Here is a 53607-nt window from a genome sequence, read left to right as displayed (position 1 = left end):
TTACTTATTGAGAAACAAGTCAGATTACCTTCTAGTTTGTGTTTTATGCCATGCAACTATGCGTGAAGAACTCACACTACAAAATTTAATTCAGAATTTCTTTTGAAGTAGCAGTTACCCTCTTGTTTTTAAGCAACAAAGGAACTGATCTGGCTACAGTTAGATTGTGTGCTGTGTTAAGGCCAGTGATAAACTTGTAAGTGAGCCTTAAGTCTGCCCTTTAATCACTGAATCTTGTCTCAGGTTAGACAACTTGTTTGTTTCTTTTTTAGTGTAAACATGTATTAGATGACAATGGCTAGGACTAAGTGCAGTATTCTGTAGGACAAAAATACAACCCCAAAGCACATGTATGTATATTCTCTCTTGCTCTTGCAAAAAGGCAAGATCTTGTTCTTGTCAGTGAATTAGACTTTTGTTGAGATGATGAAGTTCCAGAAGAACAGAAGTATTGTTCTTGAAGAGAAATATGGTAAAGAACTGAATAAGTGATCTGTCAGGGAGCCTGCTTCTTCCTTCCTCAGGAAACAGTTTGGAGATAACCCTCTTAACTAAGACACTGTTCTATTTTACCTAGGTAGGGCCAAAGCATCGCAGATTCAAGTCTCATTCTAAAGCAGGTCATAGAATCATTAAGACTGGTTCAGAAGAGTACTTTTCTGTATCTCTATCAGTCCTATACTCAATACTGGCAAAATGGGACATGATATTTCTTTGGAACTGGAGAAAAATGAGTAAATCTGAAGTTAAGAAAAAATCTAACAAGCTTAATTGTAAGAAGTCAGTACCACAGGCTAGTGAATCTCCAAATGGAACATTAATATTAGTCCTGTTGTACTTTACAGTATTGTGGTTGTCTGTCTTAAACTACTGCCTTTCGTGGCAAATGTATTACTGCTGTTTGATGAGGTGGTGGTGGTTGTTGTTTGTAAAGCTGGCCCAAATTCTGAGATTGGCTATCCCAAGAAAAATACAACTGTGGTCCAAATCAAAAAAGATACATAGGTGCCTGAAGAAAAAATTAATTGTAAGTGCCACTGATTAAGCAATAATGTACAGAATATCTTAAAAGATAAATTCCACTGACTGTGCATAATAGTGCTTTTTATATTGATAGAGTACTTCTGCTAATTTGATAACTAAAGCCCCAGTTCAACATAAACTTGCATGAGAGGTTTTCAGGAGACTCTGGACACAAATCTTCCAGTAATGCGATTTCTGCAGCTCTTCCTCAGTTGGACAGCTGTTTTCCTTGCACATCTTATAATCCTATGGAATTGCTGCCTTCTGTTGAACATTACATATTATGGTGCTCTTCTTTAGTGAGTGAATTCTCCAGCCAGGTCACTTTCAGAGAATTTGCTTCTCAAACTAGTAGGAGTTTTCCACACTTGAGCCTCTTCTCTTAGGTTAGTTCTGTTTTCCAAGAGATCACACTTAGAAACATAGGGTTTCTCCATACAGTCCTTCTGATGGTAGTGAGGGAGAATCTAAGATGTCAGTGTTCCATGCAAGTTCTTCATACAGTGTTTCTTTTACAGGGATGTGAAAATCTGAAGTCCTTCATTTTCTCCCTTTTTATTTTCTCTCTCATAGTGTTGTTTCTATTTTAAAGATTTTTTTTTTTTTTTTAAAGCATTTAAAAATTCATCCTCTAGAACAGAAGCTCAGAACACCCTGAATCCATCAGTGGTGTACTTAGTCAATTACAGATATCCTGTAAAATAAATAGGAATGGCCAGCCTGCTTCTGGCTCTTGCAGGATATGCCAGTCTGCTGCTGTCTTTGTCAGCGTTGTTGCTTTTTATTTTCTCTTGTTGTCCTTTTAGTTTAATACTAGTTATGCCAATGCAAACACTTCCTTAAAGCTAGCTTTCTTAATGTCACCAGAACACATAATAAAACACCAATTATTACTCTGTGAGAGGTAACTGGAATCTAGCATGCTGATAGTTCATAGTGAAGCATGTTCCTTACCTTATTTTGCAGAAATGTGAGGTGTATTTGTAAATTGAGCTTCAAGCAATTCCCTATGAAGTGTAAGAGGATTGAAACTGCTGTTAGATGCATATCCTACAATCTTTTGAAAGTTGTTCAGCAGTCTGAAGTAATAGGTTGCATACAGTGACTGGTTTCTGAAGACTTTCCCGTGTCACATCCATAGTGAGGTGTTTTACCGAATAGAAGAGTGAAATAAATGAGTAAGAAATGTGAAAGTAAGGAGGTGACTTTGGTGTTTTTGGTGTTGCAGTAGTTTGGGGTGGGAGCGATGGCCCATTCTGTTTTGTAACTGCTAATTGAGCCTAGTTGTGCCTGTTAGAGTATCTGATCTCACCGCAAAATGTTCTCCTGTTCTTTATTTTTCTGTAGTTGATTTTAGTCCTCTTGGCAAGAGGCTACTTAAATCCAGAACTGATTGCTCCGTATAGCAATTGTAACTCAATGGTATTTTAAAATTTCTCTGGTCTGCAGTATGTCTGAAATCAATTAGGTTTCTTTTTAGGGGGAAACCGCATACAACTACTGTTATGGTACATTCTGTTGGGGATTATAGAAGAAAGCTTTCCTAGATTTCACAGCTCATTTTACATGCTAAACCCTTCTGAAAGACAAGGACTGTCAGATATGTACAGCTATGCTAACCAACGCTACAAGCAAAAGACTATAAAAAGTAGTTCTGAGTAATATCTAATCTTTAACTGTCTTTTTTGCTCTGTACATACTGCTTCAGCTTTGCCACTTTGGACCTTGATCAAATGCAGAAGTTAGAAATCTTTTAGTCATGTTTCTGACCGAGTTCTAATTACTCCCACTGAAGACTAGGAATGGTCTCTTAAGAGAGAAAGCTGAAATAAAACACAGGCAACACAGTTAAAGTCAGCTATTACAGCCTTATTGTGTACATTACTCTGAATAATAAATACTGTACTGTGTTAAACTTACAAATAAAGGCTTTGGGATTTTTGACAAATTTGGTAGTTGTTTTAAATTACGGATAGAGTCATGCATTTCAGATGTTGGGCTGGAAACCAGTGGTGCAGAAACTACTCAAAAAGACAAACTTCCATTCTTTGTATGCAGTGTTTTGAGCTTTTTTTGTTTAACTCTTTGAACTGCAGTAATTCCTGGAGTCATCTTCATTAAAATGGGTTTTGAAAACCCGTATTGCAGCTCTAGTTCAAGCTTTTTTTACATGTTTTGGCTTGATCAGATAGTCCTAGAGATCAAATATAGTAATAAGCTACAAAGAAAGCCTGTGTACCAGTAATAAGTGAGTACTGTAACACAGTAAGAAAAGAACTGAAGTTTTCAGTCGTTGAGAACAGTGCATTGTTCAAAATACTTCCGCAAGCCACGGACTTAAAAACAAGTCCTTGCTTCAGTTCAGTCACTGGTTCTAGTGAACCAGTAAAGTCTAGTTAGATTCTTTTACAGAATGCTTCATATTAGAAAACTACTGAATTTTAAAATAGTATTTGCTGGCTTCTGGTGCCTTATTGTTACCAGTCTAAATAATGTAAGTTAAGTGCTTATTTTAATATTCTTTTCTATCTCCCAGTTCTCTGGTAATGTTTCTGGCCTTTCTCAATACAGGTTTGCTGTACTCCTGTTAAAACCTTTATCCTCGAGGCAAAGGCCACCTCTTTGTTATTGCTGTTTTAGTTATTGTATTTGTATTGCCAAACATCTTCTATGCTATGTAAACTCACTGTAACTTCTAAGAGTGTAGCTCGCCCCCTCACTTAATTTTATGAAGGGCTTTCCTCCCTGTTCCTTGCTTTTGGTAAGATCCTTCCCTCTAGGCTGTGTGTACAATTAATGAATATACAGATGTTATGGTATAGCAGAGAGCTTGGCTACGTAGCTGTTATTACGCCAAAGCAGGAAACAGAAACGATAGGTACACTCACCCGTATCCTGGGCTTGCGTGGAAAACTCTGGTGGAGTGAATCTCCAGAAGAGATCCTTCCCCACTGGTAGCCAACTCTTAAAAGGGTCTAGGAGAGGTGCAGCCAGGCTCCACCCCTTCCAGCAGCACAGGTAAATTGCCTTCACCTGTGCTCCTGTGGCTCATTGCTCACCTCAGGTGATCAATCAGAGGTTCAGGCCATGATTCAGCAGTTCCCATACAGCTGTCCCCTCCAACTTTTTCCATCTTATTTCTCAACTTCTCAGAATCAATTACCAGTTTACTGCCTTTGTTGATGTTGTGTGTAAAGCAGCTGGTCAATGCTTTTTAATGCTTTTTCGTTCCATTCTTCAGCCAGAGATCAGCTATTTGATTCACTGTTTGATCGTGTTAACTTCAGTGTCCTTTAGATACATATTTTCCTACTAAAGAACACCATGAAATGAGGCTAAAATTACTCTGCAAAAACCTATAATGCTTTTCTAATTCCTTCTTCTCAGCTGTTTGTTATGCTCATGTGTGTCCTATTACAAATTACAGAGGGTTTATGCCAAATTTGGAAGAATTTGCAACAGAGGGAGTATCCCTGCAAGGCTCCAAAAAAATACAGTTGTTCATAGCGTGGTTTTCACATCTTTGTAGTCTGCATTCCCTAGAAAAATTAAAGGGATGTAACAGATTCCCATGTAATAAACTCAAGTCAATTAATAGCAGCTTAAATAACTTGATTCAAGTGTGAAATAAAAAGCCACCTTAATTTCATCCAGGATTATGAAGTAATGTAACCATCTGTCCATGACCTACGTATTTATTTGGAATTGTTTCTCAGCACTAATAATGTCACAAATACATAGCATTGCAATGAAAACAATAGTAGTAGTGCAAAATTCCAAGGATTCAAAGACACATCACAGCAGACTGCTAAGCAGAAACTTCATTTAAAATGTTAGTATGTCAATATTTCAGGTGTAAAGCTAGTTATAAGGAATTGCATAAGCAACATGAAGATAGTACTTTGAGTTTGCATATGTTCCTGTTCTGCATTTGTTTCTAAGCATGTCTAATACAGTACAATACCATGATATACAATTCTACATTTTAAAGATGTGAAATAATATTACCCACTCTCAAACTCATTTTTAGGAAGAATAGTTGTACGTATTTTGTTTTCAGTGCTGACTTCACAGCATGTTTCTTTACTTTGAGAAAACCCATTCAAAACTTCTTCTAATACCGTAAATTTGACAGGCTACGTTCAAAATATGAAACATTTTTAAAAGTACAATTAAAATCAGGACATTCGTTTAATAAAAAGCCATGGAGATTAAAAACCAGAAGGCTGTAGATTTTCAGCAGCATGTAATTTATCATAGCCCTATTTTTAATTGAGTGACAGTGGTTTATAAAACTGAGGCTTGGCCTTCCCAGCACAGCAGTAAGATAAATCTCGCTGTTAAGAATTGAATTATTTGTTCAAAGACAGTAACTTCCTTAGGATATTAATAATACTGAAGTTTAGCTACTCATTTTTAATAAGAAGTTCTTAGAACAAAATGAAAAGACATCTCACAAAAGCAACTGGACTAATAAAATCTAAAGCTTCTAAATTGAGGTATATTTATATAATTCAGCCTGTAAATCTGTACTTCAAGGAGAAGTACAAAGTGCAATCAAAGTAAACTTACATTACTACCATGCTTTGCTTTACTGTAGCTCAATACCACATGAGTGCCTCCAAGCCAGTAAGAGCAGATGCAATAATTTTATTGTTAATTCCTTCCTATTAAGGAGGAGGAAAAAAAAAAAAAAAAGACTTGGAAGCACTACAGCTTGATGTTGAGGCCTTTCAGTGTGTTTCAAAACATCCTAAGTGGTTTACTTCCATATCTGTGATTATGAAAACTATTGTACCTACTGTTGAAAATTATTAAAACAAACTTGAGATTATATTTTCTATTCTGTTGTTCCACTCCATCTTTAATATTAGAAAAGAAAAAAAAATTCTTTGAATTAGTCATTTTCTTAAATTAGCATTACTATGCTCTTCTGAGGTTGGCAAGTGCTAAAAAGAGAAAATTTTTGTGCAGATAAAAACACCTTGGTTTTGTTTTTTAAACAAAACTTGGAAGAAATATTCTTCCTAGGAATTACTGTATGGCAGTAACTTTTAATTCTGAATTTAAGCAGTGCTTTCATAAATGACTTTTATGAATGAGTTTGGACTCCTTATCACCTGTGCAGTGTGTGTGTCTTACTCCCACTGAAATAACACTGATTAGGAGTCAAAATAGACAGGATTTTTATTATGTTTTGAATTTTACGGCCTAACATCGTTCATTTTAAAGGTATTCTTTGCCATAAAGACTGTTATAAGTATTGTTATATTGATTGAAGTTTTGCTCACAGGAACTTCTGAACTTTCAGCACTGGTTGAGAATCAAGTACAATTGGGATGCAGTCACATTCAGCAGCTGCAGCTTGTAAAGAATATTTGGGCTCAATACTGCATTTGTTCCCTTCAGCAAGCATGTTCATTTGCTGGGTTTACATCGCCCTAAAGGACCATAGTAGGAGAAAATGGAAAGTAGTTGCTGGAGTTCAAAAAAAACAAAACAAAACAAAAACAACAACACTGCTCATGGGAAAAGAAAGGAATATAAGGTTATGTCCAAGGGCAAAAAAAAATCTACAAAAATCAGTTTTGACTAATACACCAGTAAGCCTGGTGCTAATGAACCTTCAGCTTTGTCCGTACATAAAGTACTTCGGAATTTTGTGTTTCTGGAGAATAACTATTAATTTGTACAATAAATAATTATGGAAATGTACAGGGTGAGGAATAATTATGTGCAGCATTGATAAATTGAAAGGAAACACCATATCGGCTTAAATAAATATTCATAACATCAGAGATTAGCATTATGTCTTTAATAATGGCTTGTTCTGCTAAATCTTTACTTACATAATTGCACAGTTCCCTTTCTTTGGATTACTTCTTCAGGCCACAGACAATTCCCATTCTTCATCTGATTAAAAGTTGTCGCTCCAGACCATGAAGGACTCAGCTGCATCTTGATCCTTGCTGCTGTGAAGGCATTTCAGACTGCCAGGCATACAGCTTCATCTGAATCCTTGCCACTGTCTTCGCTAGGCAAACAGCCACCTGCACTTGGGGACCTACAGCTTAAGTCCTCCACACCAGACTCTTGGTCACTGTTAGCTGAGAGGTCAGGATCAGAGCTTTTCAGGTTGTCCTGTGTCAAAATCAAGGCTGAATCTTCTTCATCCCCTTGTGAAGGGCTCCGGGATGGGAATGATTTCAGATCATTGCTGTACTCTTGGGGAGTGTTAGCTAAGCTGTTGTTGGAAGCAGAAAGCACTAACTCCTTGCTTCGGTCTTGCTGCTTACTCTTGACTTTATTACCACTTAATTGCAGTTTTTGAAGATTTGCCAATCTCTGAAATAAAGGAGAGAGTATATATTACATGCACACATTTAGGACTCAGTTTTCCTTTTAAGTGTCTTTACCTTTTGAAAAACAAAGAAAAAGAAACTTAAGAGCCCAACCCAAGTGGCACCCTATAAACCTATTTGTGAAGTATGCGGAACTGAGTTACTAAATGATACAAAATTTGCTTCAGGAATAGTATTTGTGCACCAACACATGATCCTTTTATTCCTTAAAGAAAGAAGTCCACCTTTGTGTCTTATGGATGCCAAAAGCAAAGCATTCCTAGCAATTTATGTGAGGATGTGGACAGTGGATGGACATCCTCATGGCAGAAATGGACAAGGCATGTAGGAGACTTTTCCACATGTGGAATTGGGTTTTGTTTGCCATTAGGTCTGAATGTCCCAGATTTTAATAAGTGCTTATTACCTCTCCCAAGACTGCCAGTTCTTCTTCCAGCTGTTGAGTCTCCTCCTTCACTGCCATCAGATAATCAATGACTGACTGTCGAGGATGCAGCCCCTTTTCAAAGCGGTTGTACATACCACTCCAGAATCTGAAATTGATGGGGTGATCAGTAATTTTGTGAGATGGCTTCAGAAGACTTAAATACATACTTTTTTTTTCCTTTTTTCCCAGCTGTCATTGGAGTGTGTACACATTGCATACATTCATTAAATATTTATTTGGTAAGGTTTACGGTTCATTTACATTAGGTCTATGCTGAAGATGCAAATCAGTGGACAGAGCTTGAACCACTTCTTATACGAAACAGAGAGAAAGCTGAATGACTTAGGTCATAGTGAGCTTTGGGTGGCTCACTGATTCAGGCTTTCAGCAATTCATCTCATTGTGGATAAGCAATGGCACAGCCTATCAGAGGAACAAGTATCCGCCAAGAGTAACGCAAACTTTTGCTACAATACTTTCTTCTATTTACATTGTGTGCACTTCGGAGCATTGAGCTCTTTTTCATCCCTGGGAGAAAAGAACTCAAACTCAAGTCTGTAGCTTGCTATAGTGCTCTTCTGTTTTCCTCAAAGCACGTGGCCAGAACCTGACTTTGGAAATGTAAGTAGTTCACCAGACAGGTTAAGTAACTGAGAGAGCTGCCCTTGGATGCAGCAGTCAAGAAGCTATTGAGTACATTATTTAAGTCAGATTCTCTCCTAAGTTTATCATCTGATAGCTCATGTTTGGAAATCCTCACGCAACCAAGTAATTCAATTAAAATCAACTGGATTACTCATCCAGTGGAGTATCAGTATTTTATAAATCTCACTTTACCAAAGAATAAGATTAATAGCTATTTTTAAACTGTTTTAAAATGGCTATGACCTGGGAGAGCAGACATGAAAAAATACAGTTCCTGTCACCCAGGGTATTTATTTTAGCAAATGATTTTACTTTTTATTAGAAAACAAGCTAATTGGTTTTGCTTAAGTCACATTTTTGTGTATTTCTAATCAAGTTCTCCTTGTGTTAAGATTAATTGAACTATTAATTACTTGAGTCAGGATGCCAATACCAGCATTGCAAAAATTAACAGGCATTGTTAAATTTTGAAAAAATCTTAGTAGTACACACAACAGGTTTTACTTGATATTTAAGTATAATGTCAACATGGAGAAAGTCTGCCTTTTGTTTTTGTCCGAATGCTTGGTTTGGCAATTAAACTGTATCAAATTATGATTGCAAAAATGACTGCAAATGGAAGAAGTTTAAATAAATTCAAATTTAGAAAACATTGATGACAACAGAACTGAAATAGCTGCTTCTTAGTGGAAGATGTGAGTAACCTCAAAATTAGGACACACAACTATCAATATAGCTCTAATCTTAAGCTTCTTTTCAGACTAATACTCTGCTGCGGAATGCTGCAGAGGTGTTGGCTGACTATGAGCATGCAAAAAACAGACACACTGCATCTGAATCTGAATTCAGTCTCCATACATTTTCGAATAGAATCATAAATACAAAGGCATTACGTTCTGTACTAACACATCTGTGAGGGTGTGCTCCCCCCCTCCCTAGCATCCTCCTTTGGCTTGGTTGTTATGCACAAGCCTAGCTTAGGACTGATAACACTGTCCCACTAAATGCTACGACTATGAGCCAATCATCTTACCCCATAAATAGCGAGCAGCCTGAGAGCCCCTTGAGCTCTAATTCTCATAACCAGACTTCATGTGATCTCCCCAGTTCCTTCTAACCACTGAGATGGTTTAGTGACTGTAGTCACAGGGTGTGATATGTGGAGTTATTATTGGAGATAACTTATTGGGATATTCCTCTCTTAAAATTAAAAAAGAAAAGTGCTAAAGAAACCTCCCGTGTGGTATGCAGCAAATATGCAAGGAGTCTGTTCATTGACAATTCTAAAAGGCAAGAAATGTTACCTACTTGTATAAGAAGTTGCAGGGAGCCATCTGTGGGTGCAGGGTCCCCCAGGTTTGGCTGTGGTCTGGTCTGTACAAAGGATTCAGGTAATCTGCACGATTTTTCCACAAGTGAGCCCACAGTGAATATGTTCGTTCTTGGATTCTGAAAAAATATAGTCAAGTATATAAACATGTTTAGCATGCTTCAGGTATTGATAAAGCTCTGTTAAGGCATTCCAGTGCTCTGTTTGTAGTCAGCTTTATACTTCCTTAGCAGAATTAGATGTAAGTTATAAGTACAGGGAGGCCTTGGTGAAACTGGGAGGGAGTCATTTGTAACTCGTGCTGGTCATACACACTCGGTAAGCCTGATATCTGTATGAATGCTAACTGGCTGCAGAGGCTGAGTAGTCATTTGTTTTCTCTACCCTGAGTTAAATTCAGTCATGTTAGGGCTTGTAATCATGTCACTGGCACTGACAGTTACTACACAAAATAATCTTTACAAAAATAATCTTCAGAAAATGATGCTTTACAAGGGAGTATCATGATTCTGTCAGGCAAAGAGACTTTCTGCTTCTTTTTAAGGTTCAATGCTTTTTATGTGGATCACAAAGGCTGGGTTATGGACACAACTTATGCCATATGATGGTGGAGTTGAGTATTGGCCAGGAAGCATGTAGTTCTCATATACATGTTAGGAAACAGAGGAACAGCGACTCTTAAACTGAGAACTTAACAAGGGTTAGAATCATCTTCAGATTTCTTCAAAGCTGCATAGGCAATTACCTTGTATTTTGTTAATGCAGTGGCTAAAGACCTAATGCTCTCTCATCAGTTCTCTCACTAATCCCTGTTATGCACACTATGGATTATAGTCACAGCAGAGTCCCACTGCAGAGGATCAACTCTTTTGGTATTAATCTGTGTCACTAGAAGTTGGCAACCAAGAATAATACACTGCACCTTGAACTGTATGAAACCTTGCACAGCTTCAATGCAGTAATACCCATAGACCTCGACAGAAATAAAGGACTAAAGAAAAGGCCTTCTTACTTCAGCTCTCGTCTCTCCTTCTGGCTGTTACACAGGAAATTACCAAACTGGCAGGAATAGATGTGGTGTTGTATGTGGATCAGGAATCTCTCATTGAACTCAAAGGCACAAGGAAACTGTTCCATTAGCTGCCAGACACACTCAATGAACTGGTCAATAACAGGGGATATCTCCTTTGGATCTCCATCTAAATTGCCATACCTAAACCAAGACAAAAAACGTTCAATTATAACCCGAAATCTTCTGGGAAAACTGAATTAATGCTAGTGAAAACAAAACTCTCATTTTCAGCATACATGTATATCATAGCTATTAATTTCTGAAATCTCAAACACAAGTATATTTTTACTTACAAAAATGATGCAAGACTCATGAAGTAGAAGGAAAGCAGAACTTATCAAATAGGAACAAAAGAGCTTACAGGTATCTTGTTGCCTCACAGCCAGTTACAGCTGGCTGCCACATAGCTATGCTTCAACCTTATTACTAGACAGTTGTGCCACAGTAACAGACGTCATCCTAAGAATAACTGCAACAACTTCAGCGAGCTATCCTGGACAGCCTCTGAATGGTAGACCACTGCCAGACCCAGAAAACAGAGCTGGAGATGAAATGCATAACTTTGGCAGGAAATAGTTTAAGGCTGCCCTCTCTTAGTGACATTTTTAGAAAGTGGGAAATTATTTACGTGCTACTGTGTCTACCAAGAGAATGGGAAACTTTCTATCTGTAAAACTGTTGGAACAACTTGCTGCAGGGGACCTTGAAGAACGGAAGCCTGAAATATAAAACACAGAAGTAGAACAGTACTTCATAAGTCCTTCTAATAGGAAGGAGTATTTTTAATTATTCTGTTTGTCTAGTACATGTATAGTGTGTGTCTGTGTGTGTATACAAAAACATGACACATATATGCCAATGCAGTGAAAATCCATCAACATCTAAAATTGAAATTTCTACTTCTCCTGCTGGAATTTCACAGGTGTTGTAGCACTGCACAGATTTCCTGAAAATTTGTTTTAACTACAAGATAAATTTATACTCACAGCAATCAGTATCATGTTCCAGATGCCCAAGATAACTTGTCAGATAAATGAAATGAAAAAGTCATATATTTGGACATTTCTGAGCAAATTTTCTCATCAGAGAAAAAAGCATAATAGGAAAAGTATATCTTAGTTGTAGGCATGTCTATGAGTTATCTATTAATACTATCCTAGAAGATGGATGCTTTCCTGAAATGGGAAGTCTTGGCATTGCTGAAACATCTGCTGGGTTCCAAAGGAATTTTACAAGCCACATACTTTTCTCTCGCATGCATCTCTCATTGCACACAGCAACTGCAAGGCCAGCACTCAGTATTCCCAACAGCAATCTTTGAGTGCATATATAAGAAATATATGAAGAAAATATTTCACTTCAATTTTTCCAGGTAGCTAAATTATATAGTGGGAGAAAATGTGATACGCTCAGGGCGTTTTGTTGATATGCTTTGAATGACAACAAGTAATGGAATGGCAGTGGAAAATGACAACATAATACATATATACAGAGAGAAAAACCTTTGCATGGCCTTACCTGTGATTAAATTTGTGACCAAAGGAAACCCAGTCTTTTTCAATTAAAACCTAAAATGAGAATATTGCCTTCAATGTAGTGGAGCAGAGCTGACACATGTTGAAGCAGGCAGAAGAATGGTATAAACAAGTAGTATTAGAATCCCAGGTAATTTTCAGAATAAGCAGAAAAGTGACGAGCCAGATATGATGTAAGCAAGCAGTATTGGAATCAAGTGATTTTTACAGTAAGCAGAAAAATAACAAGCAATGTGCACCACTGGCAGCTCAAGAGAAAGTAGCATTCTTGACCGATGCAGGTAGGATGCTAGTATTTCAGCACAACTTAAATTAGTTTAATTCATCATTTTCTAAAAATAGAACCTACCAATGTTTCAAACCTCTTTTTAATAAGTGCCCATTACCTTAACAACTAGTGCTGGTTTGCTTTGAAAAAGGAACGGATTTTTCAACAAGCTCATTCATTGCAATCTAGTGTCCAGGGAGCACACAATTTTGACGCTCACAATTTCATGATGCCTGAAAATAAATACAAACTCTTGCTTGCACAAAAAAAATAATAATAAAAAAAAAAATCCTTAGAGCTTCAAGAAAGTTTTTTGGTCAAGGTTAGGGAAAAAAAAATAAATAGATGTGTACCTAGCTGAAAAGGCATACTAAAGGAAATTCATTTTCCATTAGAAACAAAGCCATTCATCTTAACGTTCTCTAAAATGATACCATAAAATTTTCATTTACTCTCTGAAAAAGAACCTGCTTACCATGAATCCCTTCATAGTTCTGTAATGTGGATCCAAGAAAAGGCTTGCTACAGAGCAAACCTGGGCTGTTCTATCCCAGCCATCAGAGCAGTGAACAAGCACACTTACACCTTCCTCAGCCACAGCCTGAGAACACAGAAAAAGTTGGAGATTTCACAGACAGAGGAGAAGCAATGGTAAGAGAGGAAAAGTAAGACAGCACAGTAGGGAGGGCATTCATTTAGGAACTGGGAAAACTCATTCCATTTTTTATTCTGCCACAGACTTTCTGAAGTTTTTCTCATTTGCAAGGTCTTTATATTATCCTATCCTATGCAGCGTGGTGGCTGCAGCATCACTTGTTGATGTACCAGTACAGGAGGAAATGGGATCCATATCAACAGTGATTATACTAAAGGAGCAGTGAATCTCATCCCATGTGTCAAGCAGTCTTTCTAATTGCCAAGTTGTTGTCTATTCTGGCTATGGGTTACTTTCAGTACTTATAGTGAAGTTGTTTTACCTGCATGGAATGACTAAATATGCCTTTGGGCTATATAAAAGAAGAGGAAGAAATAACCCTTTGACCGTACCCAGGATGGAGAAGATCTGGATCGCAGTACCAGCTCACAGTTCTGTGAATGCAAATGAGATCTAAATATTGGATCTGGGAACTTCGAGGAGAAGATTATAAAAATCTCATTTATAACATGTGATAGGAACTTTTCCCTGTATTTCAGATGAGAATAGGCACATTTTCAAAAATATACCAGCACAGTCATCTGGATGATGGCTTCACCAGTTCTCAGTGCAGAAGGCCAGCTGTGTACATGAATAATCTGACCACACAGATCACAGGACGATTAAAATACATTAGTTGCTCAGAGTGGACAGTTACTTAAAGCTAATTCAGCTACTGCTAATGCTTTCACTCACAGCAGCTGCAGAACAGCCATATTTCCATGTGATACCTAATTTCTCTTCTTGATGAATATGTCAATAATGGCAATGTCAGCCTCTGATGCCAGGATGTTACCATGGATATTATCACACCATACTGCATTAAATACATGCTTGTCATGGTTTGGGGCAAAGCCTGTGGCAGTGGTGAACATTCACATCTAATAAACAAGATTGTAACAATCACTTTAAAGTAAAACTCTGGAGAGAGAAAACTATTTTATACATAATCCAGGAGAAACACATAAAGAAAGGATTATACTAAATTCTCCAGAGTCTCGTGCTGCATTATTTTTGGAAGTTGAGAGTTATTTTAAATTCTAAGGAGTTTGGTATTTGTCATTTTTAAGGAGAACTATACTTAGAAAGCAGAGAAATAAAATAGTTTAGGAAAGACACTGCTTAGGAAAACAAACGTTTAGATTAAATGTGGGCTTAAAAGGGAACAAAGAGTAATAATAAATTATCTATGTTTATCTAAAGAGACAAGTATGTTCTACTAAAATAGAACCCATGTGGGCAGAAGACCAAAAACTGAGAACAGGGAACTGTGCAAATAAGAATAAGTCAAAATGCATGCCCAAGGAAGCTTAAGAGTAGCAACCATATGGAGAAAGAATGCATTTTTTCATACATTAATGCTGAGTCACTGGCATACATTAATGCTGAGGAATAAGTTGGCAAAAGCTAATTAAATGACTTGATGTCTGTAAGCTAGTAGCGCTGGGAGAAAAAACGTGTGTTTATCCTGCAGCTGGTGTTCAGGTAAAAAATTACAACTGCTGAACAGGAAGAAGCAAGGCAAGAGAAATGAGCAGATGCTGAGGTGAGAGATCCATTAAGTTTGTCCGTATATTCCTAAATGGAAGGTCTTGTAAATAAAATGGCCTGCACTAAAAAGAACTGTTCAGTTCTTATGTATGTTCTTAAAAAATAAGAACAGAACCAGTAAAAGATGCTGCTCAAGGATGGAAATAATAAAATCAAAATTACTTTCAGTAGATGACAAATATCTGTATTACTTGAGGATTAGAAGAAATAATTTCTTACTAAAGCACTTTTTCTCTGAAGCAGTTATCAAGCATTTAAGAGTAGAAGTCACTAGAGAGTTTGTCTGTTGTAATTGACAGGTACTGGGTTAGGAAGTGAATTTAGATGTTAATGTTAGGATAATGTTAATATTCCTTTAAGACAAATTTAATGTGAAGAAGTAGTCATAGAGAAGAAACCTTCAACAAGGAAGCAGTGGAGAAGGCAAGAGGAATAGTGAAAGTAACTGTGATTTTAGCAGTGGTTGTCACTGTGTCTGGAAGAGACCTCTGGAAATCATCTAGACCAGCCCCCTGCTAAACCAAGTTCCCTACAGTAGGTTGAACAAGAAAATTTCCAGGTGGGTTTTGAGCATCTCTATAGAAGGAGATTCCACAACTTCTCTGGGAACTTCTTCCAGGTCTCTGTCACTCATGAAGTAAAGATTTTTTTTCATATTCAGATGGAACTCCCTGTGCTCCATTTTATGCCATTGCCCCTTGTCCTGTTGCCTGGCTCCATTCACTTGATGCCCATCCATTAGATATTTATAAGCGTTGATAAGATCTCCATTTAATCTCCTCTTCTCCAAGAGGAAAAGTCCCAGGTCTCTCAGCCTTTCCTCGCAAAGGAGATGCCCCAGTCCCATGTTCATCTCTGTGGTCTTCCGCTACACTCTCCAGTAGTTCCCTGTCTGTCTTGAATAAGGACATTATGGCAATAACAAGATACAGGATAGTAGAAGCTGCAGTAGATTTGAGATCTTCAGTGCAAAGTAACACAAACTTGTTTTTACCCCATTATCAAAGTGTCTGTGTAACAGCACCTAAAGATTGTTTCTCCTTATATGTGAAGCATCACAGGAAGTATTAGTTTCAGGTACAACTTCACTGAAGACAACAGAAGTTACCCACAGACAAAGAATTTGGTCCTCACTTTCTACATCTGGTCAGCCCAAGTTCTGTTTTCGTGTTCACACTTTACCTTTGCAATAAAGATGCCAGCATCCATAATGGCTTTGATATGCTTCAGCCAGCCAGAATTTTCAAGGCCCCACAGGAAGTCACTCATTGAAGGCGATTTCATTTCACAAACTGTAAAATAAGCTTCATCTTAAAAGCACAGTCAACATAGTCCCTTATGCTTTCAAAATTTACTATTAAAGTAGAAGTAAAGTATTTACTATTATTACTATACAGCTACGAAGTCTGGTTTAGAGGCTCGTGGTAGCAATGTTAAAGGGAGGACGGTTGGACAAGATGATCTTGCAGGTCGTTTCCAACCTTGTGATTCTATGATTCCATTACTTTCTCATACGTTTGAGAAAGAGGGCTGTCTACAATTTCCCACGTACATACACTTACATTTGCATATTTTTTAATATTACAGAGTTTGCTACTTATTTCTTATTTCACAAGAAATAAAAAAGGCCACCCAAATCTACGATAGATATTTGATTCCAGCAACAAACACCCAGCAATACTTGGTGTGATCTGTTCTCGGGAACGAGATATTAAATTAACCACACGAATATATTACACATTTATTTTGTACATCCATGTACAGTTATACTGTCACAAAGTAAAAGACATTAACTGATGAAACCTTTAAGGAATACAGTGAAACGATGCCTTTTTTAAACTGAGTCGATGTATTACCTGTGAATTAATAGTGTCTGACTAGATCTCCAAACATCTTTTAAAACGCTCAGTTAACTTCCATCTGTAGCAAAAATTCCATTTCTTTCAATGTGACCAAAATTTCATTTTATAGGACAAGTTCAGAGTTTATATCACATCTGAGTGTATCCAACTGTACTCACTCCTTTTAATTCAGACACAAAATAGCCTAATGTGTCCATGTGAAATCTTGCAATCCTTGTACATAGGGTCTCTTCCAGATGGTGATTTTAAAAGTCATTTTTGAAAGGTATTTATAAAAATGCATACATAGCAACACTGAGAGCAAACAGCTTTTCTCATGATTAATGCTTCTGTGCAGATGGAAGCATGACCTATTAGTAGCTCAATTTTGACTGAAGCTGCTGTCTCTGTTTACAAAAGTCCAAGGTAAAGCTAAATAGTGCTTTGCTCATTCCCACTGCCAAATTGGAATCAATATTTACCTACCACTTCACTGAGCAAAGTTCAGACTGTCCTAAACTAAAGGCACACACCATATATTTCACATGATTTTGGCGACTGATCTGGACCTTAATACTGAGTCCAGATATGAATTCCTAAGGGAAAAAATGGAATTTTCATCCCAATAGGGAAAAAAAGAATGATACCGGCATGAAAAAACAAAAAAAAAAGAAGAAAAAAAAAAAAGAAGACTTGGAACCCTTTTTCAATCAGAACAACCAAACAAACCCACTTGATAGCAGAACCTGGGAGAAATAAGACCTCTTGCACCCATGCCATGGGAAAGAGCATTGGCTGGGCATAAGAAAATCAAGACCCTGTGGATAGAGATCATCACAAATACCAGTCAACAGTCAGCACTTCAGTCTTTCCAGTGAGAAGTTCTTGTACCGTATTTCCTTCTAATACTAAGAATTATGCCCTGGAAGTTGTGCACAGGATCAAAACTAATGCAGGTGCCATCATGTACACCTCTATTTAAAGAATAAAATATTATATTATACAAAGCAGTATGAGGCAGAAGAGACAACAGTAAAACAATTGCTTTCTGGAGGGAAATTTCAGCAGCTTGAAAAAGATTTTTCTTCCATATTAAAGCGAAATCCTAACTTTTTTGTATATTCTAAAAAAAAAGAGTCATTATCCAACCAATTTAATATTACATTTAATAATTTATATTTTAATTCACTAAAAATTTTTGCTAAGATTAACATGTAGGAACAAAGTTATGTTAAAGTTAATAGAAATAAGTTTGTTAGAATTAAATTTAAAATCACAAATGAAAAAAAAAGAGAAAAACTGTCTGATGTCTTACATGAGAGAAGCCCTACTTAGGCACTGAACTGCTGAATCATAAGATTCAGCAAAAGCCTGAAGTCTTGCAGTATTCACTTCTTTAATTTCTGATCTTATAGTCGGATCTCTTAATATGAGACTTCAGCACAACAAATACAAATCCAATAGAAAACAAAACAAAACAAAGATGCTTGCAGCAGATGCTAGGAAGTTCTGCCCCAAGCAACACTGTTTCATTTCATTTATTGGGAATTATGTTGTTACCTCTAAGTGTGGGCCAGGAACCCAGCTCATGAACTTCTGGTCTAAAATAATACACAGCTCTATCACGTGCAGCCAGGCCAGTTGTTTACTGCTTCAACCTTGCTGGTCTCAAGCTGAGCAAACAAAGGGATGGGTTTGTTCAGCCGACCTCTGTTCTAGCCAAACAAGGCTTTGCAGTTTGCTAAAAACCTTCTATTTTCCATTCTGAGACCTTACACTTCATGTAACTAAGCAAGAATACATCATGATGTATTAAACATATCTTAACCTAAAATCTTCTGTAGCTCTGGGTACACTCACATCTGTAATCCACAGAGCAATGTTCCAAAAACCTTCCTCCTTCATCTGAACAGCATAGTTACTGAACAGGGACCACAGAAGTCCACTCAGACTGACTTAGAAACATTTGTGATCAAAGAGGACAGGACAAAGTAAATTCCTGTGCCTGCCTTCTTTGTTATTCCCATGCGAGGGTAGAACTTGGCAGAGACAGTATATCTGTCAAAAAGCAGTAATCACATCAGCACTTCTCTGGGGAGTGGGGAATTCCTCTTGGGATGGCCATCTCTACAGGAAATGAGGAGCAACAAGAGACTGTTCACATGCATCATCCTTTGCTTCTGGCTTTCAAAAATTGCTCTTATGTGGAAACACAACACATCTCTCCCTACGGCCTTCTTAGATTTAGAATTCATTGCACATGGATGATGGGATACAGTAATAAAGAATAAAGGGGTAGCAATAATAACAATAAAGGGGTATAGGTAGAGCACTGAGCCAAGGATAGCTAGATCATGCTGGCTGAGGAGCTGAACATTCAGAAACCTTCTGTTGATGATATACATGAAGTAAACACTGACACTACGTGGGCTGGAGTGATCATTATTTGCCTGTTAAAAAAAAATCAACAAATTAACTGTGGGTCAAGGATGGCTTGTTTATCCTTATCCTTTTCCAAAAAGTCCTCTTAGCAGCAATGTAATTCAAATAATAAATGGCAATACAGATGTGCTGCTTCATTCACTAGTTATTTATAAAGACATGTTATTAATTTCCGTGGGATTATGAAGGTGCAGAACGGTTATACATATTGACTATTTCATAAATAGCCCTAATATGACATGCTCTATACAGAAAATGAATAAATCTCTGTTAAAATTTAAAGTAAAAAGACCAAAGGAAAAAAAAAAAAAATCAACTCATTATGCTTTGAGGTTGTTTTTTTTAAGTCTTTGTTAAAGACTTTTAAAAAGTCTTTTATGTTTTCCACCACCGTCGTAGCCAGATATAAGCAATTTTTTCATTGTACCATCAAACTGTAAACTACAAAGGAAGAAGAAGTAGCAGTAAGGTATTAAAGTCAAATTACACTTGTCATTAATGTAAGTTTTATCTAGATTCTGCTCATGAAACAAGGAGTTCTTGCAATTAGGAAAATTCTCCTAAATGCAATGATACCAGACGTCCATGAGCTAGCAGATAAAGTTTTCTTTTATTATTGATTTCAGAGAAGTTCTAGTTTGTGTCTAATCTTTTCTTGGGATTCAATAAAGAACAGTTATACCTTCAAGCATTTTCTGCAGGCTGTTTCTCATGACATGGATGTTCTCAATGCCTATGAATTGAAACTTGATGTTGGAGTAGTTGTCTTCATTTTCATATCCCTTCCCTGCTGCTCGGTTTGCCATTGCATTGAGCTGAAAAAAATTAGAGAAACTGGATGAAAACAAGTATAGAAAATATTCTTTTTAAAAGAAAGCTCATGGCCTACTGCAATAAATCAGTTATTTAAGTCAGGTGTTAATAGGAAGCATTTATCACAGTGTCAACACAACTACTCTGGCACTGGGAATCTATTTACAGTATATTGCAGTACGCTGGGTCACTAAGACTGATCTCTATTTCAAACACATTGAGTGCTAACTCAAACACAAGAAGAAAAAACAAAAAACCCACAGCTTACAAAAGGCTCTTCTGCAAGAGTGTAGAGTTTTTAATTTGTTTTTAAAAGGCTATTTTGATTTGAGGTCAGCATTAAGTTTACTAGCAGAATATATCCAGAAGGTGGCAGTGTCTAATCTGTCATGCTACAGTTCCATGGCATACACTGTGGTGTTTCCCAGAACAGACCAGATCACCCAAAAGTTGATCCAGGTTCCTTTTCTGAAGCCTAGATTAATTTAGAAAGACAAGTTTAATTTAGAAAGACAAGTTTTCCCAAGATTACAGTGTCTTGCCTCCAGGTGAGAACACCACAAAAGACAAAATCACCACAAATATCTTCATCTGCAATGCAGCACTATCAAATATTTTGCTTATGCTTCAGAAAAACAAACAAAACAAACAAACAAAAAAAATTGAAATGGAAGCTGGATTTTTAATAAATGATGTAGAGCCTCTGAACTTCACAATAAATGTCAAGGTACCAGGAGTAACGAAATTGTCAGCTTTACAAGGCCATCAAGTCTCTAAGCACGAGTAAAAAATTCTGTTCAAAAAAATATCTAATTTAAAATTTAGTGAACATTGCAAATCCATACTGAAAGGCACCAACAAAGCTTTTGGAGACACATGGGAGGTATCACTTAGATTAAAAAAAAAAAAAAAAAAAAAGACTGGCCAATGTTTACAAAAAATCAAAAGGAAAGGTCTTGTGTATTGTCTACAGGTAAGTGAATAGGCAGATGACTCCTTTTCCAGTCTGTTTCCTAATATAGAGGGATGTAAAAAGTGAAATCGGGTTTACTCTCATTTCTTTCATCTTAGCATTTTCTAAGACATCCATTTCCTTGAATAGAACAGTAGAACTTAGCAATAGGAATAGTTACCTTTGTGGAGGAACAGTAGGAACTGAAACACAGAATGAACATAAACATAACACAGAAGAAACTATAAAAATAGAAAACTAGTAAAAAAAAAAAAAAAAGACAGCATTTTCCATTTACTTAACTCTTGTGTAAAATTTCTTTTAGCTTGTAGCTGCCAATAAAGGAAAAATAGAAGGAAAAAAATAACCATAAAATTCTAGTCCACCTGCTGCTTGTTTGCTGATCTTTTTGACTGTCAACTAACAATTTAAAAAACCAAACACAAATAAATATTGCTTGTGAACAGCCATTTAAGGAGAGAATCCTCAGTGTGACTTGCTAGAAAGATTACAATTATCTGTTGACTCCCAGTCTTTCTGTTTTGAAGCAGTCACCAGTGCTCTAATATCAGCAGCATGAAATCTCTCTCCTGACAAAAGCATATAGCTTCAGAAGGAAAGATCTGTAAGCATGAATAAGACACCGTGAAATCCAGAAGCTCTAGCTGAAACATGCCTAGTGCTTAACTGACCTAATCCTTAGCAGTGCACATGCTATAAACTGTCTCTCCTCCAGCAGAGCAATTGTATCACACAAATCATTCATTAGAAGAAATCTGAAATAGACATTTTAAAAGTAAATAAATATAAGGTCAAATTTGCAAGGCTTTCAGGTACTCATTTTAAATATTGTCAGTTGCCAAACTTTGCAGCTGCCACAATATTTACTAACAATTTTTCCCCATCACCTATCCAAATTCCATCTGTTGCTTCTAAAGCAGTTGTCATTCTCTAAGTTGTGCCTGTCCCTGCTTAATTTGTGTGAATATGAAAATATAACCTCTAAGGGGAACAGAATTCACTTGTCAGATTTCTTGGCCTCTTCTTTAGCGTGGAGGGTAATAAAATTCTAAGAAGATTAATAGAACTAATTTGTTTCACTTGTAAGTTTAAAATTAACTTCTGTAAACACACAGAAGAAGAAAATGAAGATGGTATCCAAAGTAAAATCTATGTGCTAGTCATCCTGGCCTAGTTAAATGAATATCATTAATAGCCAAGTCACAAAGTATTTCTTAATAAATCCCATCAGTGAGTGACCTACTTGATGAGAGAGGAGTACCAAAGCTGGAGAATTAGAGAATGTCTTGGGTTGGAAGGGACCTCAAGGATCATCAGGCTCCAACCCCCCTGCCACAGGCAGGGCCACCAATCTCTCCATTTAATACTAGACCAGGCTGCTCAGGGCCCCATCCTACCTGGCCTTGAACACCTCCAGGGATAGGGCATCCACCACCTCTCCAGGCAGCCTGTTCCAGCACCGTAGCACTCTCTGTGTAAAAAACTTCCCCACAATATCCAACCTAAATCTCCCCTCCCTCAACTTAAAACCATTTCCCCTTGTCCTGCCATTATCTAACCTTGTAAAAAGTTGACTCTCCTTCTGTTTGTAGGCTCCCTCCTTTAGGTACTGGAAGGCTGCAATGAGGTCACCCCACAGCCTTCTCTTCTCCAGGCTGAACAAGCCTAGCTCCCTCAGCCTGTCTTCTCAGGGGAGTGCACCAGCCCTTTGATAATCTTTGTGGCCTTCCTCTGAACTCTTTCCAACAGCTCCCTGGTCTTTCTTGTATTGGGGGTCCCAGACCTGGACGTGATATTCCAGATGGGGCCTCACGAGGGCAGAGAAGAGAGGGACAATCACCTCCCTGTCCCTGCTGGCCACCCCTCTTCTGATGGAGCCCAGGATACCACTTGCTTCCCAAGTTGCAAGAGCACGCTCCTGGCTCATGTTAAGTTTTTCATCCACGAGGACCCCCAGGTCCTTCTCTGCAGGGCTATTCTCAGGATTTCTCCTGCCAGTCTGTATGTATGCCTGGGATTTCGCACTGGAATCAATATTATGTTGTTCTACGTGCAATAATGGTTACAACTGTTCAGCATGCATTATTTAGGTATCCAGGTCTGCATTTCCTACCCAAACCTGTTCTGAACACAGTGGTACTAATCCTTCTCTAGTGCTCACAACAACTGCAATTTCTGCAGAACTACCAGTAAGAAGGTATCGCTCTGATCTTCCCAATTAAAAAAAAAAAAAAAAAAAAAGTAGTATCTGCAGGTCAAACTGTCTTCCAAATTACAAAGTGAAATGAGATACCCCTGACTTTATTTCCTTCCCCCATCTATAGCTCATCTCGTATCTACTAGGGATTAGTTAGAGACGTCCTCCTTCACATGCTTTGTTAGGTTCAGCAGGGAAGAGTGTGTACTCCTGCTCCCACCTCCAGCCACCGAATCTTTCCTGGTCCTCATCACCCTGAGCTGTTTGCCAAAGTTGTGTACAAGTTGTATTACCTTCCAAACTCTTCTTGATCATTATTGTGTTTCCATGTTTCTGCACAGCATAATTCCTCTAAAGTTTTAGTCTTAGCCAAATATTTTAGTCAATTACAGACTGAGATAACTCAATAACATATTTCAGATTATCTTCCTAAAATACAAAACTGTTATTACAAACACAATATTCTAACTGGAATTATATTTCACTAGCCTCATTATTAACACTGTTAACTCTTGTGTGTGTGAAAATAGCCTTTTATCAAATAATCTAACAGTTATTGCTCCAAGTTATTATTTCTTTTTCTGTATCTTAACATTTTGATAAGAACTAAAAAAAGAGAAAGACACAGCATAAACAATAGAACTCTTGAGAGAAAAACAGAAGCAAGATTTCTAGTTAAAACATGCCTGATAAATCCTGATTTAACATGTGGAGTTACACAGGTGCAACTGTGCCAGACGTTTGTGCTAGGAATCTTCTCAAGCACATCCAGCTCAAATTCAGTCTTGCTATAGGCAAGAAAGGTAATACACTTACTTTAGGCCGAGTGTCAACAACGTATATAAAATCACTTCCTGGGTTTGCTTTTCTGATGGCCTGAAGCATCTGTTCATCTTCAAGGCATCTTGCACTAAAGCCAGATAAAGGCTGGCTGCTCCTACATATCGAGGCCTGCAGAAAAACAAACAAGAAGTCAGTAAACTTATTAAGCAGAAATCAATTAGCAACCCAAAACATTTACTGAAGAAGCTCATTAGATGTTTACCATAGAATTATAGTTATGTGGGAATGGTAAAAAGAATTACATTCTTTTTAGAAAGTCAAGAAAATATTAAGGCAATAAAGCCCCACTGCCTAGGTCTTGAATAAAAGTTTTAGAGCTATTTCAAATATATTATTTCCCTCATGTGGATTATCTCCTAAAGACAATCTGTAGAGAATAATGAGTATAGCAGTGCAATCACAAGAACACTGACATAACAACTTAAGAAATGGATCCTTCTGCACTGTCACTCACACTTCAGTTATGATACTAATTACATCCAGCTTACAACAATACACTCTCTACTGAGCACTTTGAGATACAAGTCCAGGAAACAAAAATGTGTACATACTGTGCAGCCAGATCACTGATGTACTGTATTTTTAGCACTGCCTCTGGAAAAAGATTTCACTGCACAGGAAGTGAGTCAGGCAGCCTGAGTGTTGGAGCAAATTTATTAATCAGTGCTATTGAAAAAGTCAAGAGAGATTCTCCCCAGACACATCAGAATCAGGCTTCCAGATGAAACCTGGAAAGAAGGAACTGAACGTGGAGCAAGGAGATCATATTTCCCAGTTTCTGCTAGCCTGTGAGCAGCCGGAGCCATATGGGCACAGGGCTGATGTAGGCACTTTCTATGCACTGAACATGAGTACGAAGAGAATCTGCATGCTGAAGGTCATAACCCTTGCAGGCTGCCCAACAGATTATTTATTACCGTGAGAAGGAACATGCTCACTTTCAGCCTAGCTTTTAACTATCAGTACTTAGTAAATGGGATCTTTAATATATGAAACTGTGGGAGCTTGCTTAGATGTCAGTAATAGATTCTGCCATCAAATTATTAGTTATCTACTGCTGATCAATGCATATCCCAGTGATTTAATACATGCTAACACCTTCTTTGAATGATGAAATTTGTACATAAGGCTATTCACAACCTCTCATTTTAATTGAAAGAAGACATTTCTCTCTCAGTCATGAGGTATCATACTTGAGGTAGATACACACCTTAAGATTAAGACTAAAATTAGAGTTGCAGACTAAGGTTAAGGTTCAGGAAACTTGGGGCTAGAGCTCATTACATTACAGCACTGCCTGTGCTCAACAAACTAAGATATGTGCTGGCACCAGAAGGAGAGAATAGCTTGTCTGTCAGGTTAAACTCACATATAGCCCAAGCTCATGAAACAGCTGCACTGCCAATAGTGCAGAACCACGAAGATAAATTGGCCTAATGATCCATTAGATATCTCAGAAATCATTACAAATGATCTCCATGAAGAACTTAACCCAAGCCAATTGTTTATGAAGAGCACATACATCTAGAAAAATTTCTTAGGGTGTATTTAAGAGTACGGCAAAAGATCAGGTTGCTTTCAACTGCCCTGGCTAAAAAGATACTTTCAGACTTTGATCTCAGCATAACCACAAAGATCCTGTGAGACACAGAGTGGTGTCACAACATCATTTGAATCTGTGAATAACCAAAATGTTATGTGACCTTTCCAGATATGCAAGATGGAATGAGCGGCACCCATCCCGCTTCCCAACCTGCTGTTACTGGAGTTATTCAATGTCTACCATCACAAAACTTACCCTACTCTTGCCCATTCTTCTATTACCTGGAAACTTATGCCAACATCCAAACTCACATGGAGGTACTCCAACATTCCTTACCTTTTAAGATCAAGGAACGAATACAATATTTCAGACCCCAGTGGCCTGAATATGAATCCTAACCTTAACCTGAACTCAGCCACAAATGGAATAATCATCTAGGCTGAAACTGTAGAACTTACCCAAGCTGGACCACTATACGCCAGAACTTAGTTGATCCCTTAGACTTCTTTCACTAATATCTGGAAACGTCCAAGTTTTGAATGCTGTGTATCTGTATTTGGACTTAGGTGATTATGCAAAGTGATTAATTTTGAAAATTTTGTTCTTAATTAAATATAAAAGGCAATGTACTATTTATGTGTAGACTGTATTAATTATTTAAATCTTCATATCCTCCTATTTTGTAATCAAATTCTTAGATCTTTGCTGAAGAAGAACTCTGCTGAAATAGTCAGCAGGAGTCAAAAATACGTTTCATCCTACCCTTCTGAAGCTTAAACTTAGGACAGGCATCACCATAAAGAAAAGACTACCCAAACCACCTTCTAAATTTTTTTTTTTAAAGCAAACGCTGACTTCTCACAGAAGCTTATTAGAAAAATTACAAAAGCCAGGTTAAACTTTGCACATTGGAAACTACAAACTCACACTTACATTATTATCCTTGCAGAAGTAGGAAAGAGCTGGAAAACGCCTTCGGCTCCGAAATTTAGAGCTCCCCACTATGATGTGTGCAGTTGCAGACTTTGGTACATACACTTCTGTAGGATAGGAGTCACAGACCTGTGAAAGTAAACTCCAGTTACTTAGTCTACTAAATACAACTAATGTTAGCCAGCTCTACTCTACTGAAAAAAAAAAAAATAGAGAGGAATTTTAATCTCAGAGAATATTTCATTGCACAACAACTGTACATATCACCTGCTGTATAGGAACTGTTGATCACAGCCTGTACCTCTGATTGACCACCTGAGCAAGCAATAAGTCAGCCACAGGAGCATAGGTGAAGGCAATTCACTTGTGCTACCAGAAGGGGTGGAGCCTGGTTCCACCTCTCCTAGATCCCATTTAAGTGCTGACTGCACTTAATGACTTCCAGTGAGGAAGGATCTCCTTCTGGAGTTTACTGTAAGCCTATGATACTGGTAAGCATTTCCATTTATTTTGATTATTTTTCTATCACAATATTCTTACTAAGCCTAACCTCTGTATGCCTGCATTTCTCAAAACGGTCTTTTAAAGTTGGAAAGTGTTGATTATACTTTGCAAACAGCAAAATTGAAGCAGAAAGGTTGAAGGGCTGTATTTCCAGGTACTAATTCATGTCTTACTGAGAATATACATTCAGATCAGAAAGAATCTTTAGTATATACAGCATGGTTGTATTTACAACTGCTGCTTTCTCCAGAGCAGAACTTGGATATGAGAAAGGAAAGGGGTGAAGTTCTCAAATATGAGAGAGGACTACAGAGCCAAAATTTCCACAGTTAATATAGAGTATGAAACATTTAAAAAAAAAAAAAAAAAAAAAAAAAAAAAAAAAAAAAAGCTTTTGAGAAAATGAATCCATTTCTATGAAATGACAATATTTAAAAGGCAAGCAGTCCAGCCAATTCCTCCCTTCTGACAGGAACCCAATGATCAGATTAAAAAAACAAACAAACAAAAAAAAACTTGCAGGAACTGGCAGGAGATGCAAAAGGAGAGGCTTATGTTTAAAGATGCTGCTGCGGTGAATTGGTTTCTATTTGTGATGTCACTTCTCCTACGCTTTATCATGGGAGAGGTTAAATATTTTTTTTCTGCTTATATTAAAAAAAAAAAAAAAAAAAAAAAAAAAAGGAAATCCTGACCGTGCACTCAACCTTCTTGAGAGCTTCACAGGCCTTGCTTAATATAAAGACACTAAAAGCAATAGAGTAAATTGAGTGTATGGGCCAACTTCTTTCAAAACATATTTTGGTTATTATTTCTCACAATTAACATTCTGTGAACTTCAATTGTACAGTACTGAACTAGGCAGGACAGACTGAACTGGGAAGAGATAAAGCCTGTCAGTTGACTATGGAAAACACTTAACAGTTAAACATAGAGGCTTCAAAGGATTGTGAGGGTAGCCACTGACAAAAAATCATGGTTAAATTCACTATTTCAAGGTGCTGGGTTTTTTTTTTTTTTTGTTAATGTCTGTGCAGTAATCTTACTTAACTCTACGTATAAGAAAAAAGCTCACTTAGACACTTAGGTATGAAATGCTAACAATATTACTAATAGCCAAATACTAACATTTAAAACTTACTGTGGACAAGTTACACATACATTAAATGAAGATGCATCCTTTTTCCTGCTATTTGTATGCATTTTAATGTGGAAAATGGGGAAGAGCTGTACCATACTACACATGTGTACAGCACTGAGTACACAAGAGTTTTGCATCTGAGCACTAAGAAACTCACAGCCAGACTGCTGATCCACTCTAAGGGTCCCATGACATTAAAAAAAATAACTCACTCCATAGTCTCTGTTTACATCACTAATCTGCCAGTAGCTGTTTGGAATGCCCATCCGGTTATATTCTTCATTGAGGTCCACAAGCTTCCAGCCTTTCTCTCGTTCTTCTTTATCTAATTTTGGATTGAATGAGAAGCAATACAACTCTTCATATTTCACTGAAACAAACAAAAAAACAAACAGCAAAACAATAAGGTATCTCAGATTTCTGATCAAGAAGACACATCCAAAAACAAAATCTGACACTGCCCCTAATGTGGTTTCCCTTAAAACTAACACGAATTGCTTCTTGAAATCTCACATCCTATCTTGAAGCTATTGTCAAACATACTTTGAAAGTACTGTGCTTTTTTTTGTTATTGTTTGAATAAATATATGTGCTGTATTAATATTCAAAGTAGTCTGTTTTACTGGACATCTTATCTACCTATGCACCACGATCTTCCAAAACTAACAAGCTCAAAAGTCTTTGTGCTGAAATAGAAGTTTCCAACAGGTTCAATGAAATTTTAATTCTATGGACTGTAAAACTCTGTTCTTCCTTTATTAGCAAAGGCATTTGAGATACAGCTGTTGTAATAAGCATAAAAATAGCATGTGTTAAATCAATCATTTCATCACGACCATAAAACCACTTCAGTAGCTATGCCACCTGTCACCTTCAGTCCAGAACTATATGGTAAAATTTGCTAGTACTGAAGTTCTTAACTTTTCATTTTCAGGATACCTGTATTTATACTAATGAGTGATTTAATTATGGTGGCAAATGGCAGCCAGACACCATTGCCACTAAATGCCACCTGTCAGCAAAGGTCTTACTGCTGCTGAAGACACTGTGACAAGGGTATGTTTTACTCTGATGCTTTAAGCTTCCTCAAAACTAGGATAATTTACCTGGTTGTTTCTGAGTTTCTCTGATTATTTAATCCTGCATAGCATAACAAGTCACATCAGCTGCAGTTGCATATTACTACTACTACTCTAATTATAGATGTCACTGTATAAGTTCAGTTGCAATGCTGGCTGACTGCTATTCTTCCCACTCTGCACAGTAGATAAAACTAGTGTTCTCCCAGCAAGATAAAAAATTAAAGCCAGTTGCCAGTTATTTCAGTTTCATACAGACTGTGGCAAATATTTCTTTAGCTATCACTTAAAACAGGTAAGGCTGTTGGTTCCTAGAAGAGCAACTATGTCACAGAGGATCAAATATTGGATTTCACTGAAAAGAGGAAAGGTTTCAAAGGGACCCTGATCAAATTTAAGAAATTCAAACAGAGCACATTCTAAATCTAGATAACAGTAGGCTAAAATACAGGCAGTCCAGTGGACTAGATCAAGTACTTGCTGCAATACATTTCATTGATTTTTAACAAGTTTATGCACAGCACAGAAGGGAGAATTCAGATCTTGATGTGGCCACTAAAGATATCATAAAACTTCACAGAAGGAATATGAAATTTCACTAAATTTAGAGACTTGTTAGTATTTTCCTAAATTCACGCTTACACAAGGCAGCAGTTACTAATAAAATAGCATTATGATATATTTTACAGTCAGTGATCCCCTAGAGTATCACTTTAAATGAAAGTTTGTGTCAAACATTACGGAATAAACCATTTATTAGAGCATGCATTCTCCACTGCTCCAGAGTGCTCTGTGCTCAGAAACCTCTCCTTCATCATAATGCATCTGTAATGAAATCTTCTCTCTTAAACCGAAAAGAAGAAAGATGCACAGCTACACTTCACCCATTACAATATCCTTCAAGAGGAGGATTCACTTTCGTGTCATGTTTCTTTCCCATACCTGGCCGTGCCAGACGTATTAGAGAGATGTAGACATCATGGCAGTCTCGCTCCTGAGGGATGACCAGCTGGATAACCTGGAAGTTCTTGCAGCGGATCAGCAATGGGCAACCTGTGGCAGTTGTGGCCTGCTTCTCAATAGAGGAAATTTGGCTGTGAAGAACCTGGAAGGAAATTGAAAACGGTTATGTTAAGTGATTCAAGTCTGCAGGGAGAAAAACAGTTGCTTGTAAAGATCTGCCAGGACACAGGAGATTGCACTGCTGTTTCAGAAAATCCTCACACACGTCTTCTTGCAGTTTTGTTCCTATCTCCAGCATCAGGCTCCAGAAATACCAGATACATGACCTACAGACAATGAAGCACCTCTGGAATGTTTCAGCTGCTCAGACATTAGCCTAGTCATGCTGTCCAAAGCCTTCCGTTTGATTTTTTTTTTTTTTTTTTTTTTAATGTATGCTAACAGTCATCAGAAAAAAGAGCTCTTTTGTCTATCTGTACAGTGAAAAGATGAACCAGCATCAGTTATAAAAAAAATAACTAAAGTCTCTTGGCTAAAGTGTTGGTCCAGGCTAACTGACAGAATGGAATCACAAGGAGAGAGACAAGCTGACTAAGCCCAAGCAGTAATTCACTCTCTAAACAGCTGAACTTGACAGCAGTAGTTCCTTGAAGAATCACAGCCAGTATTCATACAGTAAATACCTTTGCGGTACCAGTACCCTGTGTTACAATATCTGGAACCCACAGAAATTTTTTTAAAAAATCATCAAGCTGCAAATGTTTTTATTAAGCATTTCAGATACTATCCAGTAATAGAAGCATCTGTATAAACTCATCTACAGCATTTAATCTACTTGGCAAGTAATTTTCAAGTCACCATCAGTAAATTGCCAAGCACTTACAGCTAACCAAAAAAGTAAAAATCATACCCAGGTTTCTTTACGAGTTTCAGAACCATTTTCCACAAATATGACGTGAGTAGCTGTTAAGTACAGGGTTCCCACTGCAGCTTTTCTTGAAGATAAGCGATCAAGTAATCGCACATTTTCTACCTAAATAAAGAGAAGACAGATGAAAGAAAAAAAAAAAGGCTATGGCATAGCATACTGCCTTGACATTATCAACAATCATATTTTGTCCATTACAAACACTGTGTTGTCATGCTAAGATAGATGTTTACCAGCTAAACAGCACACAAATATATACAAGAGTGATCTACTTTCATAAGCAATAGAACTTAGGATTCATGGGACAGTTCAGGTTGGAACTCAGGAAGTCCTGAGTCCAATTTCCTGGTCCAAGCATGTTTGGTGCTGAGGTTAGATCAGGTTGCCTAGGACTTTGCCCAGTTGGGTCTTGAAAATCTTCACAGATGTAGTCTGCCCAACCCATCTGGGTGATCTGCTTCGTTGCCAAACTGTTCTTACAGTGAAATTAACAGAAAAGCATGCCACAAGAATCCACTCAGTGAAGGCCACTAAGATGACCAGGGGTCTGGAGCACTTCTCTAATGAGAAAAGGTTGAAGGAACTGGGATTGTCTGGCTTAGAGAAGAGAAGGCTCTGGGGAGACTTCCAATATTTGAAAGGAGCATATGAACAGGAGGAGGAATGGCTGTTTACAAGGGTGGATAATGATAAGACAAGGGGGAATGGTTTTAAACTGAGACAGGGGAAGTTTAGGTCGGATATTAGGAAGAAGTTCTCGCAGAGGGTGGTGATGCACTGGAACAGGCTGCACAAGGAGGTTGTGGATGCCCCATCCCTGGAAGAACTCAAGGCCAGGCTGGATGTGGCTCTGGGCAGCCTGGCCTGGTGGTTGGTGACTCTACATATAGCAAGGGGGTTGAAACTAGATCATCATTATTGTCCTTTACAACCCAGGCCATTCTATGACGAATCCTTTAGTGCTATGTGTAGTAGTTATATTTTTTAGCTCTGGGGTCGTGCCTACAACACTTTTCTAAGGAAATTATTTTTACATCTTGTTCAGATATATAACCTCCTCTTGAGCCAATCTTTCTTGATCCTTCCCACTAATATCAGCTGGAGGGTGGCAGACACAAGGGCATAGATGCACATCCTGGATTTTAGACTGTACTATACATATGCCACACAGAAGATGACAGAATAAACTGAAATTCTAGGAAAGTGACACAAGGGAAGTAAATTGAAACTGAGAGTCATAGGTAGTTTCTTGTTTTTGTTGCTATAGAAGCGATCTAGCTAACTCCCCCTCCCAGAAATTCCAGTGAATGCTCAAATCGTTGCTGGTTTATAAGAGAATACAGAATGGTCAAAAATAAATCAGACACTGAGTATCTCAAAATTAACAGTCAAGCTTGAACCAAATAATGTTGGAAGGCTGCCTCACTACTGAAAAAAATAAAAATAAACATACTATCTCACACTTAATATGAGAAAGCATAGCTAAAACCATCTGAATCAGAAATGGTGTGTGTGTGAGAGCATGAAAAGATGCTTTTCCCATAAGATATTCCCAGGGCCATATGAAATGACTATCAGAAAAGTATTTATGTATGAGAAAATTTGATTACATTAAGTGATTTAACTCCAAATCTAACTTAACATTCATTTTTCTCCCTCTTGTGGTACCTCTGTATCCAAACAGATGTTAGTAAAAGAGTTCAAAGAACTTCCCACTTGGTAAACCTTACCACAGCACTGTAATAGCATGGTAGGACCTGGCATCCACTCAAGCCTTTCCGTAATTATCAGTGACACAAAGAAAGCTAAAGAAAAAAAAAAAAAAAGAAAGAAAAAAAAAAGAAAAAGAATGGGGAAAAGTAAGAGGTGGAAGTGGTTGAGCATATTTCTTCAGTGGGCTTCACTCAGGCTCACAGACAAGTCTCCAGTGATAGTTCATAAAATGTTCCAGAGTTTGTCCCTGAGGGCCTACTAGGGCTGACAGCAATGGACACATCTGGAAATGTTTGCCTTCAATCACTTTCCAACTGGAATCAAAGACTTAACACCCACGGTTTTGCCTCCTTGGACAAAAAAGGATGTTCTCTCTTTGCAGCACTGCTGACAACAGGTATCTATGGCTTTTACACTGTCAATACATGCTACACACCACATTTTATAGGCATTTGATCTGATGCTACCTACTGTTTCTGACTGATTAGCTAGAAAGATAAATAAATTAGCAACATAGACAACAAATAGATTAAGAACTGCCTGAAATAATCAATAATTTGCTAACAACGGCCTTAGTGGGTTTCCTACTGCAACAATTTTAAAACCAAAATTAACTGCTTTTACTAAAAAAGCATGCCCTAGTTCAAACACAGTAAATCAAAGAATGCGGATCATCAAGACCATGCAATGTGTAGTAAATTACCCAAATGGTTTTATAATGCTGAAATCACACTGAGAATGTGATTTTCACTCAAGCAGCAACAGCACAGCTCTGTGCAGCCTGCCCACTGCTGCAAGAGAGCTTCAATACACTGCTAATCTTCTTTATGTCTTCTCTTCTTGTCTTATGTTTGAAGTACAAAAGCTGACTGTGAGTGCTGCTCCAAGAAAATGGAAGAGGGCAAAAGAAGGTTAAAGACTTCACCACTCTTGGATTGAAATGAAGGCAACTTTGCATCAATTTCCTTAAAAACAGAGTGGGGTGCAACAAAAATAAAGAAAGAAGAAAGAGATCTACAAAGTCATTTTCATTTTAATAACACAGACTCCAGATTACATTCACAGAAGCTTCCCACAGGACTTCAAAATGGGATGTAGTGCTTCACAACAATTTTTCTCTTTGTTTTTAAGTAATTCTACCAAAATTACAAAGTGAGCAGAAAGATGCCATCACCTAAGAACTGAATATTTGCAACATATTATCTAAACACATTGCGTTATTTTAAAAATAGGAATACAGATGTTCTTAAAACAAACAAATGAAAAAAAAAACAGTTTGGTAGAAAAATGCTTAAAAATTAAACAATTAGCAAAACCAAGTTTCCTTCAAGGCCAGCTATAATCTGCTTTAAACAAAAATAAAGCAGATAGAAAGCATGAATAGTCTTTTCCCAGGACCATCTACTTCAGAGGTCATGTACTGGGATAAGGAAGAATAGAAGGAACATAGCATTAACCCAAAACATTCAGTAATAAGACAAAAAGAAGATATAAAAGAGCATGGATCATACTAACCAAAGATTTAGGCAGTGCCCCAAGTCTAAGAAGAACCCTCCAAAAACAAACATCTGGACAAAATCATGTCTCTGCCATGCAGTCCAGCCAAGGAGGGCACTGCTCTAGAGGACCTGGTCTTGCACAAGGAAGTGGTCACACCAGATGCCACCCTACAAACTGAGATACTTTAGGTTGTGACACAAGAAAAGCAGACACTCACAAAGCAGGGCAGAGGCTCGGAGCTGAATTTTAAACTCTTCAAATTATATCTTCTCCCTTCTCATTAATCAGAGTTTCATAACTGATTTTCTGAACCCAGATGAGGGAGAAGTTACCATTTTCAGGAGACCAGCCATCACGGGCCTGCTGATAAAGACTCAGACTGACTCTCTCCTCCAGTTTTATCTATGGTTTATTTGATTTATTATTCTTAATTATTATGTATTATCTCACATTGCTTTTAATAAATCAGTTTTCTCCTATCTCGATCAGGTTTCTTCCTCTTCCTTCTCAACCCTTCTCCTGAGCGGAGAGAAGGGTGTTGTGTGATTAACACTTCAAACCACTACATAAGGTCATAATTTCTGATAGGCCTAATTGCATTTTAATTGCATGAATTTGTCATTCAACATTGGCACTTGCAACACCTGATAAGAGTGATCTTCACATTTTGTTAGCTGCACCATAGCGTTTTGTGACCAAGATGGCAAACAACAAACATCGTTACTGCTGAGAAGGTAAATGAGGATTTTATTTTTTTTTTTAGAACTATCAATCATAACTCCAAGTAATCTTGAGCCTTCTTGAAAGGAAGCCCTCCCGGCCATCAACACTGTCCCCCACACATTGCTGTTAACTTACATTTATCAACAATTATTTTTGTTATCAGTATCATGAGACATTGCTATGTGCCCCTACAGCAAACTTTCATTTCTCCTATGCTGTGTAATCTGACCATTATCAGTGGTATTTGCCTCCTCTGTCATCTCCTCCCCTCTCTGTATCTTTCAAAACTGTTGTCAGTAAAATATTGCAGACTCTTATGTATTTTCTTGGGTCTCTAGCAAGGAACATCCCTCACTGTAAAAATGGACTTCATTATTTGTTTCCTATTTTTTAACTAGTTATCACTGAGAGGTCCCTATGTCTTCATCCATGATGATTAAACTTCTCCAAGAGACTTTGATCTGCATTTTGTCACATGTATTCATCGTAGTCCAAAGAAATTTTAAAAATTCTGGGTTTCTCTTTTTAATCATATATTCCCATGAATCTAAAGATTTAGAATGGAAAAGCAGCTGTTTACAGTTTTCTTGGGTTGTGTCTTTTTTTTTTTTTGTCTTGACTGGGATGCGTTTAGGAAACACACCATGGTTTCTGGCTTGACAGTTTTCTACTTGACCATGGTAATTTTTCACCATTCACGGTTTACAGTTTCTTATGAAATCTCTTGTAATAACGTGTTTATTGATGACAAATCGTTTGACATGTTCTTGATAGAATAGATATAGCCCTAAATACTTTCACTACTTTGATCACTTACTAGCCTCTGTCAAGATTTTGCCTATTAAAAGACAGCTTGAAAAAGGCTTTACTACTAGATTTTTGCTGAATTGTTCTTCCAAATCTCTTTTGGTTTGCATTATTTTGTTTGTATATTTAATTCATGTTTCATTTTCTTTATTTAGGCACAACTTCAAATTGAAAGAAGACCTTTTACTTCTAAGAAGAGAAGTTATTAAAATAAGAGACATCCTCTTACTCTCTTCCCCTGCTGGTTAGCTATGCAAATCTTTTTTTTCATCCTTTAAAGCCTTTTTCTGGAAGTTGGCTTACAGTGAGTTCCCGTATTTAAACAAAATCTTCATGACTCCCGTAAACATTTCAACTTTTGGCTCTCATTCTTTCTAAAAAGTTTTCACATTTTTATGCACTTTCCTCTTTGAAGTTAAATATTTACATGTTTAACATTTCCATGGGATATTCTCCCACTTCTTTTGCTATTTCAGGAATACTCAGCAAAGTGTATTCATTAAAGTCACACAGACGTTCCAGCTATATTTTGAACCAGGTCTTTCTGTCACTGCTTAAGATCAGGTACCAGATTTATTTAGAATTACACTGTTTTCTTTTTTTCCTAATATAAGCAAATAGTCTCTGTAAAAACAATAATTTACAACACCTACAGTTTTATCCAGAGTCATATCCCCAGCAGTTATCCAACACTAATTTGGCAATGTTTCCCATTGTTACAGCATTTTCTGCATCTATGCCTTGTTTGATTTTGTCTAGGTCATCACAGGTGATGTGACAGCAAAGTTCCTTGCCTTTCCCATATGACTTGCTACTGAGAGCAGCCTGTCACATTGCTTATTATTTTTTAATCAGTTTCTTAATGTGTTTATCACATTACCATTCCCATTTATAACCAGTAAAACACTGGTCTTCACAAGTTTTTCCATGCTCAGTATTTGTACAGAAACAGACACATTTGGACCTGTTGACTATGATTTGATTTTTTTTCTTCCTGTGGTTAAGTATACCTCTTGGTAACTACTGTTTATTTCAGAATGTATATACATTTTTTTTCTATGAACAGAAATTTTATGACACATTTCAGCATCCAAAATATCAGATGTTTTCTGCATTCTAACAAGAGCTTCTCAGTTTTTCTTCAATACTTACAAGTGCAATTCCTAATTAGCACTCCTACCAGGTTTGATAAAGGGCTGCTTGTTAGACAATGCAGCTGGCCGAATTTTTAGCTGGCATTTATTCCCAATGGCTTCAATGAATACAGTAAGTACAATGAAATCCTTAAACTTTGGCTTGATAAAGATTAGCATGATTCATCAATCTGGTATAACTCACCTGCATTATATGCCAGAGTGTGATGGCAGTATGAGAAAAATAAAGCACTGTGATGGCAGTATGAGAAAAATAAAGCATGATTATTAATATCTTGCCTCACGAACCACTTCATCATATTTAACATCAATTTCAACAGGCAAGTGAACTGCTTACGTCTACCTGGATTCAAACCCAGCACTCTGATTTACTGTATGCAAGCAGCATAAAGAGCCTTCAGGAGCAGCAAGGATCTCTAAGCTTGCAGGAGCTCATTCTAAAATGCTTGCAAACCCCCAGCTGGCATACATGGATTTTATCTGAGCTCCGTTTGTGTTTCTCTGACTACTTTCCAGTTACTCAAACTTTCTGGAAAAGTAGTATACAGAAAGAAAAAAAAAGGGAAGAAAAAAAGTAAAATAACACCATCTTCAATCTTAGATTTCATTCAGCTTATCAAAGGATTCAGATGATGTGCTGTCGTCTTTATCCTCCTAATCAGGAAAAGTAAGCCAAGTCAAACACCTTAAATGATCTACTGGGAACAGGAATACGTTCATTAAAAAAAACAAAAAAAAAAAGCAAGAACAGCCTGTAAAGCTGGGAGAGCTCAAGGAGGAAAATATAAGTGCTAACCAAGCCAGACTGAGGAGTGGCATCTAAGTAAAAACATAAATAAATTATTTGAAGCTCACTTTTGCTTAATTACTGTGGTTGTCTGGACTTAAAGAAAAGACTGCCAAGAGATTTACTTCAACGATTACAACCCCTCACATGGAGGCCAAACCCTCTTTCTTTCAGTGCAACACAGACAACAGAAAAAAAAAAAGAGGAAAAAAAAAATAGAAGTTAAAGGGAACTCAAATTAAAAACAGATGGAAGGCATTTTTTAATCAGAGAATAAACATGACAAATGGCTTGCCAAGAGGTCATTCAAGAAAAAGATGTATTATTAGAAAAAAGCATGGGTCAAAGCTTTATTCAGGCACAACTTCCACCAGTTTCAATGGGACTCCCACCTAAGGAAGAACAACAAAGATATGATCCTGAAAGTGATCAGAAAAATTGCTGTGCCAAAACATTATTTCTAAAATTACCCACATATCTAATTTGTTTTCATCTGTAGTACGGATTTCTTCTTGGAAAAGCTCTGTCTGCACAGCCTATTTTTAAAAGCTTCTTGAACATGGTACCTTCATTCTTCAATTTATTTAGGCATCTCCAAACATAGGCCAACTTCATAAAATTGCAGAAGTTACTGATCCTTTCTCATACTCCATGTGGGAAAGCTCTTCCAGATAAATGCAGGATCTGCTTTTATGGGGGGCACAGACTTGAGTCTGGGGAAGACAAAGAAGCAGCAAGACAAGCAAAGCTGTCATGCAGTTTTACTTCCAGCACAGACACTCTCTGTCTGTGGACTTCCTTCCTATGTAAGAGCTAAGCCTGCAACTCCTGAGTTATATACTTCAATTTCAACTGCACATCTGGAAGGAAAATACAGATGGAAAACATATCCGGCATCTAAGAAAAAAACTGCTGTACTCCTGCCCATCACCAAGCTGGATCTGTTATTAATTCTTTCATTTCCTACCCACCAAAAAGGAGGAAAGCTGTGCAAACCCTCACGGTGAGGAGGATGCTACAAATTAAAGATAAGCAGGGAATCTCCTAGCTCAGGCCACATCCTCGGGAATTTCTTTCCTATTCAATGAGATAAAATGTACTGCTTTGCAACAAAAGTGTTAGATAAAACCTGATCAAATACACTGACATATGAGAGTACAAAAGAGTGGAGGCATTTTTGGTAGTTCAAGGGTACAGCAAGTCAAATGATGCAGTGAACTTCAGTCACTGATTCTTTGAACTTGAGTGAGTTTCCAGGTTGTGAATGGTATCTACCACCAAAATAAACTTTGATTGTGAGTTTGTTTTGGTCTGGAAAGCAAGGGAGAAAGAGGGAACTGAAGTTTGGAAGTCACAGTACATATCAGGAAGGGCCATGGGAACATTAGAGCATTACAGCAAATGCACAGGATCTGCAAGACAGATCAAGCTTCCATCATGGTCTTGAAGGCTCTGCGTGTGCCAGCTCAACAGCCGCTATTTCATAACAGTACTGCTGAAAAATTTGCTCCAGTGCCAAAGAATGGGGCCAGCTTAGGGTAGCACAGAGCCCTAGAAAGGCTCCTTCTTTCCAGCCATGACTTTGTCTTCCCTCAGGCTCCTAGCCCATGGGCTGCAGCTGTTTTCCCAGATCACCTTGCAGTGTCACACATACAAGGAGAAACCAAATCCTGGGAACTAGCGACACGGCACTGACTGACTTCAGCATTGCAGGCACGCAAAAGCTAAAGGAAGTGCAAGCCAAAAGCCTGAGCCTAATGAGAAAAAAGGAGCACAGCTGGTATGGTTTGAGGCCAAGTGGAATATTTGAGCTTTCTTCACCCTGGTTGACCTCAGCTATTCAAGTGTTTAGCATAATTCTCAAGAGTGGAAAAAATATAACATGCTAAAGATCAAATGCTAGAACTATAAAGATGTTTTTTATCCACACAGGGAAAGAATAATATTGTACTCACTGAACAAAATATATAATAATATATCTTTTTGCATAGTCCTGGAACAAGAAAAATGGAAAACAGAGCTGTCAATGAATTTTACTATTTAATGTAGTTTCTATTCTATTTCAATAAGAATCATAAAAACTGTTGTTGATCCATGTAACTTCTTTGTATTTTCATCATTGAAAAGATTTCTCAATTTGTAGCACAGAATCAGAAGGCCACATATGTCAAAAGAATCATCAAAAGCCAAAAATGTGAAAATAATTAAATTTAAATAAAGACACCTAGGGCAAACCTGACAGGAAGGGGGTAAGCAGTCAAGAAAAATTTAAGCAAGCCTAATTCATTAAATGACTGAAGTAAAGCTGAAATAATGGAAAGTAGCTGAAAAAGTTTTAAGGAATTACTTGCATATTAGCAAGACACTGAGCAAATTGCCTACCAAATAGTTTGATTAAAAATATCTGATTGTTTGTTGTGATTTATAAAACATGGAAACTAAACACCATATTACCATATGTGTATGAGTAGCAATTTTATAAAGGATGCAGTGAGCTGTAGCCTATTATCAGAGTATAGAGCACTGCAGCATGGTGTCTACACTACAATACAAAGACAGAAATTACCAAGAAAAGAAGTGAGCAACTGATGAATTTCCTAAGTCAGTAGGAATAATTAATTAATATATAAATATATATAAAATAATAATTAATACATTTTCCAAAATTGTTTAGATTTACCTCTGAAAAAAATATACAGAAAATTATTGTATATAGCAATAATGTATAGCAGGGAGGAACAATTGTGCACTGAGCAATGAAGACAAAAAATGCAAACAAAAGAATTTCTTGCAGGCACACTGTTCTGGCACCTTCAGTGCCAACTTTCGTTTTGTTTTATTTTTTTAATCAACGCTACACCTAAAACAGAGATAAAGTGCATATTGGGAATAGGCACATACATAAAACTTATGTTTCAAAAGTGAAAAAAACATCCAGAATCAAAAGGTTCTAATCCCAGAGGTAATGTAAAATAAAGAAAGCCAAGTGAAAAATAGAACTGCACGCACAAAAGCCAAAGAACTGAATCCTGAGCCTTTTAAAACCAGAGGAACACTTTCATTGCCTTAAACAACCTTTGGATCACTGTCTCCATCAGTGTTCTTGCATCAGCTCATAAATTTGGCAGCATTTTCCCATATGGATGATTCTTTTCTTCACTCTCTTCTTTTCAGTTAGCATTCTGAATTAGATATTTTGGTATTAGATCAGAAGCACTATTATCACAGAATCACAGAATCACAGAATGGCCAGGGTTGGAAGGGACATCAAGGATCATGAATCTCCAACCCCCTTGCCATATGCAGGGACACCAACCTCCCCATTTAATACTAGACCAGGCTGCCCCATCCATTCTGGCCTTGAACACCTCCAGGGACAGGGAATCCACAACCTCTCTGGGCAGCCTGTTCCAGCACCTCACCACTCTCTCTGTAAAGAATTTCCCCCTGACATCCAACCTAAATCTCCCCTCCCTCAAGTTAAAACAATTTCCCCTTCTCCTGCTGTTATCTACCCTTTCAAAGAGTTGATTTCCCTCCCCTCTGTAGGCTCCCTTTAGGTATTGAAAGGCTGCAATGAGGTCAGTCCTTTTCTTCAGATTGAACAAGCCCAGCTCCCTCAGCCTGACCTCATAGGGGAGATGCTCCAGTGCCCTGATTATCTTCATGGCTCTCCTCTGGACCCTCCCCAACAGCTTCCTGTCTTTCATGTACTGGGGGCTCCAGACCTCGACACAGCACTCCAGATGGGGCCTCAAAAGAGCAGAGAGGGACAATCACCTCCCTGTCCCTGCTGGTCACCCCTCTTCTGATGGAGCCCAGGATACCATTTGCCTTCCGAGCTGCGAGGGCACACTGCTGGTTCATGTTAAGTTTTTCATCTAACAAGACCCCCAGGTCCTTCTCCACAAGGCTGCTCTCAAGGACCGCTCTTTCCAGTCTGCATGGATGCCTGGGATTCCTCCAGCCCAAGTGCAAAACTCTGCACTTTGCTGTGTTGAACCTCATCAGGTTCACCCGGGCCCACCTTTCAAGTCTATTAAGGTCCCTCTGAATGGCATCCCTTCCTTCCACCGTGTCAACTGCACCACTCAGCTTGGTGTCATCAGCAAACTTGCTGAGGGTGCACTCGATTCCATCATCTATATCACTAATAAAGATGTTAAAGAGCACCGAGCATCCTGATCTAGAACAACAGCTCCTTCACTCACTTCACAAAGGTCAGTGTGCTCCTGCATTCACTCAATTAGATGTAACCAGTCAACACTTAATTAGTTATTATTTAAATGGTCAGTTGTCCTACAGGCTCTTACTGCTACACAGGCACAGAGTTTTCAGGTAATAAATATATGACATGTTTTAACCTATTTCACATGGAAATTTCAATAGGATGACCAGAGATTAAGAACAGACAAATGGATAAAGATAACCAAAAGTAATGTTCTGTTTCTTCAGGAGAATGTGTATTAATATATCATGGTGAGATATATGAATCAGGTTACAGAAACAAAGAAACAGTTTGAATAATGAATAAAGTATTAATGCCAAAGTTTCTGCACCTTATTTATACAACATCTTAGCTCATACACATGAAGCTCATACACATGAAGAATAAAGGGTAACTGGAGACTATGAATCTTCTCTAATTCCAGATATTCTTTTGGCTATGTGTACAGATCTTCTGCTCTTAAATCATATATCTAAAGCTAAGCATTAAAAATCTCATTCCATAAGTAGCAATGCCCCAAAGTAACCAGAACTGAATAAATAAACTTTCCCTACATAAGCAGATCAGTGAAATTTCAACTGAAACTTTTCTCAAAAGTTTTATTTGTGGTCCTCTGTAACAATCGTGTTACTTGAACACAGGATGAAGGGTATTGTCTATCGTATCCCCAGAATAACTCTGTTGGGCCAAATACATCTGCAGTACAAATACATCCTGCATAGGTGGGAAAATTCAGGAAAGAGAATGGCACAGGGGACTTTTGTGACTGAGGTGTGCTCTTCTAGGCCAAATCTGCTAAAACAGAAAGGAAATACCACTCAGTGCTAGAAATTAGTTTCGGAAAGTAAAATACTTGGTAGGATTCTTCATCATCATGAGAAATAGCAATGTATCTTACAGTTTTCCTGAGAAAGGAGTCATTGAAAAGAAATACCTCACTGTAACATCACAAAAACAAAACCACTTGAGCAACTCAAATCATCCCAAGTATTGTGTTAACAAGAGATACTCAATCAAATGAATTTCTGAGTTAATTCCACTTAAGACACCTGCTATACCAGAGATAAACACAATGCATTCTTTATTTTAAGAAGCCCATTCAATAATCTTGCTGCCAATATATGAAGGTAAATGATACGGAATAGTGGTAAATAAAATAAAGTGATTAGCCACAGTGCCCAAAGTCCCCCCATAAAATAAACACATCTTTAGAGACCTTATCTGTCTACCTGTTCATGGTTAAGCATATCTCTACAGATGTTAATAAGATATGCTTCTTGTCTGTGTGGAATTATTGTTTATTAATTTTTTTTAAATCACTGTTATAAGCAGTTCAAGTTTTGGGCTTTGGCAGTTATCCTAGACAAATCTTGCTGCTCAACCCATACTAATGGCTGACAGTGGTTTTACTCATTTTTAAAAGATTGTTGGAATTATGCATAACTTTATTTAGCTATGCGCGACAGTTAGCAACTTTTAAATACACTCAAATTACAGCCTTTATAAATAGGACGACATTTACATTGTGACATTTACACCACTGCTGCCTCTGTGTATTTGTACATGCACTCTCCATTCCACCTACAACATCATGGTAGAACAATGGCATTTAGTACATGAAAGACTGTGTTTGAGACTCAGCTGTATATTGTCCAGAAGGGCTAAGGAATACCCCTTAATAAAATAATGAAGAAAAGCAGTGTTTAGTCAAGTGGTTTCTATTTCTGCTATTAACTTGCTATTTTTGCTTACTAAGGAGAGATAATAGTTAAACTCTTCAGAACTAGAATTTAAGGTATTATGCCTTTTGGTGAAGGGCTAGGCAATGTACTATTACCAAAATTATGTAGTTATGTCAATGGCATATTGGAAGAACGGAACTGCTGAGAAGGGGAATACACACATTTTGAAAGACTCAGAACAGATTTTGGAGTGGGAAATCCCGCTGGAGGCCTGTGATGCTGTTGCAAAGTATTCAGTAAGGCTGACCCAGAGGGCAAGATATATTTAGAGTTAAAAAAAACCTTTTGACAATCAAAGATTTTTAGAGAAACTAAGTTACCATGGTACTGGAGGAAAAGTCCATTTACAAACTGAAAGCTGCTTAAAGGATAGGAAGCAGAGTAGGGCTTAGTGGCATGTCATTCAGGATGGAAGCAAGTCAGTAGTGAAGTCCTACAACTTCTGAGACTGGTTTCACTCCACTTTATCAGTGGCCTGGAGAACAGAGTAAGCAGTAAAATCCCCAAGTCTGTGGATGATAGTAAGCTTTCTTAGACAGCCAAATGCTGTATTTGTGGCACAAGAGATTCAGAAGAGCCATGTGCAGGCAAAAGAGATGCAAACAAATATATATGGTTTAACTATGAGGGGAAAAGTCATGGGAAAACCATGTCTACACAACCATGGATGGACTCAGAAATTATAGTTCCCACACAGGGAAAAGGTCTAGGGGTGACTGCTGACATTTCTCGAATTTACCAGAAACACACGGGCTATGATCAAGATTTATGATGAAGACTTGGAAAAGGTGAGAATAAACTGTTATTCCCCAAATCAGCAAAGCTAGAAGCAAGGAGCATTGAACAAAATTTCTACAGCTGTGATCTTTTGCAGCTTGATCCCACACAGGAAAAGGGTGTTAGTATGTCCAGAAAGGGCTTTGGCAAACACATGAACAAGAGGTCCATAAAGGGACATGAATCAAACAAGGGAGGGATGGACTTGACCGCAACAATACAAATATGGACACTGCAAGAGTGAAGAATGTAGCCAGGATTTCCTTCCACCGCTAGAAGACACAGAGCAGTGACCTAAATGAACTATTGGTCCAGATGACATGGAACTCCTCTCTGCTACTGTTCATTTCTTCTGCTTAAATGACAGCTATGCTATATCAGATTTATTTTCATATATGTGAACTATCAGTCACCGCTGTTTTATTGGAACTAAAATAAAAAACAATTGCTAATTATTTTGGCAACAATTGGCATTACGTTTTTATTTCCTTTTGAAAGAAAAGCTTTTACTTGGGACTAGAACTTTGTTTTAATTTTGTATTAGTAAGTTCACTAATTTTCTAAGTATGGGATTTATCTTAATTTTCAAAATGTCTGGGAATCCATTTAGACTGGCCATCTGGACAGTCACATTATTCTGAAATAAGTATCTCTACACAGAAGGCAGTTGCTTATCAAGCTTTTCACTGGATGAAATTGAATGGAGTTAGGAAATGGGATACCACAGACTAACTCTCAATACGGTGAGAATATTTCTATTTCCATTCTTAGCATTGCTGAGATTGGAAAACATTTAACGTTAAACTTCAAATTATCAGTGAAAAAAAAAAAAAGTAAAAACAAAAAACAATTAAAAATAGACAACACTGTTTTGGTGACTGATTTTCTGGTTTTGTTTTTTGTTTTTGTTTTTGAACAAGCACATCAAAGATACTATTTCTGCAAGGTAAATGTAGATACACCATGGCATCACTGTATTTCGGAGTAACTTGAGTGATGTATTTCAGCACCCACTCATATTTAATATCTTGGCTTTTCTGTATTTGTAGAAGGATTTTTTAAAGGATTTAAAGGCACCTATCCTGCCTTCTAAACTGCCTTATTCCAGGGACATAACTCCCAGAATACCTACAAATATAAGGAAATGCATGGAATAAAGAATGTACAATCACCTCCCACTCAGTAAGATTTCCAGAGCAAGTTCTGAAGTATCAGTGCTGTGCTTTCTCATAGCTGTCTTGATACTATGCATATGCAAAACCCATTTCTGCAACATTCGAAGGCACACACTTGCAGAAAAACAGAAAAGCTTCCATTGTCCATAAGAGGCTTGGGTCATTCGTTAAAAACAAGCATGAAGACTTATTTTTAAATTTAATTTTTTTTCCTTATTAATCTGCTTTCATTATTTTTCGCATCGATGCTTTCAACGTTTGGCTCACGGCCAGAAGCACCTGTTCAGGCAACTTCCACTGACCATTTCCTACCCATGGTAAGATGATTGTTAGTGTTCTGACATTCTGACATAAGAATCTGATGATTCTTAGTGTTCTGACAGTTTTTTTAAAAAAAAAAAAAAAAAAATAAAGCCACTGATAAATCATGAAATAAGAAGGAACAGATGCTATAAATACATATGTTCATTTTCATTTTAGCACCTAAAGACACAAAAATCCAAGTCAAGTAAGGAGTCTCATCTGAAATTAGCATCATCATGCTAGACACTGACAAAAACAAACAAACAAACAAACAAAAAAACCCACACAGGCACAAATCAAATACAAATAACTTTTTAACAGCTTTGGGGGATGACAGGAAACAAACAAACAAAAAAGGTAAAAAATATATGCTATGCCCACTTCAAATTAGTATATTGTGGGAGTTCATTTTTAGTCATTATTTTTAGGCATGCGCCAAAATTGCATCTCATTTTATAAAGCAAGATGGAATTTCCATTTTTGTTAACAAACACAGGCTTCTGCAGAAAAATAAATAAATAAATTTAAAAAAAAAAAAAAAAGGACTAACAGAAGGACTATAGCATCAGTCTGCAAAAACTAAACAAATTCATCACCAGATCTGACACTGAGATGAGCTACAGGACAACACACCTTCATTCCGATAACAAGACACGGTCGGGGTCTGCAATTCACTAAGGCGACTCAAACCCCCAGCCCAACCCGCAGCACCCCCCCCCCGGGGCAGCCGGGCGGGCTGCAGCACAGAACGGCCCTACAGCCGCAGGGGCTGCTCCCGCCCGGACCCACCTTGGGCATCCGGATGTGCTCCATGGCGGCGGCGGCGGCGGCGGCGGCGGCCGGCCCGGCTGCTCACGTCAGGCGGGCAGCCATGCGCACCTGGGCTCGTGCCGGCCTTTCATTCATATATATATATATAAAATATATATATTTATAATATATTAATTTGTCCCCTCGCTTTCTGGCGCAGATAGGATTAAAAAAGGGAAAAAAGAAAAAAAGAAAAAAGAGAAAAAGAAAAAAAAAGAAAGGTCTGTTCAGTGCAGAGGATGCGGCTGTTCGGATGCCGGCAGGTCAGCGGCTGGCTCCACCTCCCGCAGCCGCCATGATGCCCTGCCGCGGGGATGCTCGGCGCGGCCCAGCCCGGCTGCATTGTCTCAGGGCACGGCGCGGGGGGCTCTAGGCAGCTCGGTGTCTGGAATTGCCCCGCTCGATGCTTCCTGTGAGAAGGACCAGAAACAGCGAGGGGAGCTCTGCCTGAGGTGGCCTCCCTCCATCTTTTCTCATTCCCTGGTTCAGTGTGCGCAGTGTCTCCAAGGCAAAAAGTGCACTGCGTGAAACTGAGGCGCAGAACTGCATTAATCTCAAGCTCTACATGTCTGTTTTTCAATAATTCACAATGTGCACAAGCGGAGATTTTTTGTGACACATAATTTTCGGTCTTACGCAATAAATTTCTTCTGCCATTACTTGCCTTGCCTGGACCATCAGATGTGGTACCTCCTGAGGCAAAAATAGATGTTTTAGGGCTGCTTTCCTCAGGTTACCTGGGCAGACATAGAGAACATCTCTAACCAGCTTCTCACAAATAGGCAGTTTCATTTTCGCTAGCCACCTCAAAGGGTCAGGAATAAGTATGAAGATGTACTGAAGCACACAAAGCCTGCAGCAAGAGAGCTGTGCTGCAGAGCAGCAGAAGCTCCCCACACATTCTTATCTTGCCTGCAGAGAACAGAGCAAGCTTAAGCTTTTTTTGTGAAAGCTAAAACATGAGTTGTAAATGACTTGAGGCCACCAAGACTTTTTACTGTAAGGGAAAGGGAACAATGGTTACAATGTTACTCGCACAGTTCCTGCCAATGTTTCTCTAGTCCCATCACCTTTTTGCTAGATTGTCCAACATCATGAGTTTTCTGTGCCAACCCTTTGGTTAGAGGAGACAGAAGCTGTGCTGCCAGGAGTGGAACATAAGTGGTGCCTGAATTTGACCTTTCTGTTTCTTTCTGTCTCTCTTTTCACCACTTCTGCCTTTTTTTTTCTCCCATAATTCAGCTGTTGGTATTGTGCAGAAGTGGATAATTTGCCCATAATCTGAGACACCATCAACTGGACAAAATCTGTTCTCTACTGAGAGTTTTTATCTTTCCATTTCACTTTGGTCACCCTGATCTGATACAAGAGTTGAAGATATTTTCTATTTGAAATTTCACTGGATGGCATCCAGTGCAGGAATTACATAAAGAGTCGTTCATTCACAAGACTCAATTGGTGTTATATTTTGCTCTCTTATTTTAGGCCTGAGCTGTAAAAATCAATTAATAATTAACCAACCATGGAATATATTTCCTTTGTAGCTGTAAATAAATATGATTCATGGCATATATTACCATAGTTTGGCATTTGCTACTGCCAGTAAGTGAAAATGGAAGAAAGCATGCTCATCCTTTCAGTCCCTGGAGATATTTGCTTTTCCTTGTGGTTTGTTACTGCCAAGTTTAAGTCTTGCTGTTGATGGTGCTTTATCTCTGCTTCAATATCTGCAACACTAAGGCATTCATTGCTCACAGAACACTGAAAGTGAAATCCTGTTAAAACTGAAATCCTGTTAATAGCAATCAGTTGCTCTACATCCTACAAGAGTTTTTTAACTGTCTTGAACAGACAAAATTATTCTTGAGCAAGGATGGCTATAAACAGAATGGCTATAACAGGATGGCTATAAACAGAACTGGGGTTTAGACAAAAATGCCTACTGCATTTGTCACAGAAAGATGCAGTAATCACAAGCTTTTAACAGTTCTCTTACATGAATAATTCTCTTTCCATCATGGATGCTGTTATCTTAACAATCCTGAAAGTGAAATACTTTCTCTACGGAAGTACAGTGAGGCCAACAACAAAACACAGTACTTCATAGTCTACCATTCTGACTCAACTAAGATGTAGAGATAGGAAAATTGAATTGTCATTACTAAACAGTTTTTGATCTATCTGCTGCAACTACCAATAAAGTTCTCGATCAGTGCTTGCTGAAAGACGACCAGACACTGAGAGCTAGAATGACACTACTGTATTTGTTTTTCATATCCATAAGCAGGAGAGATGGGTTTCAGCCCAAGCTAGTAAAACACGAAAGACACATTTAACTTACAATGTACTAAAATCTCTACTATAATCAATGCAGTCACCTGAATGCTCAAACATTTTCTGTTAGTTAAGATGTGGATTTGAATCATCGTATTGGATCTGGAAGGCTTTGTAAGTTTATTCGTGTTTTGCAACTATCTTTACTAGATTGCTGTTGGCTGTCTTTTAATATAATCTGCAAACTCTAAGTATAGAAGTATGTACTTATATTAATGCTTATTGTCAAGGGTCATCTACAGATGGTTTTATGGACATACAGACATACCTTAAAAACCATCACTGATCATCATGAAGAAATAAACATGAAACTGATGGTAAGGCAGCTTTATTTTTGGGCAGCTATAGTCAACGTGACAGAATTGTCTGCCTTACAGCCTTGTATTTGGGATGAAGACATGGAGGCTGGTATCATGCCATGTTATTGTGAGCTAAAGGAAGACAATGCTAGTTTGAGTGCAGCTTTTGGATTGTGGATAAGGAATGGAGCAAAAAGAATCCACACAGTTTCTGAAGGCATGCCACTGAAGAACTTCGGCACTTAGAGCAAGAAGTTGTTTGCAGGCATCAAAGCTCTTTCCTCCAGTGAAGCACACAGTTTGCCAGGCTGGAGGTGGCAATAGGGTTTTTTTCACTCACTAGACAGCAGTCATACACTGTGGCATCAAAACTCGTGTTTCCCTTTTGCCTTTTGCCTAATGACAGCAGCCAAAGGTGAAACACATGCATGTGATTTGTAGGTGTCTACAGTATTTACACCTTGGATAATCAGTACCACGGATTCAGAAACAGTGTGTCTCTTTCTGTGTTTCATAACTTCTGAACTTTTAGAGGGAACATCCCAAGTTTCTCCTGGCCAGTGCACTTAGACACACAAACTTCTCACTCAGTTAATCTAGCAGGAGCTGCATGTGACAAGGTAAAAACAAGTAGCTTTGACTTTATTCTTTAACTCAGCTAACTGTTACTTGGCTTGACCTTTTAGCATTTCCTTCAAGAATTACTCAAAGCAGTCTTTGATTTTGCCCTGTTATAAAACGTTGTTGCATGGTTATAAAAACAAAATTCACACAGGAAAAAATACCAGCAGTCCCCTGAAGACCCATTCAATCCTGCTATACAGATAGCCCAACTGATATGCTTCTGGCCTGAGTCGCATAACAGAGAAATAAAGCAAATAAAACTCTGAAAGAGCTCAAATAGAACTCCAGTTGCTAACATGAGGATTTCATCAGTTGAGGAAACAGTTATGGTTTTGACAAAGGACTAACATTATTTTAAATGAGAGCATTTCAACAAGATCAGAACAGTTAATCCTACTACTGTAAAATGCTATGTTTTTCATAACAAAACATGTCAGCTGACAGCACAGTGTTGGAGGTCAGCTGTGATATACTTGAGCTGGTGTAATTCAGACCAGAGAGGGTAAAGCAGCTAAAGAAGGAGGCCAGTTAGTACAATGAGTATTATAGGGTGAAAATGAAGAAAAGCACTTCTCAAGAGAGCCAGTAGGGAAAAAAAAAAAAACTTCCACAAGACAATTAAGAATTCCTAAACTCCTGAAGAAGTGTAATACTGCTTAGAGATTTACCCCATTCTGCAAATCTGCATTCATCAATACTTCTACTTACACTGTTTTGTCAGTCAGCACAGTGAAAAGCAATTGCTTCGTCTTGCCTTTTACTGATCCTACACAGGACATTGCTGTAAGGAATAGCTATACTGAGAACCTTTAAGAGAGTACCCCTCTTCCCATATATTAGCTGTGACTAGGTACATCTGAGCAAGTCTACTCTCAAGTTAGATCCTCAGCTATGTAGAAGAACTTGGTGGAAAACCTGGATTCATTTATTTATTTATAATTTTATTTTAATTAAAATCTAATATAATCTGCTAGATGTGTTTCCTCCACTCAGAAATTGAGATTTCATATTTTGCTTCACTGCAGTCAGGTATCAGCCACAAATAACTGAGTGATTGAGTTTTCTTTGAGCAGAGGTATTGGGAACTATTCCAATCACCAAAAGATTTTCCAAAGTCACCAAAAGATTTTCCAAATTGTGGTGCCTGTAATACTCTGACTACCTTTACAGTATCTCATGCAGAATCCTAGACAGGAACCATTCACTAAACCGATTAAAAGAAACAAGCAACCTAGATTCTCAGCTCCTTTCTATTGAAGCATTCAATGACAAGCTCAGCAAAAAGTTAGAAGAAGAAGGTAAGACAGTAGAGCTCAAAGCAGGTCATAACTGTGTGTTCACCAAAGCAGTACTGTTAAATGAAAAATAAACTTGTGTTGTTATAACAGTTTTCAAAATTTTATTGACTTGTGGGACTGTATTAATGGTCTGCCTAGAACATTTTTCCCAACATGAAGAAAAAGAAATGGATATAATATATTTGGGTCTAGAGAAAATAACAAAGAAAAATAAAAATTGGATAACAAAGGAAAAGAATGCCATCGTCTTATAATTACCTAAAGCTACATGTGGAACTAGGATCTGGACTTAATGATCCTAGCGAGTCCCTTCTACCTTGGGATATTCTGTGATTCTTTGAACATCTAAGCAGAACTGAAAGTGAAGTGATTCCTACCATCTTACTGACAGTCATCAGAGGAAGTGATCAGAATTTGTTTTAGCTGAATTCTGCTGCTTGAAATCCTTCAGAAATGAGGTAGTGATCTCCTTGCTCCTATATATACTGTATTGCTAATGAAAGAAGCTGACACTGAGAAGTGGTCAATGAAGTCTTTCTTATTTACATTCCTTGAAAAGGAGGTTTCAGATCACACAATCCTTTTTCAGCTACTGAAAAGCAGTTCACATTTTGAGAAAAAGCAGATTAAGCAAGGGTCATAGAAACCCCAGTGTTCAGACTGAGGGAGGGTGTTAAGATTGAATTCCAGTGTGCTCTCCCAGAACTTGTCCAGTTTATTATTCGAATTCACTTTGCTTTGTTTTCACCAGGTAAGTGTTTTTCAGGGTCTATTGCTACTTACTGAGTTTTGAGGAAAAAAAAATGTCGGAGAGGATTCTGAAGAAAACTGTGCTGAACTGCTTCTGACATTCCCTGTCTGAAAGCTCTGTAGTTTGAGCTCCTGTCTAACTCCTGTCAGTTTTCAGCCCTGTGTAGTATTAGATTTATGTTCTTGATCGCTGTCAATTATTTTCATGGATTATGTATGCATGAGAAGACAGTGCTTGTTGTAATTTGTTCCAGGAGCGGAATGTCCAGAGTTTTGTTCCAAGGTACTCTTCACAGTCAGGATGTATGAGCTATCATGAAAGGTCTACACTTGTAACAAAAGGATGTAATGTTCAGAAAAAATGTGTGAGGTGAGATGAATCATTAACTACAGATAGCTACAGATATGATTATACATAACTGCTCGCTCTGAGGCTTGTGGTTTACTTAGTGATTACAGTCAATGCATACAGCATATGACTTTGCTATGTTTTTCCTGCATGCCACCTCATCAGCCACTTAGCTGAGTGAGATTTACTTCCCAGCTTGCATCTGCAATGCTTACCTATGTTTACACAAGTCTCAGAAAAAGCCCAAACATTTGCCTCTTGCTGTCTCAATAGTTTTTCCTTATTCTTGGTGCCCACACAGGGCAGGTATCTTAGTGGCCAGGCTCACCAGCTACGTGCTTCTTGCATGCTGTACATCACCAAGTTATGTAAGAGTAATGCTCCAGATTCTCATACTTTCTATTCCCTCCTTCTACTTCAGATATGCTGCTGCTTGCTGCTGCTGTTTTGCAAGTGAGGCAACGACACCTGTCACAACACTGTTGTTCCATGCTAGAGGGGACCCCAACATATGTATCAAGGTGGTTAGTGATAGGACAAGAGGGAAAGGTTTTAAAGTAAGACAGGGGAGGTTTAGGCTAGATATTAAGAGGAAGTTTGTCCCACTCAGAGGGTGGTGACGCACTGGAACAGGTTGCCCAAGGAAGTTGTGGATGCCCCATCCCTGGAGGCATTCAAAGTCAGGCTGCATGTGACTCTGGGCAGCCCAGTCTAGTGGCTGGTGACCCTTCACATAGCAAGGGGGTTGAAACTCGATGATCCCTGTGGTCCTTTTCAACCCATGCCATTCTATGATTCTATGATTTATCCAGATCTGATCATCATGCAGTGACTGCTGCTGATGCAGCTGGAAGCATCTGCTTGAGAAATCTCTCCTTAAAGATCAAAAGGTGAGTCCTGGCCTGGGTTTCATCTTGAAAATATCCTTCCTTCATGAAACCAGTGGTGAAACTGCATCATTTTAACCCATTCCAACTGGTAGTCTCTCAGATAAGGAGGCTTATGCCTGCAAGAGCATTTATCGCTAGTCAGTGACTGCCCTTCAGAACAAATATAATCCCTTCCAAGCATTTAGTTCTTTGAAAGGGTGTGAATGTCTATCTGTAAAACTGGCCATACAATTTCCC

At 38.0% G+C, this 53607-nt stretch overlaps 1 protein-coding gene across 1 annotated transcript; it reads right to left on the bottom strand.

Moving 5' to 3' along the window:
- Positions 1–7008: 7008 nt before the first annotated feature.
- Positions 7009–46829, bottom strand: MTMR7 (myotubularin related protein 7; the record flags this gene model as incomplete). The annotated part of the gene is made up of 14 exons (XM_079534910.1): positions 7009–7368; positions 7792–7918; positions 9766–9906; positions 10800–11000; positions 12378–12427; positions 13138–13263; positions 16090–16199; positions 19873–20005; positions 23990–24124; positions 26493–26621; positions 28350–28507; positions 30159–30321; positions 31090–31212; positions 46806–46829. 14 exons carry the CDS (start codon positions 46827–46829, stop codon positions 7009–7011), a joined length of 1980 nt encoding a protein of 659 aa, XP_079391036.1.
- Between the last annotated feature and the right edge of the window lie 6778 nt (positions 46830–53607).

The sequence above is a fragment of the Tetrao urogallus genome (genome assembly GCF_951394365.1).
Source record: "Tetrao urogallus genome assembly, chromosome: 4".
Classification (NCBI taxonomy): Eukaryota; Metazoa; Chordata; class Aves; order Galliformes; family Phasianidae; genus Tetrao; species Tetrao urogallus.
The sequence above is the reverse complement of the archived record's forward strand: the minus strand, read 5'-3'. Positions and strand labels throughout refer to the sequence as shown.